This window comes from Scleropages formosus, chromosome 23 (genome assembly GCF_900964775.1).
Source record: "Scleropages formosus chromosome 23, fSclFor1.1, whole genome shotgun sequence".
In the NCBI taxonomy this organism is placed as follows: Eukaryota; Metazoa; Chordata; class Actinopteri; order Osteoglossiformes; family Osteoglossidae; genus Scleropages; species Scleropages formosus.
The window spans coordinates 17,428,302-17,499,071 of NC_041828.1; the positions used below are offsets into that span (position 1 = coordinate 17,428,302).

General features: G+C 44.8%; 4 protein-coding genes across 11 annotated transcripts; 2 read left to right on the plus strand and 2 right to left on the minus strand.

The window, feature by feature from the left end:
• Positions 1 to 547: 547 nt before the first annotated feature.
• Positions 548 to 20,670, minus strand: srd5a1 (steroid-5-alpha-reductase, alpha polypeptide 1 (3-oxo-5 alpha-steroid delta 4-dehydrogenase alpha 1)). 3 transcript variants are annotated; one of them, XM_029248131.1, is made up of 5 exons: positions 20,176 to 20,670; positions 7,040 to 7,206; positions 5,621 to 5,722; positions 3,953 to 4,103; positions 548 to 641 (listed from the first exon to the last, which is right to left on the minus strand). In XM_029248131.1, exons 1-5 carry the CDS (start codon positions 20,484 to 20,486, stop codon positions 575 to 577), a joined length of 798 nt encoding a protein of 265 aa, XP_029103964.1. In that variant the 5' UTR covers positions 20,487 to 20,670; the 3' UTR covers positions 548 to 574. The 3 variants fall into 3 exon arrangements, with proteins under 3 accessions (XP_029103964.1, XP_018582719.2, XP_018582718.2); XM_018727203.2 differs by lacking the exon at positions 20,176 to 20,670 and adding an exon at positions 15,590 to 15,907; XM_018727202.2 differs by lacking the exon at positions 20,176 to 20,670 and adding an exon at positions 13,361 to 13,769.
• Positions 19,591 to 40,966, plus strand: nsun2 (NOP2/Sun RNA methyltransferase 2). 6 transcript variants are annotated; one of them, XM_018727195.2, is made up of 19 exons: positions 19,591 to 19,760; positions 23,073 to 23,230; positions 24,570 to 24,671; positions 24,803 to 24,908; positions 25,141 to 25,212; positions 25,920 to 26,004; positions 26,189 to 26,381; positions 26,909 to 26,983; positions 27,957 to 28,087; positions 30,681 to 30,754; positions 31,632 to 31,762; positions 32,670 to 32,766; positions 33,626 to 33,852; positions 34,423 to 34,515; positions 35,843 to 35,978; positions 36,401 to 36,481; positions 36,622 to 36,760; positions 37,218 to 37,257; positions 40,132 to 40,966. In XM_018727195.2, the coding sequence occupies exons 1-19, from the start codon at positions 19,704 to 19,706 to the stop codon at positions 40,475 to 40,477; spliced, it is 2,343 nt and encodes a 780-aa protein (XP_018582711.1). In that variant the 5' UTR covers positions 19,591 to 19,703; the 3' UTR covers positions 40,478 to 40,966. The 6 variants fall into 6 exon arrangements, with proteins under 6 accessions (XP_018582711.1, XP_018582710.2, XP_018582713.2 ...); XM_018727194.2 differs by lacking the exon at positions 19,591 to 19,760 and adding an exon at positions 21,183 to 21,381; XM_018727197.2 differs by lacking the exons at positions 19,591 to 19,760; positions 40,132 to 40,966 and adding exons at positions 21,183 to 21,381; positions 37,661 to 38,156.
• Positions 40,967 to 48,230: 7,264 nt separating this feature from the next.
• On the minus strand, positions 48,231 to 58,343 carry ube2ql1 (ubiquitin conjugating enzyme E2 QL1). Its single transcript, XM_018727255.2, has 2 exons — positions 56,821 to 58,343; positions 48,231 to 51,708 (listed from the first exon to the last, which is right to left on the minus strand). The coding sequence occupies exons 1-2, from the start codon at positions 57,577 to 57,579 to the stop codon at positions 51,577 to 51,579; spliced, it is 891 nt and encodes a 296-aa protein (XP_018582771.2). The 5' UTR covers positions 57,580 to 58,343; the 3' UTR covers positions 48,231 to 51,576.
• A 3,446-nt stretch (positions 58,344 to 61,789) lies between these two features.
• Positions 61,790 to 63,779, plus strand: med10 (mediator complex subunit 10). Its single transcript, XM_018727142.2, has 4 exons — positions 61,790 to 62,521; positions 62,728 to 62,811; positions 62,954 to 63,056; positions 63,407 to 63,779. The coding sequence occupies exons 1-4, from the start codon at positions 62,400 to 62,402 to the stop codon at positions 63,500 to 63,502; spliced, it is 405 nt and encodes a 134-aa protein (XP_018582658.1). The 5' UTR covers positions 61,790 to 62,399; the 3' UTR covers positions 63,503 to 63,779.
• Positions 63,780 to 70,770: the final 6,991 nt, after the last annotated feature.

Consider the following 70,770-nt stretch of genomic DNA (forward strand, 5'->3'; position numbering starts at 1 on the left):
CTGTAAACACTGTAGAAGCAAGTTGGGTTTGTTCTCTGCATTCTTACCGTGTTTGGCTGTTTTTTACAGCTCTGACAGTTTACAGTTCGGGACACAGAAATGGAGGAAATATTCACTCTGTAACACACACACACACACACACACACACACACACACACACACACACACACACACACACACACACACACTGTCTGAAATCGCTTGTCCCATACGGGGTCACAGGGAGCCGGAACCTAACCCGGCAACACAGGGCATAAGGCTGGAGGGGGGAGGGGGCACACCCAGGACAGGATGCCAGTCAGTCGCAAGGCACCCCAAGTGGGACTCGAACCCCAGACCCACCGGAGAACAGGACCCAAGCCAACCCACTCCGCAACCACACCCCCCTTGCAACAAACACCTTTTTGAAAATTGAAGAAAACAATACATTTCTTTCTGTATTTGAAATTTGTAACTCAAACAGTTGGAACATGAGGAGTGAGTGCACTCCGTGTTATGCTTAATGTTGTAATATACACATTCTGAAACTGACAACAACAACAGCAGCAGCAGCAGCAAGATTTTATTGCAATCCTCAGTATATAAACGGGATTACGGCCTTTCTGGATTTCGGATAATCTTCAAATTTTTCAAGGTACCACCTGGGCAAAGAAAAACAAAAACACACAAGACCTTCAGATTAGTACACATTAAAAGAGAAATTAAAAGCAGGTTTAACAAGCACAGTTGATACGGATCGCGTTGTTTAGGAGTGCTGTTCATGTTCAACAAAAGCTGCTCCGGATTTTTGCCTCGATCACATCACATTTCTTTAGCATTCCTAGTCCCTTAGGCTCTTATTTATTTCATATTTCTTGTTTACTGTTTACTTGTTACCACTGCAGAGTATTAGTACTGTGGTAACTTCACTTAACGTAAGCAATATTGCATCATATATTTCACTTTCTTTGTTTTATTTTTATGTTTTGCAGCTCCAATGTATCATCTGTACTCTGGCTTCATTTTTCACTTTAGCACTATGTGTAAAATAATAAGAATAGTAACAAAAATAATTAGAAGAAAGAAAAGACAAAGAAACAGCTGAAAAGGCAGAGCAAATTCATGCTGATCCTCTGACTGCAAATTCACTTTTTTCCTGTATTTACTTGCGCACATCTGTTCTAAAGTAGCGCATCTGCTTCATATATTATTTTCTTATGAAAACCGTACAAGAATTTCACACAGAGGCCTGAAAAGAGGGGGGGGGGAACACACACACACCGGTATGGGGAAATTCAGTCTTTTCATGTGGTTAGTCACACAGCCATACGTGGTACACACCAGAGACTGTCCTGTGATATGAATCTCTAAATATGTATCAATGCTGCATTATTGGCAGTTACTCTGCCCTTGGAATAGCAGGTGGTCAGGTTTCATTTGTTTATCCCCAAAGCCATCAGTAAATGTGAAAAGATATCTTACATATGACAACATATGTATAACATATTGTAACTATGTCTCTTTCTTGTAAGGGAATGCACAAACTGTATTTTCTCGGAGATGTACGTAACTTTGGAGAAAAGTGTCTGTTAAATGAATACATGTAAATATGACCCTTAATGATCTCTTAAGCAGTTATGTAGGTGGTAACTGAGGACACATTTACATTTATTTATTTAGCAGACACTTTTCTCCAAAGCAGGCGTCATGCAGGTTGCAAATTCAGCTAAAGGAATACATGTGACACACACATGTAAGCCAAAAAATATACACAATACTTTGTACATTAAACTACATATCATGGGTACTTTTTGAGTGAACATTATATGTTGTATTTTATAGACCTAGAGTGTCAAAGACATGGGTCTTGCTTGCAGTCCACTTTCCTGCATTCAGCTGAGAAATATCAGGGTGTTTTAGTATAGGTCTTATTTTTACTTCATTATATCTTATGTGGGGGGTGCGGTGGCACAGTGGGTTGGACCAGGTCCTGCTCTCCGGTGGGTCTGGGGTTCGAGTTCCGCTTGGGGTGCCTTGCGGCGGACTGGCGTCTCGTCCTGGGTGTGTCCCTTCCCCCTCCGGCCTTACGCCCTGTGTTACCGGGTAGGCTCCGGTTCCCTGCGACCCCGTATGGGACAAGCGGTTCCGAAAATGTGTGTGTGTGTGTGCGTGTGTATATCTTACGTCATGCCTTTGCGTTTGTCTGTCAAGAAAATTTCGGGAATACCAAGCATAGATGCTCTGTTTTATGAGCACAACCAGACCCAGGACAGTGGTGGTAACTAAATCTAGAGAGACTTTGCAGAACTATAATGAATAATTTTTTAAGGTTATTTGGGCCTCATTATGAGGGGGTGCGGTGGCGCAGTGGGTTGGACCACAGTCCTGCTCCCCGGTGGGTCTGGGGTTCGAGTCCTGCTTGGGGTGCTTTGCGACAGACTGGCGTCCCATCCTGGGTGTGTCCCCTCCCCCTCCGGCCTTACGCCCTGTGTTGCCGGGTAGGCTCCGGTTCCCCGCGACCCCGTATGGGACAAGCGGTTCCGAAAATGTGTGTGTGGGCCTCATTATTGAAACTCCAAAGAAGCTGGAATTGCGTGAAAAGATGAATTCCAACAAGAAGAACCACTGCACAGATGATTCAACGTTCAACTGGAGAGCTCAAAAATCCCTCAAGACCGTAGAGCAGGGGTCTCCAACCTTTTTGTGAGTGAGGGCTCCCTGAAGGGATAAAATAATTGAGAGGGCTACTTGTTTGATATACTCAAAAACTATATAATTTGTTATAAATATAAAAACAATGATGCTTTTTTAACTTTCAGTTAACAACATTACGTCAAAGGGATAATGAAATATCTCGATATCCTGCCATAAAAAATGTTAGATTTCTCACAAGCTGTTTTAATATTTTCCATTAAAGAATCAATCCTGGAAAATACACACACACACACACACACACACACACACACACACACACTTTCAGAACCCGCACTGAACACATTTCCCTACAGACTCATCACACTGGATGGAAAACCATTTGCAAGTCTTTCTCCAGTTGCTTTGCTACGTTCGCTGCAACAGCCGTGACTCGTCTTGTGATTGTGTTCGCCCCAAGTTGAGCATTGGTCGGAGAGCGCAGACATGATTTCATCTCCATTCTTCTTGTGATCTTTAAACATTGTGTTTGCTATCACAGTCATTGCTCCCTGACAATTTCACCATCCGAGAACAATTTGTGTTTTGTCAACAAATGAGCAACCCTAAGCTTTGGGTGCAGCCTGTGACTTCTAGCGGGACTGGTTTAAAAAAAAAAGATTGCTGCCTGCTTAATGTTGCTTTCAACTCGTTAACGTTTTCTTTTCTAAGTGATTTACCTGATGGATAACTGCTATTGAAGGTCTTGTGGTGCAATCACGTCTCTCCGTGTTGTGCCTCTTGGATACCGCTATGCTAACCCCAGATGAGACATACACTGACTTTTGCCTTTGACATGATTTGTGAAAAAAAAAATTCTGTATCTCACTCCTCATTAAAGTAAGTCTTTTTCTTTCTGCAGGACCCGGTGCACCATCAGCCATAATTAATCCTTTGTTGTTTGTTTTAGTTGATTTCACCCTGTTTATGTCATCAGCGCGCTACCGCCTCAATTCACAGAATAGCCTACAAGAAACATACGCTACGTACGTTAACAATAACATGTGTAAACTTCTAAATATTTAGATTTTTTAAATGATTTTATTTGACATTTTAATATTATATGAAATGTTAACAGAGCACTTAATTTTTTGTAAATATAATAAACTAAAATCAATAATTAAAATTGAGCCTATTTATAGAATGTGCTTGGCGGGTGACTCTCAGACTACATGCAGGCTACCAGGTGCCCGTGGGCACCATGTTGGAGACCACTGCCGTAGAGTGTGAAATCTGAGGCCCCTGAGCATCAGCAACACAGGACGATTAATGGGATCCTCACCTGTGATGAGCCCCAGCCCGACTGGTGAGCACGACGAGCGTGAAGAAGGCAAACGCTGCGCTCTGCACCGAGTGGCCCGCCAAAGCGAAGCCAGTCCATTCGATGATCTCTCCAAAGAAGTTTGCGCTGGAGACATATTCAAACAGTCCTCCTGTAATGTAACGGACAGAGGATCTTCATGGCCATTTTCCCTACACAGGTGTTCCAAATAACTTCTCAGGTCCCACAGCCCAGTGGCTCTTTTGTCCAAGCAGAAGCAGGTGCTGTATTACAGATAGTCCTCGACTTATGACACACGATTTACGAACATTCAGAATTACATCAACTGTCCAATGTTGAAGGACAACTGCTCCCCCTGCTGTATGAGATCAGCTGGTCGCTTCCGCTGTTCAATCAACTATAGTTTTTGATCAATATGCTGACTAACCAAAGGAGATTCATGAACAGGGTTATTCCAACATCTGTATTTTAAATAGAAAAATATACCATATTCAGATACATCAAATTCTTCCATTTAAAATAATGTATATTTATTAATTTAGCTCATGCTTTTCTCCAAAGCAGCTTACAATGTTAAGGTTACAATTATTTACCCATTTATACAGCTGGGTAACTTTTTTTTTTTTTTTTAGTAGAGCAGTTTTACGGTAAGTACCTTGCTCAAGGTTACTACAGCCAGAAGTAAGGCTCAAACCTGCAACCTTTAGGTCCAAAGGCAACTGCTCCCTCATTGTACACATTCTTTTGCAGCTGGCTGGTTATTCAACATGCTTAATCATCATTTACATTGTGCAATTATGAAACAGTAGCTTGTAAAATGGTCCAGGGCAATTAATATGAAACACAGCAATATCAATGACTCCAAGGTCTAGAAACAAGCCAGAAACTATATGTTGAGCAAGGTCTTGGACAGAATTCAATGCTTCATGCATTTTGAAAATTAAAAATGTGTAATACAACATGCTGAGAATAGCCATTGATCACAGAATTAAAAAAAAAAAAAAAAAAGTTAATCATATCTGAAGCTCGAAAATTTTGTAATTTGGACTTGTGGGTACAGCTGCCAATGGCAAACAGATTTAACTGAGTGGAATTATGAAAACACATGGACATGCTACAAACAAACATTCTGCACTTTACTTTGCCGAGTGAAGTATAAAATAAGTATTTGTCTGCAGCTATGTCTCTCAATGTAATGGAGAAATTGCATTTTTTGGTGAGATGTACATCGCTTTGGAGAAAAGCATCTGCTAAACAAATATATGTAAATGTAAGTATGTGCTTGCATGGATAAAATCATCCATCCATCCATCCATCCATCCATCCATCCATCCCCTTCCTTGATTAGGCAATCCTGAACCAGTCTTGGAAAGAACAGGCTTTAAGGTGGGAAAACCAGAAATTGACACTGGTCCACTACAGAGCAAGAATTTTCCAGAAATTGCAATAAATACTGCAAAAATCAAATATATTTCAGTTGTTTGTGTTGCAAACCAAGTTTTAAATATTTTGGGGCCTTTTTTCAACCTTTTATAGTTTTGCACATATCCTACTGCAAACACATACACGAGATTTGAGAAAGACAGGCTACATACTGAACCTCACAATTAATGGAAAAAGCTAAAGACAATTCAAAGGAACTGTGGTCCCGTCACAGCTGTTACCTACCAACTGGTACCTTGTAGCCTGTTTCACCAGGTTTTCGGAGATTCCTCAGGATGTGGTCTGAGTGCAAATTTATGAGGAAACCCACTAACCACAGCATGGATCCTGAAATCACACCAAGTAACCAAATGAAGAAGCTTAATATCCAACCATCCAGCCGTCATCAACCAATATTCACAAGGTAATGACAAGCAGAAACTGTACAGCAGAAACTGAAACTAATGTGAAACAAAGACAGACTCAGGAATGGATAAACCAAAGGATCCCCTCATCAGCCTCAGGCATATTTTTAAAGTGAAAGTACACAAGTAAAAGTACACAATCTGATTTCATGCATTTTTTGTGTCATGAACCCTTAAGTTTCTTTTTCAGCACCTTGCGGGTATTTTTCAGTCACTAAAATACAATGGATCATTACTGAGAGACCATATACAATACATTGATACAAGTTTATTATATAATCCCCATGCAGACATTAGACTCTGAAAAACAGATAAATCACAAACCAAAAAATAACTAAATTATAATTTTTTAATAAAATATACATCTGTAAGACAAAATATATACAGGTTTGCTAATAAATACATGAAATACAGTGGATGGTCTTCAATGTGGCAGAGAGATGATTAAGTGTTGATGAAGTTGCAAGTGGGCAACAGTGGAGAGGAAAACAAAAACTCCCAAAAGACATTACACAACTTGTACTGGAACTACTATAGTAAAGTCCCGATTTTTTGCCCTTCGGTTAGTTCACATTCCAGAATACTTGATATACCTAGTATATCATCAGACATCATCCACTTAAAAGGTGCAAGCACAAACAATTGATACTTAACAAATGAAAACAGGAAAACAAACTTTAATAGCTATTTTTATTAAATATTGTTCATATTTAATAATTTAAATTTTCATATTTTGCACTTAATATTTTGTTAAAAAATAAGGCTAGTCATACAGCACCTATTACCGCTGTCTGTTCTTATAGAACATTTCTGTACTATCTGACCTATCCTTGGCCCCATAGACTGGATAATGCGGATTTTACTGTACTGCTTATGCATCCAATTTCAGTAACCACTTTGTCCTGAGCAGGGTTGCTGTGACCTGCACCCTATTCCAGAAGCACTGGGCATAAGGCAGAGATATTCTGGACAGGATGCCAGTCCATCATGCACTCACACTCTAAGGGTAGTATAGCATCACCAATTCACCTGAATTGCGTATCTGCGGACTGTGAGAGGAAACCGGAGCACCTGGAAGAAACCCACGCAGACAACAAGCTTGTCGTCTGTCTTGTTGTCGACTCCCAGGCGCTGGGAGTCGGTAGTGCTACTGCCGCGCCACCATGCCTCCCCGTAACTCCTTGCAGCCAATACCATATATGGAGAAGAAGCACAAATAAAATAACAGAGCACTACGTACCTGAGATAAACTGGGAATTTACGACCCAGTCTGCCGGGTATTCTGCATAGTGACTCAGGTACCTTGCCTGCATGTATCCGTTGATCGTGCAGAATACGAAGGCGAGTGCGAAGGACGTGAAGGGTGTGGCTTTCCCCCCTCGAATGAGAAAGGGGTAGATTAGGGACCTGCAGGAAAACAAGCACGTCCTGCTTTAGTAATGGGACTTTAGTACATTTACATTGAAAGACACTTTTTTCCAAAGCGATGTACATACATCTCGCACAAACATACAATGAGTGCATTACATGAACAGAAACAGATCTGGATGCAGATGTGTGATTCTGAAGTACAGTTAACCAATGTATGACACAAGTTGCTGCCTAAAGGTTTATCCATTATTCAACAGTTATAATCAAAAGGTTATTGAGCACAAACTATTACACAAACACGCACTGAACAGATCATAGGAATAGTGAGTCCAAAAGAGGTGAGTTTTAAGACCCTTCTTAAACATAGAGAGGGATTCAGCAGTTCTGAGTGAGAGTGGGAAGTTATTCCACCACCTTGGAGGCAGAACCAAAAACCTTTGTGCTTTTGGACCTTTAGTGTGTGTGACCACCAAGCAGGCAGATGTGGAGGAGCATAGCAGATGATCAGGTCTTGTAGATATCAGGGAGCAATTCTATTGATGCATTTGTAGGCCATAACCAGGGTCTTGAATTTGATCTGGGCAGCTACAGGAACCCAGTACAGACAAACGAGTAGAGGAGTGTAACACACCGAGGCGGCCAGGGAAGGGGGTGGAGACGGGGACGAGGGAGCCACAGCTGGGACTAATTACTACCACCATTTCTTCCCCTGGACTCAACAGTAAAGGAGAGCACAAATGAGGAAACGAACATGACCCCGAGTCAAATCCCCTTTCCACCCATTCCCGGTTCCCCCTTTCTCCTCACTGACGACGATGTAAATAAAATATGCCAACAGGCGAGCACTGCACCTACTGTCTGGCTTCGTCTGTTGCAAGGAGATACATGGGAACGCTTTGGCAAATCAAACAACTCGTGCAGCAGCATTTTGTAGAAACTCCAGAGGTTTGATGGCAGTAGCAGGAAGGCCACACACGAGAGACTGCAGTAGTCCAGACGGGATGTCACCATGGCCTGGACAAGTAGTTGCGCAGAGTCAGTCGTGAGTTAAGGACGGATCCTGCAGATGTTATGCAGGATGCATCTCCAAGTCCGCGTTGTGGTTTCAATGTGCTGAGAGAACAACAGACTTGAGTCAATCGTCACTCTTAGCCAAGGAGGTAGGCAAAATGAGTGCGTTGTCCAGTTTGAGCGATAGATCGTGACAGGAGGACAGGCCAGCTGGGAGGTGAAGAATCTCTGTTTTGGAGCGCTTGAGTTGGAGGTGGTGATCAGACATCCATGCACAGATGTCCGACAGGCAGGCAGCAATGGATGCACGCGGAAATGTCTGATGCTCCAGGTGGAAAGGAGAGGAAGAGCTGGGTATCCATCACTGTACCACTGGTAGGTGAGAGTGGTTAGTAGGCTCTTTGTAGTGGGTGGTATTTACTAGCACCAAACATGAATATTTGTTAAGAAAATAATAAACTTTTAATAGCTAAGGGTCTATAAAATGTTGAAATTAAAAGTACTTCTGTTCTGCCCTCACTGATGATTTCTAGCTTGGCAGATACTGGCTAAACACGTTGAAACATCCAAAGAGACAGAACAAGTACGTAAAGATGTTAATAACTGTCAGAAGCACTGTAACAAAAATAAAATGTTACAACCTATTACATTTAACTTTATTTTACACTAACAAAACACTGAGTCATTAAGTATCTAATACAACACAAAGACACATGACATGCCAATATCGCGAGCCACTGCTGCTAACTTACTAGCAATTAACTTTAATGCTAACTTAACATTGAAAATACCATAGACAGGCTAACGCCGTTAGCATCACCTGTTTTCTTTAAGTTTACCACACTTAGCAACCGTTGCAAATAACCACTACACGTAACTTTAAGAATAGGTATTACTTACAGAGGTATGTTCCTAGAGTTCGACAGAGAAAGAAAAGTGAACGAGACTGGAAAACAACAGCTCTGCTTCTAAACTTTCTATAACTACGTGAACAAGCAAGAAACAGCACAACACAATCAACTCCAAACGACTCTCTTAAAGAGACAGCACAATTTCTTTTTTTTTTTTTTTTTTATTTTTACATATACATATCCAAGACACTTACTGAAGCTAACTCGTAGATAAATCCAGGGAAATCTGTTTTATTCCACTTTTATTGTGTAAAATAAAAGCTGGAGTAGCTGACAAAACCCAGGACCAGTGGTTGGAACCGAACGAACGCAGGTTGTGGACATGCACATTGCGCGTTATTTTTCACCGATTTGAAACAAAAAAGCTGTTTTAAAGTTGCATAAAAAACTATAAAATGTCCCACTGCAATATATATATATATATATATATAGACCCTGAAGTGAAGAAATACTGATAATACACTACTGAGGTTGTTGAACTGGTGTTTGAAGCTAATCATGTGAGGTGACGTGTGAAAATGTTTGTTTTTCGGGTTAATTGTACTGTTTTTTTTTTTAAATTTTTTATTTCTAGGAGTGTTTTTATAGCACGGTTTATGACGTGCAGTAGTCGTCTTCTTGAAAACTTTTTGTTGTCTTTTACAGTGCAGCATATTTCCTCTCCTCTTCCTCTTCCTTCCACCCCGACTCGGTTCTTCCATTGGACTTAATAAAGTTAATTTTTTAAAAAAGAAAGATTTTCATTCGCTGATAAACTATCCATCCATCTTCTGTCCCGCTTATCCTAAAAGGGTCGCTGTGGCAGCAGGGAGAGCAGAAAGGCCCAGCCGCCCCTGTCCCCTGCAACTTTCTCCAGCTCAACCTGGGGGATCCCCAGTCGTTCCCAGGCCAACTGTGAGTTATAATCCCTCCAGCGGGTCCTGGGCCGACCTCGGGGCCTCGTCCCAGTTGGCCGTGCCTGGTATACCTCCAAAGGGAGGCATCCAGGGGGCATCCTTATCAGATGCCCGAACCACCTCAACTGGCTCCTCTCAATGTGGAGGAGTAGCAGCGGCTCTACTCTGAGTTCCTCCCGGTTGTTCGAACTCCTCACCCTGTCACGGAGAGTCAATCCCAGCACCCTGCGGAGAAAACTCATTTCGGCCACTTGTATCCACGATCTTATTCTTTCGGTCATCACCCAGAGTTGATGACCATAGGTGAGGGTAGGGACGTAGATCGACTGGTAGATGGAGAGCTTCGCCTTGTGGCTCAGCTCCCCCTTCACCACTACAGTCCGGTACAGCGACCGCATTACTGCTGCCGCTGCTCCCAGTCTGTGGCCGATCTCACGCTCCCTTCTTCTCTCACTCGTGAACAAGAGCCCAAGATACTTGAACTCCTCCACCTGGGGCAAAAACTCTCCCCTTACCTGGAGGGGGCATACCATCCTTTTCCGTGAGAGAATCATGGACTCAGACTTTGAGGTGCTGATCCTCATCCCCACCGCTTCACACTCGACTGCAAACCGTTCCAGTGCGTGCTGGAGGCAGCCATGTGACGGTGCCAAAAGGACAACATCATCTGCGAAAAGCAGAGACGTCACCTTCCGACTCCCACACAGAATGCCCTCCTGACCTCGAATGCGCCTTGATATCCTGTCAGTGAAAATCACAAACAGGAGTGGAGACAAGGCACCATCTTGGCGGAGTCCAGCACCCACACTGAACAGGCCTGACTTAATGCCGAGTATGCGGACACAGCTTTCACTCCGTATGTACAAGGACCAAATGGCCCGCGGTAGTGGCCCCGGTACCCCATACTCCCGAAGCACCTCCCACAGAATTTCCCGGGGACCATGGTCATAGGCCTTCTCCAAGTCCACAAAACACATGTAGACTGGATTAGCAAATTCCCATGCCCCTTCAATGATCTGTGAGAGGGTAAAAACTGGTCCACTGTTCCACGGCCAGGGCGGAATTGTTCCTCTTCAATCTGAGGTTCAACTATCGGCCGGAGCCTCCTCTCCAGCACCCCGGCATAGACTTTCCCAGGGAGGCTGAGAAGTGTGATGCCCCGATAGTTAGCACACACTCTCCGGTCCCCTTTCTTAAAGAGAGGGACCACCACCCCAGTTTGCAAATCCAAGAGCACTGTCCCCGAGTTCCATGCAACATTGCAGAGGTGTGTCAACCATGACAGCCCTGCAACATCCAGGGCCTTAAGCATTTCCGGGCGGATCTCATCCACCCCCGGTGCTTTGCCACTGTGGAGCTTACCAACTACCTCAGTGACTTCCACCAGGGAAATGGACTCTGACAGCCCGAAAGCCTCTGGCCCTGACTCCTGTAAGGGAGGCATATCACTCGGGTTTAAGAGTTCTTCAAAGTGCTCCTTCCACCTCCCGACAATATCCTCATCAGAGGTCAGAGTTTCTCTACTCCTGCTAAACACAGCCTGAGCGAAACTCCTCCGACCCCTTCTCAGCTGCCGGATGGTTCTCCAGATCCTCTTTGAAGCCGACCAATAGTCGTTTTCCATGGCTTCTCCAAACTCCTCCTATGCCCGGCATTTTGCTTCTGCAACCGCAGCTGCTGCTGCCTTTTTCACCTGCCGCTACCTGATTGCTGAGTCAGGAGTCCCCGGAGCCAACCAGGCCCTAAAGGCCTCCTTCTTCAGCTTGACGGCTATCCTCACCACTGGTGTCCACCAGCAGGTTCTCGGGTTGCCGCCCTGGCTGGCACCAACAAGCTTTTGGCCACAGCTGTGCCTTGCTGCTTCCACAATGGAGGTTTTGAACAGGGTCCATTCAGACTCCATGTCCCCTACCTCCTTCGGGACATGGGAGAAGGTCTCCCGGAGATGTGAGTTAAAATCATTCCGGACAAGGTCCTCTGACAGTTGTTCGTAGCACACCCTCATTAAACGTCTGGGCCTACCGGCTCTGTCCATCAGTTTTCCCCACCATCTGATCCAACTCACCACCAGATGGTGATCACTTGACAGCTCAGCACCTCTCTTCACCTGAGTGTCCAGAACATGTGGCCTCAAGTCAGAAGAAACGACTACAAAGTCAATCATTGACCTTTGGCCCAAGGAGCTCTGGTACCAAGTACACTTATGAGCATCCTTGTGTTCGAACATGGTGTTTGTTATGGACAAACCATGACTAGCACAGAAGTCCAATAACATTTCACCATTCGGGTTCAGATTGGGCAGGCCGTTCTTCCCAATCACCCCTCGCCAAATTTCCCAGTCATTGCCAACATGAGCATTGAAGTCTCCCAGCAGGACTATGGAGTCTGTAGGTGGGGCCCTGTCCAGAACCCCTCCCACCTTCTCCAAGAAGGCCAAATACTCTGAACTGCTGTTTGGTGCATAAGCACACACAACAGTCAAAATTTTCCTCTCTGCGACCCTAAGTCACATTGAGGCATCCCTCTCATCCACCAGGGCAAACTCCAACTGTACGGCAGCCAGCCAGGGGGGCTTGTGAGTATCCCCACACCCGCCCGGCGCCTCTCACCTTGTGCAATTCCTGAGTAGGAGAGGGACCACCCCTTATCGAGGAGTTTGGTTCCAGAGCCAACACTGTGATTTGAGGTGAGCCCAACTCTATCTAGTTGGTATTTCTCAACCTCCCACAACAGTTCCAGCTCCTTTCCCCAAAGTGAGGTGACATTCCACGTGCCAAGAGCCAGTTTTCGTTGCGAGGGGCCGTGATGCCATGCGTCACCCCGCCCCCTCCCACTGCCAGGTATACATAGCACCAGACCCCCATGCTGGACCTTGCAGGTGGTGGGCCCACATGGCCCCCCCATGATGCCTTTTTTGGCTGAGATTGAACACTCCCCCCCCCCCAGGCCTTGCTCCAGGGGTAAGTCCCGGTGACCGTATTCCAGGCAGGGTAAACATTCGCTTGTTTACTTTTTTCATGGAGGTTTTTGGCTCATGTTAGTCTGGATCTTCACTCCAGACCTGTTTGCCTTGGGAGACCCTACCAGGAACATAATGCTCCCGACGTCATAGATAGCTCTGGAGATCCCTAGAATCTCGCAAGCCCTTCCACCACACCAAGGCCCCGATCCAGGAAGGGGCTGATAAACTAAGTGCACGAAAAGCTTCTTGGGGATGTTCTGTTGGTCTCCACAGCACGGCGCATGCATTATTAACTTACTATTTACAGTACAACGGCACATTAATGATTAACGTGTTACGGCCGCCTTTACTAACGTACGTCCACTTACCGATATATTCAACACAGTACCAAAAACCTGGATCGTCCTTACCTTTGTGCATAATGGCAGAAAAACATGAGGAAAAGCAGTCGGTTGGGCAGCTGAGAGAGTTTCGCTCCGCTCATCCCCACCATTAAAAGGAGTGGTACCACAAAAGCTGGCAGTTCCTGAAAGAACCAGGCCAGTTTTGCATTGACAGGGAAGCCGTACTTTGTGTTCGAGTACCTGCCGTACGGGACGTTCTCAAAAAGTAAACTGACAAATGTCACCATTCCCATGAAGATCATCACGTATGATAAGCGGTTGAGGAATTGCAGCTCTTTGGCTTCAGATCCGAAAAGGTTATGTAGTATATCTCCCATTATATCTCAAAAGTGTGTCCCCCTTGGTTGTTTCTTTAATGGAAACAATAACACAACTCAGGCAGCACGAGAGTAGGGACAGCAACTTTAATTACATCAGATCCGAGGTACCTGTATAAATTCTAATCAGTGGTTATGCAACCGACTGAATTAAACATGAGCGGAACAGTTTAGACCAATAGAAAGCACTGGTCAGCACCACACGAGTCCAAACAACCAATTGCGTAGCTTCATCTCTGTCTATAATTACACCAATCCAAATACTGTAGGGCACTCTGATACTCGTTTTAGATAAAGCAGAATGTAATTCATGAATTCACCAGTTTGATAAATCACATATATAATGCATGCAATTAACTTAAAAAAATAATACATTTACAGTGTCTTTGTGTGCTGTAGTAACAATCCTCAAGTCATCCGTTTCCCCTTAGGAATTTAAACCTGTAGCACTGGATAGAACTCTACAAATATGACCATTTGAAATGATCAGCTATAATTAAAATCAATATAATTACGCGACCAGGTGATGATTTAAATCCATTTTTAAGAATCTGTCGGTAACCTTTGCGTCTGCAAAATCCCTAAATTGCCTTGTGTTTCGTATTTATCAAATTTTATTTCAGGCAATGAAATAGGAGGCAAAAGGGCCTCTGGCCAAGGACCAGAATAGAGGAATTTGCGACACATGAGTTTTGCCAGTGTGAGAGCTGTCTTGTGCTTGATGCAACGGTTTAAACTGGTAGACAAGTTGATAGTCTTAAATGAACTACAAAACAGGTCATCATGCCGTTTTTCTGAAGAAGTCGTATTTTCTGTAGCAGATATGGGGAGGAGAAACAGGCACCAACAGAAGAATCAAAGAGACAGAAATGGAAACACGACAAGAGACCGAGCGTTGAAGTCCCACAGCAGGACTATGGAGTCTGTAGGTGGGGTCCTGTCCAGAACCCCTCCCACCTTCTCCAAGAAGGCCAAATACTCTGAACTGCTGTTTGGTGCATAAGCACACACAACGGTCAAAGTTTTCCTCTCTGCGACCCTAAGTCACATTGAGGCATCCCTCTCATCCATCGGGGCAAACTCCAACTGTACGGCAGCCAGCCGGCCAGGGGCTTGTGAGTATCCCCACACCCGCCCGGCGCCTCTCACCTTGTGCAATTCCTGAGTAGGAGAGGGACCACCCCTTATCGAGGAGTTTGGTTCCAGAGCCAACACTGTGATTGGAGGTGAGCCCAACTCTATCTAGTTGGTATTTCTCAACCTCCCACAACAGTTCCAGCTCCTTTCCCCAAAGTGAGGTGATATTCCACGTGCCAAGAGCCAGTTTTCGTTGCGAGGGGCCGTGATGCCATGCGTCACCCCGCCCCCTCCCACTGCCAGGTATACATAGCACCAAACCCCCATGCTGGACCTTGCAGGTGGTGGGCCCACATGGCCCCCCCATGATGCCTTTTTTGGCTGAGATTGAACACTCCCCCCCCCCAGGCCTTGCTCCAGGGGTAAGTCCCGGTGACCGTATTCCAGGCAGGGTAAACATTCACTTGTTTACTTTTTTCATGGAGGTTTTTGGCTCATGTTAGTCTGGATCTTCACTCCAGACCTGTCTGCCTTGGGAGACCCTACCAGGAACATAATGCTCCCGACGTCATAGATAGCTCTGGAGATCCCTAGAATCTCGCAAGCCCTTCCACCACACCAAGGCCCCGATCCAGGAAGGGGCTGATAAACTAAGTGCACGAAAAGCTTCTTGGGGATGTTCTGTTGGTCTCCACAGCAGGGCGCATGCATTATTAACTTACTATATTTACAGTACAACGCAACGGCACATGATTAACGTGTTACGGCCGCCTTTTCTAACGTATGTCCACTTACTGATATATTCAACACACACAGTACCGAAAACCTGGATCGTCCTTACCTTTGTGCATAATGGCAGAAAAACATGAGGAGAAGCAGTCGGTTGGGCAGCTGAGAGAGTTTCGCTCCGCTCATCCCCACCACTATAAGGAGCGGTACCACAAAAGCTGGCAGTTCCTGCAAGAACCAGGCCAGTTTTGCATTGATAGGGAAGCTGTACTTTGTGTTCGAGTACCTGCCGTACGGGACGTTCTCAAAAAGTAAACTGACAAATGTCACTATTCCCATAAAGATCATCACGTATGATAAGCGGTTGAGTAATTGCAGCTCTTCGGCTTCAGATCGGAAAAGGTTATTTAATATATCCCCCATTATATCTCAGTATGTTGGATTGTTTCTTTAATGGAAACAATAACATAACTCAGGCGGTACGACAGTAGTAGGGACAGCAACTTTAATTACATCAGATCCAAGGCACCTGCACAAATTCGAATCAGTGGTTATACAACCGACTGAATTAAACATGAGCGGAACAGTTTGGACCAATAGAAAGCACTGGTCAGCACCACACGAGTCCAAATAACCAATTGCGTAGCTTCATCTCTGCCTATCCATCCATCCATCCATCCATCTTCCTCCGCTTTATCCGGGGCCGGGTCGCGGGGGCAGCAGTCCGAGCAGAGTACTCCAGACTTCCCTCTCCCCGCACACCTCCTCCAGTTCCTCTGGGGGAACCCCAAGGCGTTCCCAGGCCAGCCGGGAGACATAGTCTCTCCAACGTGTCCTGGGTCTGCCCCGAGGCCTCCTCCCAGTGGGACAAGCCCGGAACACCTCCCCAGGGAGGCGTCCAGGAGGCATCCGGAACAGATGCCCGAGCCACCTCAACTGGCTCCTCTCGATGCGGAGGAGCAGCGGCTCTACTCCGAACTCCTCCCGGGTGACTGAGCTCCTCACCCTATCCCTAAGGGTGCGCCCAGCCACTCTGCGGAGGAAACTCATTTCTGCCGCTTGTATCCGCGATCTCATTCTTTCGGTCATGATCCAGAGTTCATGACCATAGGTGAGGGTAGGAACGTAGATCGACCGGTAAATTGAGAGCTTCGCCTTACGACTCAGCTCCCTCTTCACCACAACAGACCGGTACAATGACCGCATTACTGCGGACGCCGCACCGATCCGCCTGTCAACCTGCCGCTCCATTTTTCCCTCACTCGTGAACGAGACCCCGAGATACTTAAACTCCTCCACTTGAGGGAGCAACTCCCCCCTAACCCGGAGGGAGCAATCCACCTTTTTCCGACTGAGAACCATGGCCTCGGATTTGGAGGTGCTGATTCTCATCCCCGCCGCTTCGCACTCGGCTGCAAACCTCCCCAGTGCACGCTGCAAGCCTTGATTTGATGAAGCCAACAGGACCACATCGTCCGCAAAAAGCAGAGACGAGATCTCGCGGCCACCAAAGCAGACACCCTCCGTTCCCTGACTGCGCCTAGAAATTCTGTCCATAAAGATAATGAACAGAATCGGTGACAAAGGGCAGCCCTGGCGGAGTCCAACATGCACCGGGAAAAGGTCTGACTTACTGCCGGCAATGCGAACCAAGCTCCTGCTCCGGTCATACAGGGAACGAACAGCCCGTAGCAACGAGCCCCGAACCCCATAATCCCGAAGTACCCCCCACAGGATGCCACGAGGGACACGGTCGAATGCCTTCTCCAGGTCCACAAAACACATATGGACTGGTTGGGCAAACTCCCACGAACCCTCCAGCACCCTAGTGAGGGTATAGAGCTGGTCCAGTGTTCCACGGCCAGGGCGAAAACCGCATTGCTCCTCCTGGATCCGAGGTTCGACTATCGGTCGGATTCTCCTTTCCAGTACCCTGGCATAGACTTTCCCAGGGAGGCTAAGGAGTGTGATCCCCCTGTAGTTGGAACACAATCTCCGGTCCCCCTTCTTAAAAAGAGGGACCACCACCCCGGTCTGCCAGTCCAGAGGCACCGTTCCCGAACTCCACGCGATGCTGCAGAGGCGTGTCAGCCAAGACAGCCCCACAACATCCAGAGACTTGAGAAACTCGGGGCGGATCTCATCCACCCCCGGAGCCTTGCCACCGAGGAGTTTTTTGACTACCTCAGCAACTTCAGCCAGGGTAATGGACGAGTCCCCCTCCGAGTCCCCAGCCTCAGCTTCCTCTACGGAAGGCGTGTCGGAGGGATTGAGGAGATCCTCAAAGTACTCCTTCCACCGCCCGAGAACATCCTCAGCTGAGGTCAGCAGCGCACCACTTCCACTGTAAACAGTGTTCGTGGAACACCGCTTCCCCCCTCTGAGTCGCCGGACGGTTTGCCAGAATCTCTTTGAGGCCGACCGAAAGTCTTCCTCCATGGCCTCACCGAACTCCTCCCAAGCCCGAGTTTTTGCCGCGGCGACTGCCAGAGCCGCGCTCCGTTTGGCCCGTCGGTACCTGTCAGCTGCTTCAGGAGTCCCATGAGCCAACCAGGCCCGATAGAACTCCTTCTTCAGCTTGACGGCATCCCTTACTTCCGGTGTCCACCACCGTGTTCGGGGATTGCCGCCGCGACAGGCACCGGAGACCTTATGGCCGCAGCTCCGAACCGCCGCACCGACAATGGAGGAGCGGAACATAGTCCATTCGGACTCAATGTCCCCCACCTCCCTCGGGACCTGGTTGAAGCTCTGTCGGAGGTCAGGGACATCTCTGCCTATATATACATAATTACACCAATCCAAATACTGTAGGGCACTGATACTCATTTTAGATAAAGCGGAATGTAATTCATGAATTCACCAGTTTGATAAATCACATATATAATGCATGCAATCAACTTAAAAAAAATAATACATTTACAGTGTCTTTTTGTGCTGTAGTAACAATCCTCAAGTCTTCCGTTTCCTTTTAGGAATTTAAACCTGTAGCACTGGATAGAAGTCTACATGTATGCCCGTGTGAAATGATCAGCTATAATTAAAATAAATATAAAGCGACTAGGTGACGATTTAAATCCATTTTTAAGAATCTGTCGGTAACCTTTGCGTCTGCAAAATCCCTAAATTGCCTTGTGTTTCGTATTTATCAAATTTTATTTCAGGCAATGAAATAGAGGCAAAAGGGCCTCTGGCCAAGGACCAGAATAGAGGAATTTGCGACACATGAGTTTTGCCAGAGGGGGTGCGGTGGCGCAGTGGGTTGGACCGCAGTCCTGCTCTCCGGTGGGTCTGGGGTTCGAGTCCCGCTTGGGGTGCCTTGCGGCGGACTGGCGTCCCGTCCTGGGTGTGTCCCCTTCCCCCTCCGGCCTTACGCCCTGTGTTGCCGGGTAGGCTCCGGTTCCCCGTGACCCCGTAAGGGACAAGCGATTCTGAAAATGTGTGTGTGTGTGTGTGTGTGTGTGTGTGTGTGTGAGTTTTGCCAGTGTGAGAGCTGTCTTGTGCTTGATGCAACGGTTTAAACTGGTAGACAAGTTGATAGTCTTAAATGAACTACAAAACAGGTCATCATGCCGTTTTTCCGAAGAAGTCGTATTTTCTGTAGCAGATATGGGGAGGAGAAACAGGCACCAACAGAAGAATCAAAGAGACAGAAATGGAAACACGACAAGAGACCGAGCGTTGAAGTCCCACAGCAGGACTATGGAGTCTGTAGGTGGGGCCCTGTCCAGAACCCCTCCCACCTTCTCCAAGAAGGCCAAATACTCTGAACTGCTGTTTGGTGCATAAGCACACACAACGGTCAAAGTTTTCCTCTCTGCGACCCTAAGTCACATTGAGGCATCCCTCTCATCCACCAGGGCAAACTCCAACTGTACGGCAGCCAGCCAGGGGGGCTTGTGAGTATCCCCACACCCGCCCGGCGCCTCTCACCTTGTGCAACTCCTGAGTAGGAGAGGGACCACCCCTTATCGAGGAGTTTGGTTCCAGAGCCAACACTGTGATTGGAGGTGAGCCCAACTCTATCTAGTTGGTATCTCTCAACCTCCCACAACAGTTCCAGCTCCTTTCCCCAACGTGAGGTGACATTCCACGTGCCAAGAGCCAGTTTTCGTTGCGAGGGGCCGTGATGCCATGCGTCACCCCGCCCCCTCCCACTGCCAGGTATACATAGCACCAGACCCCCATGCTGGACCTTGCAGGTGGTGGGCCCACATGGCCCCCCCATGATGCCTTTTTTGGCTGAGATTGAACACTCCCCCCCCCCAGGCCTTGCTCCAGGGGTAAGTCCCGGTGACCGTATTCCAGGCAGGGTAAACATTCGCTTGTTTACTTTTTTCATGGAGGTTTTTGGCTCATGTTAGTCTGGATCTTCACTCCAGACCTGTTTGCCTTGGGAGACCCTACCAGGAACATAATGCTCCCGACGTCATAGATAGCTCTGGAGATCCCTAGAATCTCGCAAGCCCTTCCACCACACCAAGGCCCCGATCCAGGAAGGGGCTGATAAACTAAGTGCACGAAAAGCTTCTTGGGGATGTTCTGTTGGTCTCCACAGCAGGGCGCATGCATTATTAACTTACTATATTTACAGTACAACGCAACGGCACATGATTAACGTGTTACGGCCGCCTTTTCTAACGTACGTCCACTTACCGATATATTCAACACAGTACCGAAAACCTGGATCATCCTTACCTTTGTGCATAATGGCAGAAAAACATGAGGAGAAGCAGTCGGTTGGGCAGCTGAGAGAGTTTCGCTCCGCTCATCCCCACCACTATAAGGAGCGGTACCACAAAAGCTGGCAGTTCCTGCAAGAACCAGGCCAGTTTTGCATTGATAGGGAAGCCGTACTTTGTGTTCGAGTACCTGCCGTACGGGACGTTCTCAAAAAGTAAACTGACAAATGTCACTATTCCCATAAAGATCATCACGTATGATAAGCGGTTGAGTAATTGCAGCTCTTCGGCTTCAGATCGGAAAAGGTTATTTAATATATCCCCCATTATATCTCAGTATGTCGGATTGTTTCTTTAATGGAAACAATAACATAACTCAGGCGGTACGACAGTAGTAGGGACAGCAACTTTAATTACATCAGATCCAAGGCACCTGCACAAATTCGAATCAGTGGTTATACAACCGACTGAATTAAACATGAGCGGAACAGTTTGGACCAATAGAAAGCACTGGTCAGCACCACACGAGTCCAAATAACCAATTGCGTAGCTTCATCTCTGCCTATATATACATAATTACACCAATCCAAATACTGTAGGACACTGATACTCATTTTAGATAAAGCGGAATGTAATTCATGAATTCACCAGTTTGATAAATCACATATATAATGCATGCAATCAACTTAAAAAAAATAATACATTTACAGTGTCTTTTTGTGCTGTAGTAACAATCCTCAAGTCTTCCGTTTCCTTTTAGGAATTTAAACCTGTAGCACTGGATAGAAGTCTACATGTATGCCCGTGTGAAATGATCAGCTATAATTAAAATAAATATAAAGCGACTAGGTGACGATTTAAATCCATTTTTAAGAATCTGTCGGTAACCTTTGCGTCTGCAAAATCCCTAAAATTGCCTTGTGTTTCGTATTTATCAAATTTTATTTCAGGCAATGAAATAGAGGCAAAAGGGCCTCTGTCCAAGGACCAGAATAGAGGAATTTGCGACACATGAGTTTTTGCCAGTGTGAGAGCTGTCTTGTGCTTGATGCAACGGTTTAAACTGGTAGACAAGTTGATAGTCTTAACTGAACTACAAAACAAGTCATCACGCCGTTTTTCTGAAGCAGTAGTATTCCCTGTAGCAGATATGGGGAGGAGAAACAGGCACCAGAAGAATCAAAGAGACAGAAATGGAAACACAAGAGACCGAGACGGTTCTGTAAGTTTGGTACTCTTAGTTTTATAATTAAAAGTGTAATCAACTCCTGTCAGTTAGAAGATTAATTTTTACATCGTCGTTTAAATTGACTTAGTTTATGGTATATAATTTAATAAATTCTCTATTACAAATGACGTGTGAGGTAATCGATGCGATAAACATTTTAACTCAACTGCAGCAGCAGTGAGTCTTCATCCGCAACGTCAGCTGTAACAACTTCGATTGCAATAACTAGTTAAATGATGTTCAAGTGTGAAGACAGTGAGTGAGTGGACGTAAAAATTAGCGCGTGAGTGACTGTGTGTGATCCGATCGTCCCACACAGTTTTGTCATTGAGCACATGGCATTTTTGTTAGTATCGTTTGGAGTGATTTATTTACTGCGCTGTTTTTAGCGAAAATTTTCTGTACAATTGTGTATTTAGATCCTCCTTTGATTTATTGATCGATTGTCGGCCATCCGAAGCCTGTTCGGGTGTTGATTGCACGCATGCGCAGTTTGCTTTGAACGATGAACCTCGGTGTTTTGTAGCGGTTTATTTCACGCATGCGCAGCCCGTTTCGCTTACGTATGAAACAACGCGATCTCGAGCTAGTTGTAGACAGTGTTGACATGCTGATGTAAACAGTACAAATTCCTGCATGAGCTCATGTAAGAACTTCACCTACCAGTACTGTAAAAGTCAGCATTAGAAATCTTTTTCTTAATTACAAAGATTTTCCCATTGACAAGATTAAAATTCGAGAATGTTTTCTTATTTGTATTGGCGTTATCTCCCTTAACGATTTGTGGAAAACATTTTAATGGCAGATTTTCAACATGTCATGTGCAGTGAATCATTATTTTAAAGTCAATAAAGTTAACATAATCAGAGGATTTTGTGTAGTCGGTTTTCGGTGGGAAAACAAGTTTCTGGCAGATGTTACGGTTACATAGATAAAGCAGTCAATAAGTTCTAAGACTGGCCGCAATGGGGGCCACTGTACCAAAGGCGATGATGGTTTGCAGTTGCCTGATGCAGCATAACATACTGACTGAGCCACGTAAGTGCTGTGGTAGAGTAACTTGCTGAATGTTAATTTTACACCTTTCTATTTTTTTAGTTATGAATCCTTTATGCGACTTTCTTTATGGAGACTTACAGCATGAATCAACATCAGTTTATATGTTTGTAGAGTAGGGTATTGGCGCCGAAAATGGCTCCGTGTTGCTTGCTCCAGCACAGCAATACAGTTTTCTGTTCGTTTTAACTGCTTTATTTCCCTGTATTCTCTGTTTTGTTTATTTCTCTATTTTTCTTAATTATTTATTTATTTATTTTTAATCTATTTTTATTTATTTTTTATTCTTCTTATGACATACTTTTAATACTGCACTTTCTGGAGCTGCACTCAAGATTTTTCACTCTTCTCTACATGTTATGTTGATGATGATGTGACAATAAAGCTTGTATTATTATTATTGTATTATTCTTGCTGCATTAATTCAGGCTAAGTAACTTGACCAAGGGTACTACAGCAGGAGGTGGGATTTAACCTGGGTCCTTGGAGTCCAAGTGGTGGTTGTTACCACTGTGCCACCTGCTGCTCACAAAGCAATAGGGGGGTACATCGTTTTTAGGGCTAAGTGACTAAGGAGACAGTAGTGATGTCCACGTTTCTCACCATGTCTTTCTGCTCCACTTCCCAAGGGCTGGGGAGCTGGGTATTCAGAGATCATCAAGGAGAACAAGCTTTTCGAGCAATACTACCGGGAGCAAAAAATCGTTCCGGAAGGGGAGTTCGAGCACTTCATGGAGACGCTGAGGGAGCCCCTCCCTGCCACGTTTAGAATAACAGGGTACAAAAGGTAAGGGGGCTCTTTGGACAAACTGGTGAATGCTTTCTGACCCCTGTCATTCTGCGCAACATCGGTTATCGTGACCATAACTGCATTTGTGAACTCAAAAACACTTTTTAGGTTTCATTTATTAAAGAGTTATTTATGGTTATGATAAATCGCTATACTGCAGTGTACGTAATATAGAATTACTGTGCGACATCCTGTCGGCCTAAAGGAGATGATGTTCGAGGTCATTCCACATGCTTCTGTTAGAATGGAGAGTGACAGGTGAGTACTGAAGATTTGTGGAGCGGATAGGAGATGAGGAAAGGAATGGACGATTACTAATTGAGAATTTGTGTTTGCTGATGGGAAAGGCTCTTCTGCAGTTTTTTAAGGATCAATAAGGTGTTTGTCTGTGGGTGTGGATGGGAAGAAAACACACTGTCTGCTTTCCGTCAGACATGAGGGATGCATGGAAGGGCACGTATGAACACATTGTATTCTTAACCTTATGAAGGTGAAAGTGAAGGAAAGCTAGGGATAATTGTGTAAACCTCGGGGTGACTAGAATTGCATTTATGGTGCTGGAGAATCAGTACAGGTGGGTCTTGGCATGCGACACGTGCGAATTACATTTATGTTTATTCATTTAGCTGACCTGGGATAATTTTACTGGAGCAATTTAGGGTAAGTACCTTGTTCAAGGGTACTACAGCCAGAGGTGGAGATCAAACCTGTGTCCTTTTTGGGTCCAAAGGCAGCAGCTCCAACCACTACGCTACCAGCTGTCCGATTAACCTTCACCTTTCAACTTATGACTGCCGGTCATAAACTGTAACGCCGAGCGCTCCATCTGCAGTACAGTACCATTGGTTGTTGCTGTTTGGGTCTCAGTGTTCAGCAGCGACAGCGTTTTGTTTACAACACGTATCGCCTGAGATTGTCTCCAAGTTTCTTTTATTTCCAGTGGCTACTGAGTGAAAAGGTGAAAATAAATGATTAGTCAATGAATACTGTACAGCTGAAAAGTGAGTGTTCTGGTTGCGCTGAAAAGAGAAAGTGGAAGATTTAGACATGAAAATAATTGTGCAACATGAGAGTATATTACTGTGTTGTAGTATTTTAACAATGAATTTTAACATTTGTGTGTGTGTGTGTGTGTGTGTGTGTGTGTGTGTGTGTGTGTGTGAAACTAATGGGGAGAAAAAAATAACAAGCCCTGATTGCATAATTTACATGTCCTTATGGTATAAGGGGATTGTGAACTTAGGACAGGATTGTCGGAACAGAAGAGGACCCCTGTGCAAGGGTACCGAAGGTGCACAGTGTGTCATGTAAGGTGTGTTTTCCTGCTGCCTTCCAGCCATGCTAAGGAAATTCTACACTGCTTGAAAAAGTACTTCAAGGAGGTTCAAGACATTGAAATCGATGGCCAGAAGATAGAGGCTCCTCAGGCCCTCAGCTGGTAAGATGCCAGTGTCCATCCTGCAGGATTCAGGAAGGAACGGTGCGGTTGGTTATTGTGGTTGTGTTCTTCTAGGTCGCAAACCAAACCCCGTTTTCCTGCCTCGGCCCTCCTTTCTGTAAAACGCATAGGTACCCGGACGAGCTGGCGTGGCACACCAACATGAGCAGGAAAATCATTCGCAAGTCCCCACTTCTGGAAAAGTTTCACCAGTTCCTAGTGAGCGAAACAGAATCTGTAAGTGTATTTGTTTGAAGAAACTTGTGATTTCTTTGATCTCTAATTATATATTTTTATTTCCCTCTCAATATGGCTTCCTTTCTAAAACGTTTCACGTAATCAGAGAGGTTCCAGATCCCAACATGCTGTTTTTTAAAAACAAATGACCATTAAAGAATTGTAGTGTTGAAAAAAATCTGTTGAGACACGACTGTAGGATGCAGATCCTGGTGTTTCCTTGCTTTACTAGGGTAATATAAGTCGACAAGAAGCCGTCAGCATGATTCCTCCCCTCCTCCTGAAGATCGAGCCGCACCATAAGGTAAGTAACTTACCTGACGTAAAGTGTTTTACAAGAGCTAAAGCTCCTCTACTGGCAGGGCAGTGAGTGCTGTGGGTTTGATCATTAAGACGGGAATCAACATGTGGGAGGTTTTGCTCTTCCTGATTTTTTTTTTTTTTTTTTTCTTCTTCTCTCCCCTCCCCCTGTAAAATTTAGCTGAGTTAATGCTGTTATTCAGTGCAACAGAAATGCGCCCTGCTTAGACAGCTTGATATATTACTAGTGTTATTAATATTAAAGTGTGGTGGAGGTACAACCGAAAGGCATCTCCTGAGACTTGACACGGCCGCATTCTGCTTACAACACTGTATGATAATTCAGTGTTTCTCTGTATCGTATCTGCCCATGAATCATGAGTTTCTGGTCCTGCAACTGTACTGTGACTCTCAGCTTCATGGGGAAAAAGCCAATTTTTCAACCAACAATCAAAATGTATTTCTCCATGTATTAATAATCTACATTGATGTTTGAGGGGAAATTACATTTAATATTTGTAGAATTGAGAGTAAACAAATTACTGTATTTATAAAGATAATGTCTCGCATATCATTTATTATGTGAGCATAATTGTTTTTGGAACCCCGGGCGGTTGTACAATTACCGTTGTATCCTGTAAAAAGGCATCTTCACCAGGTCACCTGATTATCTCCCTTTAATGAGACATGTGATGCTGTTTCTCGTTCCAGATCCTGGACATGTGTGCTGCTCCCGGATCGAAGACTGCGCAGCTGATAGAGATGCTGCATTCAGACATGGACGTGCCTTTCCCAGGTAGCGCTCACTGTCAGCGTCTCATACTTCGTCTTTATATGATTGACATATAATCAATATTATATGACATTTTTCCGGCATGGTGGTACATTATGAATAAGAACTTTAATATTGCACAGAGCTGCTGGGTGTGGGCGTTGGCGCTGGGATTATTCCTATGTATTATTCTGTGTGTGCTTTGTAGAGGGTTTCGTCATCGCCAACGATGTTGATAACAAGCGCTGCTACCTGCTGGTGCACCAAGCCAAGAGACTGAACAGCCCCTGCATCATGGTGATCAACCATGATGCGTCCAACATCCCTCGCTTCCAGGTGGACTGCGATGGGAAGAAGGACATCTTGTTCTACGATCGAATCCTCTGCGACGTTCCCTGCAGGTAAAGTGAACAGCAGTGAGAGCTGCGGGACAAAAAAAACAACAAGCAACCAGACGAAAAGCGCATCTGCGAAATGGGTGAATTGAAAAGCACGTTGAACCGTTATTTTCTTCATGTGCCATTACATTTATTCATTGAGCTGATGTTTTTTCTCCAAAGTAATTTGCAATGTTAAGATATTTACAATTATTTACCCGTTTATGCAGTTGGGTACAGCTTCCTTCTTCATCCAAACACATGTTTCAGATGAATTTATGACACTAAATAGCCCACAGTGTATTTATGTATGAGTGACTTGGAGTGTGTGATGGACTGGTGTTCCATCCAGGGTGTTCCCTGCTCTATGCCTCAGGCTTCCAGGTTAGGTTCCAGAACAAGCCTTCACTGGCCCTTTAGTCTGTTTAGTAGATGGGTGTGTGGTCTAAGCTACAGCTGAATGTACGGGAAGATGACCGTTCGCTCAGGAACACGCCTGTGTTTGCCCAAGGTTCTGGGTTCCTAGTCACCATTGCGTTGTGCGTCCACAGTGGAGACGGGACCATGCGCAAGAACATAGATGTGTGGAAAAAGTGGACGACCAGTAACAGTCTGCAGCTTCATGGGTGAGTGGGAGCTGGGTGTGTGTGTGTGTTTCCCTACATGTGTCTCTGTGTGCTTGGATCTGTAGGAACGCTTCCTTTACCACAATATTTTTTCATTACGTTTGCATTTATTCATTTATCTGACACTTTCTTCAAGGCAGCTGACAGTGTTACGCTGATTTACCCATTTATACAACTGGGTTTTTTTTTTCTTTTTTTATAATTTTTTGCCAGAGCAATTCAGAGTAAGTAGATTCTTTTTCAGCTTTTGACATTTGGAAAAAATAGCTCTGGTTAGCCCAACACTAACTGCTCTTAATTGCACAGCAGATCAGTGTAGATTTTTGAGTGCATTGTATTTAATTTTGGCAATGATTATATTTAATAAACCTTGATTAAGTATGCAAGTGATTTATCAAGCAGTCTGAAACATCAACAAACGCAGAGGTGTTATAAAATGCCAAAACTGGAAAGCATGTACTTCTGGTAGCAGCAGTAGTGGTGGTAGTGGGGACAGTGTTTTTAGTCAGTGTGGATTACACCAGGTAAAATTTCACAATTACTGGTGGAAATTGAGGTCAAGTACAAGAGCAGGGCGGCACCTGGGGGTCATACGGGTGAATGTTTGGTTAAATACACCTCCTCAGCCCCTGTCCCTCTGGTACTTAGAGCTTCCAGACCTCCTCAGTCCTCCTCTACCGACAGCATCTGTGTCAGAGTGAGCAGCGGGGAACTGCTGGGTCGGTCTTCTGAACTTCAAACAAAGCAGAGGAGAAGGTGCTCTGTTGAGGTCATGAGAATCCAGTAAAGGAGCTTGTCGCTGAATTAAGGGTTGGTAACTGAAACCAGCAGAGATGGTGTTTTTCCACTGTTCATGAGACTGACCCAGCAGGACAGCCTTAAGGGGTAAAAATGCTGCATCGTCTTGTGTTGAACCCTTGTGGCAGCGCTGCAGACTGACCATGGTTCCATGCTTTTGACTCGCGTTGAAAAGGCTGCAGCTGCGCATTGCCGTCCGAGGAGTGGAGCAGCTGGCCGTCGGGGGCAGGATGGTGTACTCCACCTGCTCCTTGAACCCTGTCGAGGATGAGGCTGTCATCGCTTCCCTGCTGGAGAAGAGCGAAGGTGGGTCCGTCGCGAAGCTCTGTCATGCCGCTCTGGGAGAGTTCGCTGGAGGAACCACTTGAGCAGGTGCTTATGAAATATAAATGAATTACTACAAATGTAATATCAGGTACAGTGAAGATGAATAAATGGAGAAGCATGACAGTTAATGGAGTCAGACATAGAAGGTGGTTGCTGTGAGTAAACTAGTAGTCACAAGTGATGTCATGGGTTATGAGGGGAATATGACTAAGAGCTGACATCGGTGCGCGGGGCAGTGCGGGCGAGAGCGAGTGTGGGCTGCCTGGTGTGTCTGTTCGCTGACGGCCGACTCGAGCTCTTAGTGTCTTTGACGGGGAACGCAGTCCAGAGGGGTCCAGGACCAGGGTCTCGTGGTTTTGGGTTGTAGGTGATCTGGACTTGTAGGTTCATGTTGGCAATCCCCCGAGATACCTCCATTCGAGTTACCACATTTTCAAATTTGCAAGAGGTTTTATTTACTCTCCCGAGCTTGACTTAGGAGGTATATATGCTAAAATAGCACCGCACTGAAATAATTACTTTGATGGTTAACATTAGTTATCATAAGTTTCCCTTCATTAATTACTGCGTGTGGGGGCAGCTGATGGCATACTGCATAGAGCTGCTGCCTTCGGGTTCGAACGTCGAGGCTCTGATCCAATCTACTGCTGTAGTACCCTTGAGCAATTCAGGGTAAGTACCTTGCTCCTATAAAAATTATCTGGCATTGTAAATGGCTAAATCAGTGTAAGTAGCTGAACATCGCACACCACTTTGGAGAAACGTATCAGCTAAATGAATAAATAACTAAATGCTGTAAAAATAAAATATTACTCTTTGTGAGATCATGTATGGACACCTGGTAGTGTAGTGTTTAGAACCGTTGCCTTTAGAGCGAAAGGTTGCAGGTTCAAATCCCACCTCCAGCTGTAGTAATCCTGAGCAAGGTATTTGCCCTTAAATTGCCCAGCTGTATAAACGGGTAAATAGTTGTAAGTAGCTTGACGCTGTAAGTCTCTCAAGAGTAAAGTGTCAGCTAAATGAATAAATGTAAATGTATGGAAGGTGAGATGTTGCATTTCTTCACTGTATGTTCTGAGTGTAGAGAAAATGCCCTAATGATCATCAACTGGTTGATGATCATGAGAGCATGTTCTCAGTATGGACGGTCTCACTACAGCAGCCCCCTACTGTGTTCTCCATCCACACATTTCTGCTTCGTCCCCAATACCTTAGGCACGTAGACAGAAACAAAGATGCATCATTGATCTCAAAGCAAAGCGCATCTGCTGTCAAAATCCTATCTCTCTTAGGTTCTTGTCTCAGCAGCTGGTCTTTAGTTTGACATGTGGTGCTGTGGGTTTCCTCCTCCACACAGGCTGGGTTTCCCACGCTGCTGAACAATTCATGGTGCCGCAGGGAGACCCAGCGTTCAATTGTCCGTACTGTAGGCCTGCGTTGGATCGTGGGCAGTTGTCCTCCTGCACAATATTGGCCTCTTTAATTTTAATGGCTTAAACTTGATTCGCTCTTAGAATGATTGTTTCAACACCCCCCCCTTCTAGGGGATACAGATGGACATAAACTACACAACTACTTTGTTTCCTAAGGCTGTCACCCCTATCAAGTCAGTCAGTCTGGATTTTGTTCCCCAGTTCCTTTAATTATGTGTAAAATTCCCCCCAAAAAAGTTGTTTATATGTGCTCTGTGTCTAAATACTATCTATTCTTACAGATTTTTTTTTCTTCCTAATTCTTTTGGTTTCATTGGCTTCTATTGTATAAAAAAAATACATTTACATGTATTCATTTATCAGATGCTTTTCTCCAAATTGATACACATCTCAGAGAAAATACAATGTGTATTACAGTTCGCAGAAAAGGACACTTAGATGACACATGATTAAGTACAGTTAGCTTACGTTCCACCACAAGAACCAATGTGCATCACACAAGTAGCTGCATAAAACTTGATCAGAATATCCATGATTCCTGATCACCTTCCTTATATATGTATTTACATTATATTACAGGAGTAGCTGTGTGAAAGTTTATCCATTCTTTAAGAGGTATGATCTCAAAGTTATAGTGCATGAACGCTCCATTTAGCTTAAGCATTCAGTTAAGGTCTTGGGTGCTTGGATTTCCCTAGTATATCAAATGAAAGCAGAGATGGGAGAGGACACACAAGCTTAAGTTATTTTTTTGGTAACAGGATGGATGTGTTTGCCTGGATGCCTTCAACTGTGTATCCGTATATCGTGCAAGCAAAGATATATGTACAATTATATAATAGGAAATGGCATCGTACTTAATGGACCAACAGTGCCGAATGGTGATGACAATGGCGGAAGTAGCATGCGGCTTGTGAAAAATGTCAGTTGAAATGGGGTATGCTAACAGCAAAATGAAAACAAACTGATTTAACCAGATATGGTTGTTGTGTCACTTTGTATTTGTTGGTTTAGTGGTCTAGTTCAGCCATAGCGGTGAACAGAGGGAAAATATTTATTTAACTAAGCTTCCATCATATTGGCCTGAGGTGTTTGGTAGCTGGATAAGTGACCGTGCTAAGTGGCTCTTCCTCTTTCAGGTGCTTTAGAGCTGGCTGATGCCTCTGCTGATCTTCCAGGGCTCAAGTGGATGCCTGGAATCACCTCCTGGAAGGTATTTTTCATTTTGCTTTCTGTCATCTACCTTCATCTGCCTTCCCTTCCTCTCTCCGTCAGGAGTTGTACATCGCCTCGCTGAAGAACTTTACCCAAATCTTTGCTGATTGTGATCCAGAGATGGCTAGAAGTTCCTCATTTATACTCCCACGCTTAATCGGCCAAGTACATTGGCACCGGCACCAGCTTCTCGGGTTGGAAATGTTTGAGTTACAGATTTTCAAAGATGCAGTTCCGCCCAAGACTATTTATTTTTAATTGCATTTTCTTTGCTTATCCGTTTTCTACAATGTTTGTTGTGCAGCGAATCCTCTTTATCAGTATCTCAAGAATCTCAAACAAAACGAATTTCAGTGCCTGAGTTCAAGTGCCTTAGCTCCTGCATTTGGTGTTCCTAAGTGTCAGCAATGAATAACAAAATTGCACACGTTGGGCATGTTTACCTGCCAAAAATCTGAGTTTGTGCAAAAAATTTTTTATTTTGTCATTTTAAATGAGTTTTTATTTAATGTGGCTCACCGTTAATAAGCAAGTTTTAGAATGTTTTTAATGTTGGTCTCAAAATAGGTCACTTGTGCACCCCTTTTTGTACTCAATTAGCTGGAATCTATATGATTCAGTTCTTTACACTGCTTGTCTTGAAATGTGTGGCACAAAGTGCGTGTCTATATCTAGAGCTCTTCATCTGCTCTAAAACCCTTTTTTGGGATAAAAGCATCTGCTAAATGAATAAATATAAATGCAATGTATTGTAGCTTTATCTGAGACTTTTACAGAAGATGGCTCGTAGCTATATGTTGAGGAGCCGGTGTATATCAATGTACTTTGCTACTTGCAGCCCATCTCTCTGTGATAACTTGTCGGCTCCTCTGCAGGTGATGACCAGAACCGGTGAATGGTACTCTGACTGGTCGGAGGTGCCCGTAAGCAGACACACTCAGATCCGACCCACAATGTTCCCGCCAACCGACCGAGAGAAACTCAAGGAGATGAAGCTGGAGAGATGGTACGTTTCTCCTCTGTTTACACAAGTTGCATGAAAACACTGTAGTGCCATTGCTGTTTTGTGGCCCTTAATATTTGCCAGATGAGTGTTTCTGCTCTTATTAGTATATTAGACAGTACATACGAGAAAGCAGAATGCTAAGTGAAGAGAGCAAAAAAAACTGGCAATTTTATTTATCCGAAAAAATGGGAGTTGCCACCAGGGGGCATAGTTAGATTATGATTCTTCGTAGGTGTGACATCACTACACAGCTCCTCCCCTAACCCTGGCTGGTAGTTGATTTACTGGACATACTGCAGTTTTACATACATAGTACACAGCCCTGGGATATGGGCTAAGATGTGGATTCGATCCCCGCTAAGTCTGTTGCATGGATTTCCTCCAGAGATGTGGTTCAGGGAATTGGTGAACTCTAAATTGCCTATAGTGTGTTTTACTTTGCTCTGCTGTATAGATCAGTGAATGACTGTAGACAGTGTACTGTAGTGTAGCTAAACGCTGTAGGTCACCTCGGATAAGGGTGCCGGTTCCGTACTAGTTGATCGTTGCGCGTCACGGTCACTTTTTCCACCGAGAGAAAAGTGTTTTCTTTGGTGCGTGTATGCATTTTTAAAGGTGAAGAGAGTCTGAGTGTGTATAGTACTCCAGCCGGCCAGGTCTAATAAATTCATGCATGTGAGAGGGAAAGTTGTTTGGTGCCCAGGGTGCAGTGAGATGTGTCAAAGGTTTTTGCTGCTGGTGCTCTTCGTGATCAGTTCAGGTTAAGTACCTTGATCAAGGGTGCCACAAGGAGAAGTAGGATTCAAACCTGCAACCTCAGAGCCCAAAGGCAGCAGGTCTAACCACTACATTAGCAGTGTTGCATTGCTAGGTGTGTGTCACTAAGCCCTGTTTCCATTGCTCCCAGTATGCGCATCCTACCCCACCATCAGAACACAGGTGGGTTCTTCGTGGCAGTACTGGTGAAGAAGGCAGCCATGCCGTGGAATCGACGCTACCCGAAGGTAGAGGAGCTCAAACGACCCTGTCTTACTGCAGCAACTGCTCTAACCAATCCCTTCTGGAATGTTCCTTATGCTCGTACAGGTGGTCCTTGGTTTACAACTGGGTTTTATTCCACTGACCCAGTCATAAGTCAGGAATCCCCTTATAGGGACCATTAGGATATAGTATAAACAGTTAACACGCACAAATAATTTGTATAAAACGACCGTGTAGTATTTCTTACTAATTCACACAATTCATGTTAAACACAAATCTAGAATGCAAATATAAATAGAATAATATACAATAAAATAATTACAAATAGAGTATTGCATACTGCACTATTACTTTCACTTTCATTTTTGAATCTATTGTACTTTGTTTTTCAGCACCACCAGAACACTCACTTTTTCCACATGCGAGACAATTGAAATAAAAAGAAAAGTTTAGTGTACAAAACACAATTGCTGCTGGACACCCAAGCGCTGACGGCGACCCAGACAGGCCACAGCTGTGGTGCTGGTGGTACTGTACCGCACGTGGGGCGCTCGTCCTTAGACGTTACAATCAAATATGATAAATGCGATAAGGTTAAAGGAACAGCCTGTGTATGTCAAGTGTTTATAAGCTGAGGACCCTCTGTATTAAGGTCCCAGCCCGTGGCTTAACGTTGCCTCCGTTTCCATGTTAATTTATGTGAGCTAACACAGTGCTGAATTGCAGTTGCTTATTAACATACCCTTATGCAATATGCTGTAAATATTTGATCAGATGCTATAAAAAGGATTTCGCTGTCCTAAAACTCATTATGCTGGTGAATCTTGTTTGCACAGTAGATTTGCACGCTCGCGGACACACTGTTGTCACTGTGCTCCTCAGCTCCGACACAGAGACCTCAATGCGATGCCATCCGATGAGGCTACGCCCAGCGACCCAGGACCGGGTGCAGAGCCACCGGCCAGCACGCTTGCTGGCGCAGAGGCCCTCGAGGACCTGCCCCATGCTGAGGAGGACGCAGGATCAGCAGACTTAGAGAGCGCGTCCGTGGACCCGGAACTGGGGGAGTGCCCCCAGGAGGCCACCAGCGGGAAGGACGGAGTGTGTGGGTGAGCTACTCTGCTGAACAAGAGTTGAGAACCTGCAGGATGTGCAGGCCCCTCCCCCTCCATCTGTCTGCTTCTTTCTTTGTTCTTTCCCTGCCTTAAAGGTCATCTTTGTTTCCCTTGAAGTGGTCAGTTGCAGTCCTTCAGTTCCTGCGCTTCTCTTCTCTCCTCTCCTCGGTCTCTCTTCCCATTCCTGATGTCTCCATTCCCATCCTTGGCTTGTGCGGCAGTGTGGAGAACTGGGCAGCAAATGAGCAGGGTTTTTGAGGGATGCCGTGTTGTTGAATGCGAGAGCGATATTACACCACTTGTGTTTGGGAGTGGACTCTCTGGGGACAGGGCAGGCGGGAGGGGCAACTCCGAGTTAAACGTGAGGTGTATAGGTGAGATCTGTAAAGCGTAAAGGCCGAGGACGTCACTGGATGAAGGTAAATAGTGTGATTGAATGTCCTCATCTGCTCTTCTGCATCTTTTTTTATTTTTAAAAATGCAAATGTAGAGAGACCTGCTAGTGCCATTGCATCGCACCCCAGCCAGCCCTCCCAGTTGACATGAAACACTTACTATTTCCAGCCCTCCGCCATCCAAGAAGATGAAGCTGTTTGGCTTCAAAGAAGACCCCTTCGTGTTCCTGGCTGAGGACGACCCCGTGTTTGCGCCCATCCAGTGAGTCTCCTCTCGCTGGGCTCAGTAGGGTCACATAGGGTCACGCACACTGCTGAACCCTAACCGAACCCAGATGAGAAAACGGTCTATGACTGTTTCTTTAGCAGTCTTTAGCATTTCTGCTCATGATAGTTGAGCAAAATTTCTGGTATCATCTTAGTCCCTGCCGTCCCGTCCTGGGTGTGTTCCCTTCCCCCTCCGGCCTTACGCCCTGTGTTACCGGGTAGGCTCCGGTTCCCCGTGACCCCGTATGGGACAAGCGGTTCTGAAATCTTAGTCCCTTTAGTGTCTTTTGGAATGATTAGTCATGTTGTTTGAACTTCCCGTGGTGTTGTGGGGTTACAGAGAAAGCAGTGACATTTTTAAGGTGTTAAGATGACCTCATCTTGTCTTCGTCTTCAATATTAACGTCTTGATGAGGCATCGTGGAAGAGTCAAACTATTTAAACCTGGTGTGTTACTACGAAAAGCACTGGCACAGATGTAATTCTAATGAGGAGCAAGTCTGGATGCCATAATTTTCCTTAACCTTTTAGTTGTCCATTGTAGATTCAGATTTTTTAAATCAGTATTTGTGTATTTCACTTTTTAAAGAATATTTAAATTTTACTTAATGACATGAGAGATTTTTTTTCAAATCAGTGTTTGCCTCAAATAATATGGGTCAGTGTAAATGTGTATAAGTGGTGTTGAAAACCAGTGGCTTGTTTAAGGCCAAGTAACTGAAATCATCATAGACTCCATCGACCATTGGTTCGTGACACTGAGCCAGTGGCGTTTTGTAGATGTGTAGTGAGCAACGGCCCGAGACTTTTTCAGCGAAGCTCTCTCACACACACACACACACACACGCACAGCGGTGTGTTATTTATAGTCTCACCGCAGTTGTGTTTTGCTCAATGCCGGGTGAACACATTGACATCTTACAGAGTCACTGTATTTTTGTGTGACTGGGATGGAAGTGCAGCTTGTGTAGTGCTTGAACACACACACACACACACACACACACATATATATATATATACATATTATATATGCACACACGCACGTAGCCTGGAGGTTGTACTGCCAGGGCTGGCCATGCCGTAGAGACCTAGAGCTCCATTAACAATATCCAGTTGCATAAATATTTAAAATTATGAGTCCCTTTCCATAAGTGTCAGCTAGGCAGTGGTGATAAATTATTCATATTAATAAATTTTGTCAAAAAATGTATGCTTCTCAGTTTTTTCCTCTTGTTTTAAGCTTTTGAGTCCTTCCCGAGAGCCTGTACATTAACCCAGTGGCACTTTGTGTGTGTGTGTGTGTGTGTGTGTGTAAAACGCAGGAACTTCTACAACCTGTCCCCCTCCTTCCCGAAGCCCTGTGTGCTCACTCGGACCCACGAGGGTAAAAAGAGGCACCTGTACATGGTGTCCAAGGAGCTGCGCAACGTGCTGCTCAACAACAGCGAGCGAATGAAGGTGAGGCCCTCTGCTCCACCACATACCTGGAGTGGGTTTCCTGCCAGCTTTTCTTAGCAGCGTGGTGGCCGGAAACGAGCGCCACCGGTGGACCTCGACTTACGATGGGGTTTCCTTCCAACAGCCTCATTGTAATTCTAACTCCCCTTACGGTCTATTATACAAACCATAGGAATATGTAAAAATAAACGTATATACATGCCACATAGTACAATACTGCTTTGTTACATTTTTTCACAGATTTCACACATTTTCCCTGCTAAAATAATACTAATGTAGAAATATAAATGTAGAGTACTGTTATGTATTTATGCTGCAGTGTAATTTTCACTTTCATCTGCTTAAATGTGCTGGAGCGATACGGTCAAGTTTTCACAGACTCGGTTTTCTCTGTGTCTTTTGGGTGCCTTTTGGTAATTAAGGTAATTAACACTGGGGTGAAGGTGTGGTCCCGCAACAACGATGGAGAGCAGTTCGGCTGTGCCTTCAGGCTCGCCCAGGAGGTACGAGGCACCTTCGCAGCTGTGCTGTGTGCTTGGCAGTGGGAGAGGAGGAGTGACGTTCTTTAAGTATAAACGATGAGCTTCCAGAGCGTGATTTCTGCGGCGGATTTTTAACTGACCCCTCTGTCCTCTCCTCGCAGGGCATCTACACGCTGTTCCCGTACATCGGGGCCAGGATTGTGAATGTGAGCGTGGAGGACATCAAAGTGCTGCTGACCCAGGAGAATCCGTACCTGAACAAGCTGGAGAGCGACGCGTATGCACAGGCCAAGAAGCTGGGTCGGTCCTCCTGGCCATGTCAGGGTGCTCCAGAAACTGAGCCTCCTGTCCCCTGGCCAGTCTGTCCCCTTTACAGCTTCTCACGTGCCTTTGTTTACGCTATGTTACGCAGGATTATTTATTACACACACACACACACACACACACCACATCCAAATAAAATACAATAGATTAATATAGTTTAGATATTTTATGTTTTACATAATATCGATATTCAATGATATTTTACTTTTTATAATTTTTATGCATGCGACAATCAGACCTGCGCACAGTAACGATAGTGGCCCTTGGCCTGACAAGGTCGGACTCCCTCAGGTTATATGTGCACATGCAAATTCTGTGAAATGCAAATGCACCTTTTAATACTATTTATGCACATTTAACTGTCCACGTTCATCGTTTAATGGGATATATATGCTAAAGTGGTAAGGTAATTAACACATCTTTTACTTTACAGAAATGGGCAGCATCGTCTTGAGGTACCAACCCGATCAACAGTGAGTGTCTTCCCTTCTGCTTGTATAGAGGACACACACAAACACGTGCTCTTACATAGTACCAACAAGACCATATACGCTGCTAATACGGTCTTTGGTCCTCGACAGTGTTCCGCGGACCGCTGTACTCACTAACACGGCACGTTAGCACTGACCCCAATGAGCAGTGTGTCTGCTTGCTGCTCCCACTGGCTTAGCATTTGATTTATGGCTCCTCTGCGTTAAGTGGTGGATATTACCTTCACTGGGGAGGCGCAGAGCTGTATCGGGACCTTTTTCTGCTGCAATAAGCAAAATGTTGCGGAGTCGCTCAAATCAGCCTTGTATAAATAAATAGGTGTCTGTATGCAGAAGACATGGGGGGGGGAGATGAGAGTAAAGCACTCGCATGTCCTTGATGCAGAGGACCACGCGGGGGAAGACGGTCAACCTTGCGCTAATGGATGATGAGTGCACTTAACCCGCAGCACACGGAGGACGTACATCAGCACATCCCCCTTTCTGTGGTCACCACACTCAAGGACTCGGAGAAGCTCTGCTCTTTGGCCACTGAGGAAGTGACATTTAAGAATCGCCGTCCTGCCAGAACTCCTCTCTTGTTGTTGTTGTTTCTCGATCAGCTCTGGTTTTACCATGATTTAACAGCTGATTGTGTTGGACAATTGAAACTACTTTAGCACAGGACTTTATACTTTTTATAGGCTTGAGGAAGCAAAGTAGTGCCGGAAGGCTGAGAATGATATTGTGATAAACGTAATTAATATAATATTTGTTATATTTAACGGGTAACATGAGGAAATGGCTGATTTATCCACTGATATTACAAGTATTTCTCCAATGACACATTTACATTTATTTATTGCTCACCTCTGCAAAGTGACAATGTTAAGCTACTTGCAACGATTTACCCATTTACACAGCTGGGTAATTTTTACTCCATCAGATGGAGGGTACTACAGCAGCCCTACCTATCACTCTTTTAACTGCCTCGATACATTATAAAAGGCATTCTTCAGCCAGTGGATAGAGCTGCTTCTTTCAAATCTGAGTGCTGTAGTACCCTTGAGCCAAGGCGTGAAACTTAGTGAGAATTTGCCCCAGTAAAGTTACTCAGCTGTGCACATTAACATTGTACATCACTTTGGAGAAAAGTGTTGGCTGGATGAAGTAATGTAAGTAAATGTTTAATAATAGTTGAATCGTGTGATGCGTTTCAGCAGCTAATTCAGAATGAAGAGCACAAGTGCAACAGAAGTAGTGTGTTCCAAAGGCCATGGATGACCTCCGCTGTGTAGATATAAACTGTTATGTATTCACTGGTGTATTAAACTAGTGATTGTGGGCTGTAACGGGTTACAGACCTGGTACTGATTCTGGTACTCGCACCTCTTCACGTTCGATTGTAGAGTAGCGGTGCGCGACCCACTAAGGGCCACCTTGTCAAAATGCGTGGCCTACTAGACTTAGGTGAACCAAATTATTTTGGTATAAATACCTGTGAAAACTTTTGAATGACCATGTGTGTGTTGTTGTAAGACTGTTCATATCATAGAAACAGTATCAAAAGAGCATTTTCTGCAAATGATGAATTTTAATCCACTCAAAAAAATTCACATGTGCACCCACACATACACGCAAGCGAACAGAAGAATGAGTAGAGGATCATCTCAAAATGATTAGTATGTAAAATTGCGTATATCTAAGACATTTACACATGGCATCTGCAGGCTGGAAGCGTTTGGAAAATGTAGAAGCCTTGCTCAGTGTTGATTAAACCAAGCGCGATTATGATGGTAATTTGACACTTTATTTTCTAACTTCAGTTTCATGTCTCTGCCAAGGAGGAGGGAATCGTCTGAGGGTGTTTGCACAATGGAGTTGAGTTGTCAAATGGGCCCAGAGAAGGACCTGGCAGGGTGTTCAGTTCACTGTGAAGTTTTGTCACCTGTTGGCCATTTGGACGCTAGTGCTCCAAGTGTCTGATAACGACTGCACTGAGATACCATTTTATAGTGGTGTTTGTAAGGCCATCTTTAGATGAACATAGTGCTTGTCCAAACTGAGCTGCACAGAAGCTTCTAGATGGGTCTTTTAAGATTAATATTAATATTCACCCTTTTGGGTGTCTTGTGTTTTATAGCAGCTGGAGCTATTTTGATTTATTTTATTCTGAAGCAGTGTTTGTTTGGCTGCGTTCAGTGGGAGCACTTGCAGTTGGGGAGTAGATATGAAAAGCTGATCTATGGAAGGTTCCTCCTACAGCCATTCCGTGTTTACACAGATCAAAGTGCTTCTCTTGTTCCTGTCTATGGAGAGGAATCAAACAGGCGCTGTGTGTTCATTTTTTGGCAATATTAGTAAATAAAAACAAATGAAGGGTTTGATAAAAGCTTTGGTGTGTGCTTTTTAATGAGTAAGGCTCGGAGGGGGATGGTTTCTCGTTTGCCATATCCCCGTTTTATTTCTTCCACATTATCGGCTTCCCGGCACATCACGCGCCTAGTGCTCCAAAAGTCTAGAATTTTCCACGTCTCGGCTGAGGGTTTTGGTTCGCAAGCAGGGCTTTGTTAACCTCTGAAAGGAGGTAAATGGCCCAGGTGCAGGCAATGCAGTGTGCACTCATGGTCTGTGTCATTGCGCTATTTAACAAACTTTTTACCTTTACGCACCGTTGAATGTAATACAATTTTAATTTAAATATCATATTTAATATCTTTTCTACTAGTCTCAAAGGCAAATAAACATGTCTTTATTAATTCAAAATGTACATAAGATAAATATCTTACATTCCCTGTCTTGTAAAATATTCGTACACATGACGTCACACAGCACACCTTTGTTCTATTCAGGTGATGCTCTGTTGTTTCCCGACAGGAATCCCAGCATGCCACAGTGTCCCATCGAGTTATGCGGCTGGCGGGGAAAGACCTCCATCAGGGCTTTCGTCCCCCGCAACGAGCGTCTCCACTACTTGCGTATGGTAGGAGTAGAGGTCTTCCAGTCCAAGCAAGGGAAGGGGCCGGAGCCTGCGGTCGAGGGGGAGCCAGTGGCTGCTGTGCCTGAAGACTCCGGGGAAATGGAGGTGGATGGAGGAGAGGAGGAGAAGGTAGCTGAAACAGACACTCCATCACATGGAGGTGCAGATGGAGGAGATGGAGAAAAGTGCTCACCTTCTGCTGGCCCACACCCTGGGACCCAAGATGAAGCGGTCCCTTCCTGAGGCTGACTGAACAGGAGGTGGAGTTGGAGAAGGCCCCCAGGGGACATCATATGTGGTGACTAAATGGTAGGCCAAGTGGCTTCTGCCTTGGGACAGAGAACTCTTTGTACCAGGCGAACCTTATGTTGCCGAGAGCTCTTGGGACGTTCGGCATCTCTTAACACCTTAGTGTACTGGCAGCCCTCCGTGCTTAAGGAATATTATTTTTCACACTCCGCTTGTTAACCATATACATCTCATTGTGATTGAGAAGGAAAATTTAACTGTAAAAAGTAGCCACCATGGTCCAGTTTGAACACACTTTACATCTTTTAAGAGTTGCAGGTTTCAAAGAAACCGTGTCTCAAATATTTTTATTTTGTTCTGCCATTTCGCAGTATATTTGTAATCTGAACCTTTTTTATTTTAAAACTTGATGCAGAATTAGTAAATGCAATATAAAAACTGCCTTGGTTGACATTGCACATATTAAATGTTTTATTTCCCTTATTCCTTTTCCGATTTTTATTTTATTTTTTAAACCACCCCCCCAAAAAAAAAAAAAAAAAAAAATATAACCTCCGAAGTTTTTGGTGACAGCAGTTATGTAAATAAATGCAAATGCAGTAGCTTGATTTGAATACTTGGACAATGTCTGTGTGGCCCAAACAAAAGCGGACTGGTCTGTAGCAGCATCTGGCTTGGACAAAGGTTTCGGCCTCCCTCCACCAGTCGTTTCAGAAACATCCAGGGTCCGAGATTCATCTCATGTTGCTTGGTCGGCACTAAAGCGGCGCACAAGAGGATGAGCACTTGAGGAGTTTGTTGGGGACATGGCAAGTGGGGGCGGAGCTTCAGTTGTATTCAGCTTCGGAGAGGGTGGGGTGATGCCCATTTGAGGCGGTTCTGGCAAGGCTGCTATGAGTTCTACATTGGCAAGAAGAGCATGGACGCTGCTGCAGAAGGAGGGTAGCAACTGGAATGGCTGGAGCAGAGGAGGCTTCCTGCCCTCGCTGGGCAAAGCCCAACAGGGTTTAGAACCCCCTGTAAGGGGTGACTTTCACTTGTAGTTATGTGTGTGGCCCAATTACAACAGACTGGTAGAAGATTTGCAAGCGTGGTCTGCATGCTCCGAAAGACTTGGGCCTCCTCAGAAGGTAAAGGTGATTTCTCTCCATCCTTCAAATTAATTCCATCAGCCATCACTTGGGACTGTTGAACCCTGGAACCTCCTGAGGGCCACCACTATCTTCTTGGCCTTTCTTGTGTTGAGCTCCATATGGCTCAGTTGCATCACTCAACAAAGTCCTACACCGTGCCTCTGTTCCCATCCCTCGTACACCCAGCTATTGCTGCATCAGCTGAGAACTTCTGCACCTGAACTCTGACGTGAACAGGATGGGAGCTCTAACAGTCCCTTGAGGTGCCCCGTGTGCAGCTCACTGCCCCGCCAACACACAGCCTTCATATGTGCGAAATGCCTGATCTGTTCTCTTTTTACTTTAATGATGGTTAGTTTTGGCTTTTATTCCTCTTCTGTCTGCACACGTCTTGCTGCTTCCGTTACCATGTTTGGCAGGCTTTACTTTGCGATTTACACATCAACATGAAAGGGAATACAAAAATATACGTGCCCATAGAAAGCATATACCTGCATCAGTTCGAATTAAGCATAAAATTTTTCTATATATATATATACACACACACACACACACACACACACACACATTTGGCCAAAAGAGATCCAAGTGCAAACATTTTTGTTGGATTTTGCCTGCAGCATTTTACTACTTGTGGATTTAGGCTTAAATGAACCGGCTTAGGGAAAAAAGGATATATTTTGTATTAGTTTGTCATGTCTGAGTCTGCCCATGGGTGCGCTGACCCACCCCAGCCCCACCCTCCTTCATCCGCTCAGAGTGGAAGCTTATGCGTGCATTTTGGCTCTAAGCATTTTGGACGTGGGTATAGGTTTCAACATTTTAGGCCACGTAATGAAGCGGTTATGCAACGGCAGCGAGATAAAGAAACCAGATGTGGCAGAGGATGAAGATGAGGATGAGCACGTGTTTTACGGCTGAATGAGGCAAAGATTTCCTATCCAATCCCAAGTGTGCATTTTTGTGCCATTTTCACGTTCCCCCTTCAGATGTTTTTGCCATTGGACCCGTATCTGTGCGATGGCTCTCTGAGCTGAGAGCTGTGTGCACTTTATCTCCAACATCTTCTTTTCCTTTGAATTGCAGCAGACTTAACTTTTCATGCCATAAAAAAATAAATCAGGATTTTTCAATACGAACCTGACAAACATCTCACTGGAACATCCCGCTGGCCCTAAGCCTTGTTTATTTGCAATATAATAATGAGTTTTAATTGGTTACTCGCCAGTGAAATCACACCATGCTGAATTTTTATTCAACTGCTTTTATTTAATCCTGCAAATTCAACACTAAATTGCAGGAAAAAAAACAGTTGGATAAAAATGTACTACAAAGGTTGGATTTTTTTCCTTATCTCTAGAGAACCTGGGTACCTTTTGTGATTTCCACTTCTTTATTAAAGAAAAGTCATTACACAGAGGATCATTAATAAATGCATCGTGGCACAATGAGTAGTGCTGCTGTCTCACAATGCCTGGGTGGTGCGCGAGGATGTGGGTTTGATTCCTGCTCAGTCTGTGTGGAGTTTGCATGTTTTCCCCATGTCTGTGTGGGTTTCCTCTGGGTGCTCTGGTTTCTTCCCACAGTCCAAAGACATGCAGTTCAGGTTCACCCATAGTGTGTGTGTCACCGAGAGAGTGTGTTCCACTGATGCATGGATGAGTGACCCATTGTAAGTGGTGTATCTAGCAGTGTAAGTCACCGTGGTGAATAAGGTGTGTGGGCTGATAACACCACATAGAGTTCATTGGAAGTTGCTTTGGACAAAGTGTCTGATAAATAAATAAAATGAAATGTAATGAATGTACACTGGTCCTTCCAGAATGATGGGTTGTTTGAGCAGTAAGCACAGCACTTTATGCAGCAGATGCCCGCAGGCGTTGCCTAGTAACGGAGCAGGAGCGGGCGTGGGAGGGAAGGGGCTGTGCGGCCTGCCGCTCTCCGCTGTTCCGCCCCCACCGCTCGCGCTGAGAAAATGAGCGATTAAAGCACAGCTCCACGGTGTTGGAATGTAAGGGGCTCCCGTGGTAGTATGACTGGCAGAGAGCTGCGGCTTCCGTTTTCAGAACTATAGCCTTGATGGCTTTGTATTGCTTTCTATTGTTATGTGGCTTGTGTATATAAATACTTATTGATTGTTGTCAGTGCATAAATTTGATGGGAGAGCACACTTGAAGCATACCGAAAGGCTTTGTTTTTCTGGACAGACATGTTTCGGCATGAAAGTCTTTTTCAGCTTTCACCTATATAATGATCAATCCATCATTTCCATATATATAACATGATATAATTAAATATAACAGTCATATTTACACACTTACGGCTCTGGGGTAATTCCCACTTTTGTATTTAAGTGATCAGTTCTCTACAGAATGAGCAACAAACCAATCAGGGATCTACTGGGCACTACACCTTTATTGTGAGCAACTTTCTAAAACTGCACATACATACATGAAAAACCATCAGCTAAAGTTGTCCTGCTAATTGCTCGACCTTATCGCAATTATTTGATTAAATAACACATCCAGCATGACTAAGACACTCACCTGTGAAATTTCAGACGTTTCCCAAATTGCCCCACTCTCTTAAAACAACACTTTTCTTAGACGCTCCATAATGAAGGTAAATAGATGGTAAGGTCTTGTGTGTAATATATTAAAGGTTTTGCTGTTTCATTTATTTCAACACTTGACAATTGCACCCATCTTTAATTTGCAACTTTAAACATTTTACAGCATATGCGATGTATTCTCTCAAACACAAAACATCTGGGACATTCTTCTGAGTACATATTTATCTATGTTGTGAGTGTGGATCTATTGTAATGTGAAGCATATACATTTTATTTATTATGATTATTTTCATTTATTATTCATTTATTTGATATATATATAATTGACAAACTCCATCTGAGATTTCGGTATAATGGATCTTGGCTGTTGATACCCATTCTATTTTTTAATAAAGAAAATATAGCAAAATTTACCAAACTTCCTTAGTTGTGCTGCTGAATTGTGTCTAATAACTAGTTTAACCAAGCATGTCCAAAAAAAGTGTTATGTGGTGCAGAAATGTAGTAGGCATGTCTGCATCCAGATCTCTCCATCTGTTGGTTTGTTAAGAATGTGAGAGAGTTGCTTTTATAGAGTGGGGCATTATGAGAAGTGTATGAAATTCCACAGGAGTGCGTGTCGACATATTGGGTGTGTTATTTAATTGGTTGCGGAGATAACTTGGCAATTTGCAGGAAAAATTTAGGCAATTTCAGGTATGATTGTGGATTTTTTCAGTACTGTGCAGTTTTAGGAAATTGTTCACAATAGACACAAGATGCTCAGTGGATCCCTTCATGGTTTATTGTTCACCCTGCAGGGAACTGATCCATTTAAAAAAAAGGGCATTACCTGCGAGCAGTAAGTGTTTTATATCATGCTGAAATTGTAGCTTGATAGTTGTATTGGTGTGTTACGCTGCTTCCGTGATATTTGGGATATTTAGCTTGGGGTTTTCGGATGTGCTGGGATTGCAGTATTTTCTCCCCCATTTAAAATAACAGGAAATAGCCTTTCGGTGTCCGAAATGTTGATATCCTCACCGTTTTCGGGAAAAGATTAATTTGATAAAAGGACAGATGCCTGTAAACATCTTTTTTTTTTGGTTTATACCACTGCAGGGGATATGTACTGGAGCATCTTTTCTCAGAAATGCCCTCTTTTGACCCTAAGAAGCTTGTCCAGGCCGTCAACCTCAGTGCCACCTGCCGCCCTTGCAGCGTTTGTGGCGCCTTCCTCCAGGGAATGTTGGCTTGAAGGTCTGACAGGGTTCCAGCCTGGTTTCCTCTCTCAGCGCCTCCTGTAGGAGCTCCGGGCCGTACCTTTGGGAGGCTCCTCCTGGCTTACACACGGCTCTCCACCGTGGCTAAAAATATCAGTTTTTCCCACGTGCACTGTACTATAAAATATTTATAGAGCTCTACAATCTGCTATGCTGGCGTAGGTGCAGCGGCGTTTCATTATTAATGAGCACGGGCTTTAGGGGTGACGCCGAAATGGAACAGACTGCTCCCTTCCAGCGCGATGCGAGGCCCTTATGTAATCCGTCACACACCACAGTCTGGAGATCCAACAGTCTGTGTCCTCGCACACCGTCCCCTTCACTGCAGCACATCCCCTGGAGCACAAACCTCCACGTCCCCCCCACTGTCGGCCTTCTGGTGCACTGTGACTTTTCAGGCATTATTTATAGGGTGCAAACCACACCATCCATACACAAGCATATATGCATTTCTTCTATTGCATCCACATGATGAGAAAAAGAAGTTTTCACACTTTGTGTTTTTATAAAGTAGAAAACCCGTGTCCGCTCACGGCGTGGCTGGTGACAGCCAAGGAGAATTCAACTGGGGAAGGGGGATTACCGTGCAGCAGCGTCATCAATTATTGATGCCTCCAGTTTTGTCGTGTGTGTGTGTGCGAGTGTGAGAGTGCGCGCTGAAACGAAGACATCAATTATTGAACAGAGTTGTTCGTCCAGTGAAACGTTTGTTCGGCAGGAGAAGACGACCCCCCATGGGGCACTGGGTTCCTGGCCTGATTTGCTTTTCATCTTGTCTGTTGCGGCTCCCTCGGTGCAACCCAGTGGACCTCAAAGTGGCGGTCGTGTCATCACGGGTCTTGCTGGGATCGACTTCGCGCCGCCTTTGCTTTCCAGGACGCGGCGCGCATTTGAAAGGACGCAGCTCATGCTGTTTTAATGCAAATCCCATTTTTTGCCATCACGCGTTCTGTTTCGTTCAGATTGTTGGGCTGTTCTTTTTATTTCACATCTGTCCTCAAACGCTATCGCTGCATTACTACTTCTTTTTTTATTTTTTATTTTTAAAATACCTTTAAAAAACATCGAAATCTTGCACTCGCTCAGAATGGGAGACGGCAATCCCATTCAGACCCAGTCGGCTGTGCGTGGCCAAGAGAGCACATGGGAAGGGCAGCCTTCCACTTCTGTCTAATCCTCTTAGATCTTCTTACCGAACGCCCTGTCACCTCCGTAGTGACAAGGTGTGCTCTTGTGCCCTAGTGCTGTCAGTTGCCCCACAGCAAAGCAATACACTCTATTATGATTTCCATATGCAAATCTATTGTCATCGAAATACGTGCTTGGATTGTCGCTTCGGTGTGTTGAATAACTTGAAAAGGCTGGAAGGAAAAAAAAGACAAGGAGAACATTCAAGTTGAGAGCGTGCTTTTGGATGAGTTACAACAATGAGTAAAAAGGGATTCTTCTGTTTGCGGAAAACCAGAAAAACCCCGGACACGACATACTGTGGATGATCAGAACAACGAAACCGTTTTTTCTGTACGATGTACGGCTGCGGCTCGGCTCGGCTCTCTGGTTCCTGTTCTAGTCTTCGTAAACGAGCGCTTGTGTTTAAAAGCACCGCACGTATACGGCCGTTTGTCATGTCTCACATTTCCCGTGTTCGCAGCGGAGTCCTCACTATCCGGTTTTCAATTATTCGGCCGCAGGTACATCTTTTTTTTTTTCCACATTTCATGCTGGACATTTAGCAAAAATGCCTTTGATTGAAAACCTGTCCGGTTTAGAACTGCGTGCAGCATCAAGAAGTGATGTTTGCCCCTCTAAGCAGCTTACTGCTCCACATAAACTCGTTTCCTGAGTTTCTTTTCGTTCCTGATGTGAGCTGCTGAATTTTGTCGAATAACTCGTGGTTTAATTTCTTTTTTGTTTCAGATTGTATTTTTTCATTAAATGGAATGATTATTACTGCCCAGGGTTGAAAATTAATAAATGGAAGTTTTTGTTGATTTGTATTTCATTAGAGACCCTCTGACAATCTATTTCCAAATGCAGCTCATGTTACATCGTGCCGCTTGAAAGTATGTGAACCCCCCGTGTCCCGTAGTTTTACCGCAAAATGGTTATTTAATGAGAAGCAGTCTTTCTCATCTGACATAAGTATGTAATTACCAATTCCCTAAGTTACTTTAGAGGAAATTGTGTGTGTGTGTGTGTGTGTGTGTGTGTGTGTGTGTAGTAGAGAAACAGAAGCAGAGCAGGTGCAAAAATAAGTGAACTCCAAGTTGCATTGCTTAATCCAAGTGGGTGAGTACAATCAGATGTGTCTTATAAGTTTATTTTAACATTTAAATTTGAAATGTTTGTTAATATTGTATATACAAGAATAATGAACATCCCTGTAGGGATCGCATACTTTCATGCAGCACTGTATGGTTCTTTATTATCCATTTTTTTGTTACCCGGCCCACCACCGTTCCCCTTTAGGCTGAATAATTGAGGCTCTACTGTACAACTGTAGCGAAATCACTCCGTGGACTCGGCTGTTATTTTATTATTTTTAAAATGATTTAAGTGAAAATGAACGTACGCTTTCTGAACATTTTCCTTTGCGTGTAATAAGGAAAGCCAAAGCTGGTCGCGATTACAAGTCGTAAAGGCGAAGGTGGTGGTGGGGGGGGATCATGTGTAACAGTTTGCAACTGTAAGTGTTACAAACCTGCTCACATGTAAAAGTCACGGAAGGACAGCAAACAGTTCCTGGTTCACATTAACAAATAAAGAATGCAGCATTTCTCTCCAGGGTTGAATAAGCCTAGGCCTTTATTGCACATTCCTGTTTGGTTTTTGCTTTGCCAATAGCCTGTGATGGTGGGAGGCCTTTTACACACTTTACTCTGGCTAATTTCTTGTAACCGCAAGGCTCTGAAATCACCCACATGGCAAACTCCTCTGGATTCAGGTACATATCATTGCGTTTTTATACAACAATACCTGCAACATGCTTAATTCAGAATTCATTTTGGCAAACTACAAATAAATTAAAACACAGACATTCATATAACACAATGTGACATTTTGAGACGTAAAATAAAGGACAAAAAAAAAAAAAAAAGAAGCAAAGAGTTTTTTCTATTTTTTGTTGTTTTTTTTTTTTTTTTTTTTTTCTCCTTTTTGGAAAAACAAGATAACTAGCTAACAATCACTGATCACATGCAGCTATAAGATAGCAGAATCATCACACTTGTTTTGGACAATTAATTCAGTTCGTTTCGGCAAACTATCCTTCTAAGGTCTACCACAAAGGTATGCTCCTAAACCAGCGAACACCCAATTCTCGGACAAACTCGCTCGCTTCGTTCCATCACGTTGAAGCAGCTCCTTGCTAAGGTCCTTGTTAGTGCACAGAACCGCTTCTGGGTTCCCGCCAGAACAGAACCGTGAAGAGTCGTGGCACTTTACTGTATTTAGATACCAGATGTGTCCACGCAACCAATCGTACGAGTCCATAGCTGTTGGAGCTTCAAGGAACCTCAAAGGTCTAAATTTTGTCATTTAGCCTTTTGCAATACTTCCATGCGAAGAACAATAGAGAAAAGCGTCTTTTTTCCCTGTGGCCTTAGGCATAGTTGGGGGAAGGGTGGATAAGAGCTGTAGGCCGCATGTCAAAAAAGGTGTTTTTCACCATTGCAGGGTGAACATCTATTGTCCGGTGTATTAATCTTTTTTAATTTGGAAACCCGGCTCAGTCGCCGACTTCGCTTCGATGGCACCTGCGACAAAGCCGGTCCCGGGTACCGATGGGGTACGGATGCCAAGAGCGCCTTCTCCTCAAACGCCAAACCAACCAGCAGCTCGCGTTTGACGTTCAAAGGTGAGAAACGCCAAAATGTTTCCCTGCGCCGAGTGCTTTCTGCTCTGCAGTTCTAGTTCCCTCCACATTTGGGGCAAACGGAGAGTCGAGGCCCCGCCGCACTCTCCTAACGGCATCTGCTTATCTGGAAACACGAGCGGATTGGATCATCAAAGCCGCGGAGGAACAATAGGGAGCGTGAGACGGGAGAGGCGTCGAGGAGCTGTGATCTGAGACCACGGAGCCGCATCGCTAACAATTCAGCTCCTTTGTTCGCACGTCGCGCGCCGCTTCCACGTGCCGCTGCGGGCGAGAGGCGGGAGGCCTGGTGATTCGCGCCGGTTTAATGAGTTTGCGAGTTTGATTCCGCCCTTTCTCAGGAGCGAAAGTAAAACGGTGCGTCGCGGATTTAATAAAAGGGCTGCGGGTAAAGCGCGGATGCCTCGTGCGCGTAAGTGGGGCTGGCGCGCTCTCGAAATTCAGAGCAGGGCTATTATCGTCAACAATCCACTCCCGTGCCTCTACAGCTAATGTTTGCGCAGGAAAAAAGCTTGACTTTGCATACATTTCCCCGATCCGTGTTGGGTTCGCGCGAGGTTTGCCGCTACCGATTTGACCGCTTCTTTGTCACGCGTTACCATATGCGTGATTATGCGGTCGAAATTTTGTCTTCTGCTGTGGAATCGGTGTGAAGCGGTGAGCCGAACAGAAGGCAAACACCTCTTCGCCATCGCAACAGGTCCCTGGATCACCGCACTCTACCCCAGTCTAAGTGTCCTTCCGTGTTATTTGTTTTCGTACAAAACCCAGCATGGATATATACATGCAAAGGAGGAGTTTTGATTTGATTTCTGTAAACCCTACAGCAATAAAAAAAAACAGGGAATCGAAGCGAAAGAGAAAATGCTAAAAGGCAACGATTTTTTTGGTGACACGTACCGCTGGTCTGACCGGCCACTTCATTCTGCCTAGGAAAGCAACGGCTCATGGGATTTGACCACATTTCCTTTGACGTGACCGTGTCTGACCGTGTCCCTCCTCCAAGGAAGCGAGAGTACAAGCTTCAGCTCTGCTGCGCGCTCGTCCGGTCAGGGAGCAGCGCTCCGTTGCCGCAGATCAACGGAGATCACGCGAATGAACGGAGGAATTAACGCAACGCGATGCAACACCGGTCAAAAACGAGAGACACGGCAGCGCACGACCAGCACGGGCTCCGTTTCTCCTGCAGGGTCACCAAACGTTTTGTGCAGCAGCCCAAGCGAGCCGACCGAAACCCACGTGTCACAGTACATCTGCCGTTCTACAGGGGCCATTTACTACAGAGTAGTTTACCTATGATGAACACAAACATTAATGCTCAGTTTCATTTTATTCAGGAATGGGGCCTCTTTCAATAAGTGTGTATCAATCGACAGAGACGGGTACATCTTGAATCCTGTTCAGCGCACCGCTCTGCGACCACCCTTTGCCATCTGGTATCTAAATCTCACTCTTGCCTGATATTTCCTGCTCGAAAATATAACGATGATGTCATTTAAAAGGTGTACCTCGTTGCCATATTTTTTTTCTGTGTACTTTTAATTGCTATAGGACCTTAGCGTAAGCAACATTTTCCCCATTGTAAATCAATGACCATCTCTACATAACACAGTGATGTCTAAATTTAGCTGAGAGAGAGAGAGAGAGAGTCAGAGCAAGAGAGAAAGGAGAGAAAAGAGAAAAAACGAGAGAGAGAGAGCACAGCTCCACATAAATTACAATCTTCAAGTTGCATTGAACTGTGAAAAACAGCACAGCAAAAAAGTGAACCTCAAAAGTACTGCCCATCTATTAAATATTAACGGACTCATTTGCATGTAAATGAGAGGAGCAGCAGTGGATGGAAAGTCTGATGTCATTCGGGGCCGTGCATCGTCCGTACGAGGGTGGAAGGAGGCGAGCGCGCACACGACCGATGATGAAGTGGGTCAGGTGGAAGGTGAAGGGAGGCGGGAGGAAGGGCGGCGGGCGAGACGCAACATCTCGGCATCGGCAAGGCTATATCACTTCCGCAGTGGAGCCGGATCCAGTTTTTAAAACACAATTCACTAAAGGCAATATTTAGCTGTAAACACATCTGCTCATGAATAAGTTAAATGTCAGCCGCGTTCTCCATGGCATTTAGATGAAAGTACTCAAAAGAACAAAGGATGGAAGATGTGCACCATTGAGGACGAGATGGTAGCTTTTCGTGTGGTTTGTTTCCTCAAAAAAGTTTGGCAGGGGAGGGTCATGGGTTCGCCCCCCGCCCCTCAGCCGTCGGACACGGGTGGGGAAACCCAGCCGTATTTCTCATGGGTCTTCACCAGGCTCTTAAAGGTAGCTTCGGCTTCCTTGCGGCTGAAGGCCTTCTTGGACTTCCCTGCTTTCCGACAGATTCGGCCCTGCGAGGCACATGGAGAGAGAAAGCATGTAAGGTTGCGAAAGGCTCGATACTTAAAGCAAAATACCAACCATTTCCTTACGAATACCCAATTGACTTGACCCAATATTAGCTTATTAGTACCGTTCCAACTTCTAATGTAGCTAGAACTTTTGTCCAAAGTGGCAAGCAAGGTCAACGATGTGCAGTTTACACTCTTCTCCAAAGCCACTGATTTACATTGATTTACCCACTTATACAGTGGGGTTATCTTTACTGGAGCAATTCAGGGTAAGTACCTTGCTCCTGGGTCTTGTGTAAAGAGCACGTTCACCGCGTATTACTACACGCTGTATGTCTTTGTACTGACACTAGTTTAATCAACCACCACCTTGGATTTCCACTAAGAAGTACATCTTTTGTGAAATGAGCCGACCGAAGAGTTGAACATACCCGGGAACTGGAACGCAATGTTTTTTAAGATGATGAAGGTGATGCTGATCAACGGGAACCGGGCGAAAGGCTGCTGCTGCTGCTGCTGCGACCCCAACGATACAACGAACTGCACCCAGAAAGTTGCCGGGCCGGGCCAGAACCGGCACAAAACTTCTTTTCAAAACTTCTAAGACAACGCCATCCAACAACAGAGACGAGAACAACTTACTTACGTCCTTGAAATCCAAAACGGATAAAATGATACAACTGTCATTTTCAAACGTCGTACATATATTAATGTCACGCCTACCGCAAGCACCTCCCGGGGGGTGAGGCAGAGACAGCTAAACAAATCCAGAGGAAGTCTACGTTGGAGAGAGCCGCTACCGGGAAGCTGCGGAATCTCCGAGTACGAGCTCCTATAACCACGCTTCGTGTTGTTTATGATACAAAGACAGGGGTACCGACCCCCGCTTCGTCCTCGACCACCGTTTCTGACTTCCTGAAATAAAAACTCGGCACCTGGATCCATCACCAGCTCTGCCTCCGAGTCTTGTTCATGACAACTAAAAGACTCCTGGATTTTCGTAGCTAATGGTAAAAAAATACATCGGAATTCTCATTCACGCGGTTCGCTGTTACTGGCGCGACAGCAGGATAGAGGAGATGGAGAAACTACTGTATGCATTGCAGTATTAAAGACTGAATAATACAGCATCTTTCACTCATCACTCATGGCAACGGACACACATGATGAGCGGGACACGGTGTTATTGAGAAACAATGCAGGGACAAAGGTCTCTAAAGGCACTGTAACACTGCCTTTCCATGCATTCATCCTTAATAATGATCATCATCATCATTTTGCTGTAAAACGTTAACACTTCAAATGACCATATGCATAAGCACAACATATTGAAATGTGCTTTGCTGCTTTTGGGCAAACAGGACACCCCAAAATGACAACAGAAGGAACACCGGACCTCATACGCCGCCCGGGACAGTGGCCTGAATGGTCCTCACTTTAACACGTCACTCGTCCTCAATCTCCAATAATTACCGGAGGGAAGACTGACAGCACATTTCTGAAGCGCACAGAGTCTGCTCGAGTTTCTTCCAAAGAGGGTTTGTTGGTATGTTGAAAAGCTCTGCTATTTAGGGACATGAGGATTATTACAGGTATTTCAGAAGATTGCTTTTTGAAATGTACATGTGGTTTTATATGGTTTTGACCCTTGAAAAACACTCCTTTAACCATTCATTTTTGATAGAATCCTTCTATTTAAGGCCATCTTTGTCAACGTGATTCCGGCAAACTACGGTTTGTCATGCCGCTGACTCCTGTCTCTGCTCAACGCGGCTCCGTTCGAAACAGAAGGTCCAACGGAACGAGTATAAGAAAAACAACTGCCGGAAAAAAGTGTTTTTAGGTCTGCCGTGTAACAGCTAATCCAAATATTGATATTTATTCTATTTCATATAGATTACATTTCATTGACCTTTGGAAAGAATTACTATACAGCTCTTCATGCTGAATGCATAATTAATCCCGTCTCCAGTGGCGACACACACTTTGACTCCTTCCCCTTTAAAAATAAAATTACACTCACAATAGCGCTCCTGTCTGCTGGCTTTAACGTTTACGTGGCATTTTACTTCACGTTAATGCGAATATTTGAAAATACCGGAAAGATCGTGATATTTCGCAGAGTCCCGCAGGGCGTAGAGTACAGGACTCCGCAGACACCCTCCTTCAGTCAATGATGGAAACATTTTTCCCTCCCACCGGTGGATCTGAATGCCAAAGGACTTGGGCTGTTCCAGTGCGAATGCAGCTAGAGAGACTAAAATAGTGCCTTAGCGCCCGGAGCCATGTCAAGGCAAGCTGTCGTTTAATGGCCCAGAAATAACGCTCGCTTGGGAAGGAGAAGGACGGAGAGTCCAGGTCGTGTTTCAAAGTCGCGTATTTTATGATCAAAGAGCAAGCTGAGCGTCGGCTGCCATCGTTGATGCTGGTGTCTCCCGGCAACGCCTCCGTCGGCCCACCTTATCCCCCTCGGGGGGGGTCGACGAGCGTAGCGCTCCTCCGAAGCTGCAAACCGGGAATCTCGCAAGTGAGAAACGGCTGATCGGAGAGCACAGCCAGGTTACATCCAGAGACGCCAAGATGACTGCTGTTCCATAACACTGTCAGATGGGCGTAGGAGTATGGACGCTGACATTCCGAGTACCATAACGTATGACTCATAACAGTTCTATATATACTTTTACTCTCAAGTCGCAACTCTTAACGTCTAAGGAAGCGCCACTTTCTTTCGGAGTGCCGATCAGCGTAAATACATAATGTATATTTCGATGTGTTGGGTCATTTCTGCTCCCACCCCCAACACTACCCTGAGCAGAAGACCCGTTTTGAGTCTTTGGCTGGAGTTCTCTTCCATTAATTTAGTGCTCTCAAGCTTCTCGTACATTTTCACGGTACACGTACAGTATTTCGTTTCTAGTCCATCGAAACGCAGTTAGAAATTCCACACGCGCCCCCCGCGGCTCCTGATTCGGTATGGTTACGGGCTTTCTGTCCACTTTTGTCTTTCACGTTAACAATCAAAGCGCCTTACGGCTTCGATCTTTTATTAACATCTGCCGGAACACCGCGCGGTGCAAAAACTGTCTGCCAGTAAGCATATGTATATGTATGCTGAATTTTTTACAGCGCCTGGCAGAAGACAGCTCAAAATTGTTCTCATAAATTGTCGCTGACTGCTTGACAGCATGACTATTAGGCTTTTTTTTATTGCTTACCGTGCACCGCTTTTAATCCCGGGAGACCAAAGATCAATTTTTTTCACTCCGATAATTACAGGCTCTCTCCCTATGGGGGTTCTGATATGTTAACAAAGGCCACAATGTTCATTTTCCCAAGTGCGTTTGACACTTGACAGAGAAAACCAGTTATTTTGTCCTGCTTCTAAGTCTGCGGAAATAATTTAAGGCTTCAAACCAACGCTCGTCGGAACAGTTCCTCCTCAGGGGTGTTTTTCTTGTGCGCATTACAGGCCCGTTTTAAAGTCATGCAAAATTGATGTGCCTGATGCAGCCGTCATGGTGATCTGGTCGTCATGGTGACGGTGGTCCGGAGGATGGAGGGAAACCAAGACCCTCAAGAAGTAATAAACAGCAGAGGTCACCTTGGTGTCACAGGGCTGCACATCTATGATCAATATTTCTGATGTAAGTTACTGTCAGGGAATGCACCAAAAATTGTTAGGGGCTGTACCCTTCAACAATAATACACTCTAAATCTGTACGTCCGAATAACACCTTCAAAATATTCCTTTAAATCATTAAACTGTTTTCACTGCAGTGCTTTTCAATTCTCGGTACATCTTTTGTAATATAAGAACGAGAAAGGGTGGAAGTCGGTGTACGGGCCAGACCGTCATATCAGCAAAAATTCTACTAGATCACTGCCATTATTATTAGTTATTACATCATCTCTACAAATACTTCCCCACAAGTGCTTTGACATCATCGGCAAAACACACGAGAGAGCGACACACAAAGGACAGACTCTACGTCCACTTCAAGGCCCTTTGAAAATGTGAAGCCTGCGGTGAAAATGCACAATACAAAAAAAAAAACTCAGCAAAAAAAAAAAAAAAAAAAAAAAGGACTTTGAATAATTGCAGTAGTCAAAAGCCCTATAAACACGGTGTATTTGTTGAACTAGTTACAATTAAATGGAAATCATGATTATTAATATGAATTCAGCTGACACCTTTGTCCAAGGTGACTTTTGGTGCTGGGCATTGACATCAAGTGGGACGTGTGGAGAACTATATGCACCTTGTGCTGCTTGAGACATGTCAGTCTTCACACTGCCCTCCAGTTTATCACCACGTCTATGTTGCTGGAAGGAGCCGTGGTGCGAGAACATCTCCCACATCACCAGAGATCACCTCCCACCTAATGGTTGTCAGTTACTGTACACGTACACATGACGGCTTGTGCAATATGTGCTGCTACATCCAGCATTTGTGCTATTTAAATATGCAAATGGGGGGGGGGGGGGGGGGGCAGCAGTGGGCTTGCTTGAACACTGGAGGGGAACACGTCCCCCGCAACCCCTTGTTACGCCTTTTGGCCATACAGGCTCATTACATACATATTCCCAAGACGTCTTGTGCACTGAATGTTCCGGAAGGGCTCAGCAGAGACAGCGGGATCAAAACACCGACGCTGAGGCGATGAAGTAAACGGATGGAGTTCTACGGCTGGGCCGGCAGGTGGCGTAACGGTTAACGCCTCAGCCTCGCCAATCTGAAGATCCAGGGTGCGAATCGCACGTCTTGCCGCGGTACCCTCGATCAAGGCACTTACTCCGACCTGACACGGTAAATGTAGGCAGCCACCTAAAACTGTTCCTTCTCCCAGAGAAGCAGGTAAATCACTGCGAGTGCCCTCCGAGGAAGGTGTAACAGCGATGATGATAAAACAGGACAGAATGGTACTTTGGTCATTTTCCCTGCAAGGAAATTCACGCGCACACGAGAGGACTAGGTGCCCTTACAACAAATAAAATAAATAATAAGAGGAAAAATGAATCGCCGTGATTTACGGAGCTCGGTTACACACGGCATCATGGCATGGTGCTGGTGGTGAGGATGAGGGAGCGCGCGAGCCAGCCGCCGCTGCTCACCTGCCCTTTCACGAGACTGGCCGCGAACTGGCGCATGACCGCCTCCACGGTGTACGCGCTCGACCACCCGCGCGGCGTCAGCAGCTCCATGCAGATGGCCCCTCCGTCCAGCACGTAGCCGTTCTCGAGGCGCGGCGTGAGCACGCGCATGAAGGGCGGCGAGAAGGGGAAGTTGTCGGGGAAGGTCACGTTGAGCAGGATGTACTCGGTGTTGGTCTCCTTCATGTCCTGCCACAGCGCCGAGTCCTTGTCCACCTGGTGCAGCTTCACGTTCCAGTCGTAGAGGTTGTCGTCGGCCAGCTCCACCGTGATGAAGTTGTCGCCGAGGCGCCGGATCTCCTGCAGCTCCTTCATGAGGCGCCGCGTGCGCACCTGCGTGCAGTGCTGCCGGTGCGGCGGCGCCACGGGCGCGAGCGACGCGCCGCTCGCCTTTCCGCCGCCTCCTCCGCCGCCGCCTCCTCCTCCGCCGCCGCCGCCGCCGCCGCCGCCGCCGCCGCCGCTCTGCGGCTTCTCCTTGGCCTCCTTGCCCTGCTTGTCCCTGGCCGACGGCTTGTCCTTGCCGGACTGCTCGGCCCGAGTCTTGGCTTTGCTCTCGGGGGTGCCCAGGATGCTGGCGTCGCCGCTGCCGCAGTGCTTCGTGCCGCCGGCGTTCTTCGGGTTCCCGCGGGTGCCCTTCAGCGAGCCCTGGTGATGCTTCGGGTCCTCCGTGTCTCGGTCGTGAAGACGGATGAGACCTATTTTCCGAAGGAGGGTGGCCATTATTATTTAAATTATTCCCCCAGTTTCTCCGTCGCTCTTTTTTCTCTTTTTTTCGTTTGTTTGTTTGTTTGTCACAAAAGCGGCTGGGAGCGGTGCGAAGCAGAGGAGCAGCTCAGAGCGAACGAGTCTCCACCGGCTGCCAAAGGCATGAAGCCCCCGGGCGCGGAGCGAGTTCAGGACGAGAACGCGAGAGCCATGGCATGAGGAGTACGCTGGTGGGATGAGGACGGACAGGCACGCTCTCGCGCGCGCGCGCACACACACGCACACACGCTCTCACACTCTCAGTTCACACGCGCACCCCGACGAATTGCTTATATAATGGCCGTGCGGAGCTGCGCTAAGACTGCGGCTGCTCTCCTTCTGCCACCGCTCCAGGTGTCTCCATCCAGACCGAGCCCGCGTTCACCGCGTTGCGCGGGCGCACCGTGTTATTCCAGCACCGCGCTGTTGTGTAACCGTTTTATTCCCTCCTTTGTTGCAGCGCATCCGGAAAAAAAAAAAAAAAAAAAAAAAAGCAAAAATTTAAAAGAGAAGAAAAAAGTAAAACGTCGACCGCGGAGACCGCTGCGGATCCTGCGCTCTCCGTCGCCGCGACTTCTCTGCGGTGAGACCTTTGATGTGAGGCGCCGCGTGACGAAGGAGCGCGCGGGAGAGACGCGTGCTGGAGGAGCAGCGACGGCGCGCGTGCGACCTCCCCCGTACCTGCGCAGAATGAATAAACGGGTGACGCGCTGAAGGGAGTGTCGGGCGCGAGTGGCGAGGGGGAGGGAGCGAGGGGGGGGGGGGGGGGCGAGGGGGAGAAAACGTGGGTTGGGTCTTCCGCGTATCAGCTGTCAGACTCGGACGGGCTACGAGGCGCAACGTGGGATCGACACATGACCGTGACGGGAGAGCGACGCGCGTTAAGGTGCCCCGAATCGCGCGCGCACGTATACATATTCATGTTCTTAGAAGCTTGTTAATGTCACTTAATGTCCTAAATGTTCGTTTTTGACGACGACACATCAGTTACGCAACACAAATGGAATGGTCCGCGGCTTTAAAATGAAGTTCAGTACGGCCGCTTCGCGCGTGAGAATATTTCTATGAATCGTTACGTTGTTACATGAGCCATGTTTTGTGCTACATCTCATCTGCAAGACATTTTATTCTCATGTCCTTTCAAGACCAGGAAGAAGAGGGAGAGAAAACGGGGCGGCACGGTGGCACAGCGGCACAGCGGCGCAGCGAGGAGCGCTGCTGTCTCACATTGCCTGGGTGGTGCGAGGGGATGTGGGTTCTATCCCCACTCAGTATGTGTGGAGTTTGCATGTTCTCCCCGTGTCTGCGTGGGTTTCCTCCGGCTGCTCTGGTTACCTCCCATAGTCCAAATGCAAGCTGTTCAGATTCCCCATAGTGTGTGAGTGCGAGAGAGAGAGAGTGTGTGTGTTGCACTGATGTATGGATGAGTAACCCAGTGTAATTAGTGTATCTAGCAGTGTAAATCACTGCGGTGAATGAGGTGTGTGGACTCATAACACTACATAGTATCCATTGGAAGTCGCTTTGGAGAAAAGCGTCTGCGAAGTGAATAAATGTACATGTTTAAATCCCCTGAGCACTGGGTTACCTTATTAGGTACAAATGTGGCTCTTACACCAATACCTGTATTCTTGGGTTTGTTTGAGGACAGGGTGTTCATTGAGACAGCAGTGCTATTTTATTTCCTTCGGATCAAGAATTAGTCCCCAAATATGATGGACGCGAGCGACAAAAGTCACTCAACGATGAATGGATGTGAAAGCAGGAATACTGTTCAGTGTCAGAAGATGAAGTTTATCTGCATAATGCAAAATGTCAAACCTTGACTGTAAATCTGCCTTAAAGCAATAATACAGAATGCATGGTCAGAGTAAAATAAATATGCATTTAGCAGATGGGTTCTGGGTGGCATCACTTTTTTTAAGTGTGGTAAGAGCAAGTACATTACATTAAGGGCTTCATGGTAATACTTTAACTATTGGTACCAAAGACTGCTGGAGAAGTGTGAAGTTCAACTTTGTATGACACTGCTCACTTGCCAGTGAATGGAAAAGGTTCCTTCAGAACCAGCTGGAATAGCTCAGCTTCCCTGTGCAGAAGGACAAATGGGTTTTAGTGCAGCCCTCTAGACCATAGGTACACCTGGACACAGGTGGCAGACACTTATCTGACACTTTTCTCCAAAGCAACTTGCAATGATTTACCCATCACCTGGGAAATTTTACTAGAGCAGTTCAGGGTAAGTATCTTGCTCAAGAGTACTACAGCCAGAGGGGGATCAAACCTGCAACCTTTGGATCCAAAGGCAGCAGCTTTAACCACTACACTACCAAGTGTGTTGTTATTACATTTACATATTACAGTAGTATACTTAGCACAAGTGGAACTGTAAACTGCATACATCTTCTGATCAAACAGGCCATGCAAAAGGGATAGGGCCACATTCATCGAGGATTTACATGCATGCAAAATTTGGACTTCTTAAGGAATAAAAGCAAATCCAAGTAAAGCACTGCACATTTTGTTGCTTTGCTATTTCTTTGATGGAATTATGTTTTTCATTTTTATTTCATATTTCTATGCGCAATTATTTACTTCAAAGCAAGCGTGCATCTCCCAGTAAAATACAAAAAAAAGTGCATTTAAGTTTTTGTTCAACAAAAAAAACAGCAAAAAGTGCTTCACTTTTAAAGCCTTGTTATCACTTGAAAGTCCTAATTCAAAAATATGAGGCAGGTGTTGGATCATGGAATATTACATAATTCCAATTTAACCGAAGTTAATAGTAAGTAGTGCAGTCATGAGACAAATGATTTGCTAGTGATTTTTCACGTCCAGCAAGATTGAAGCAGGACTTAATGACAAATGTGCTGGTTCATGGGACAAGTGGACACTGATAAGGGATTTCCAGGTTTTCTCTTTATTCTAGAACTCTCAGGCTGGGCAAGGTCTCAAGGAGAACAGATTCTCTGTCTCTCACTCCAAAGCAATTTTTTTCCTCACTGCCAAGGAGGAACTTCATTAGGGGAGTCATGGCAACTAGGTGTTTGTGAAGGATGGTATGGCAAGAAGGTGTTGGTGTGTGTGATGTGTCATACTCCATTCTATTTGTCTGACTTATGTTGTATATGTTGTTGATGTGTGCACACACTGTCCTGCATACCACAGACATACATTAACAATCTGCATAGTTTGAGTGAGGAATTTTTTTCACTGCTTCAGTGGGGTATAAGCAGATCAAACTGAGATACACATGCATTTTGTTTTGGCTTATAATACTATTCTTTATTTATTCAAAGGAAAGTTTGAATAGTCAGTGGAACACACACACTCTCTCTCACACACTATGGGTGAACCCATAGTGTGTGAGAGTGTGTGTGTTTCACTGATGTATGGATGAGTGACCCAGTGTAAGTAGTGTATCTAGCAGTGTAAGTCACCATGGTAAATAAGGTGTGTGGGCTGATAACAATACACAGAGTTCATTGGAAGTCACTTTGGAGAAAAGTGTCTGCTAAATAAGTAAATGTAAATGCAATGTAATGTAAAGTCATTCTGAGCATGTTGCATTAGGGACAGGTTACTAGTGGGTAGGTAAACTGACTACAGGCACACGTATAGCGTGTATAGAATGCAACACTCACACAAACAAAGGAAAGGGGTTGTGCAGCATGTAGTGTTGTTGTCTCAGTGCCTGGGTGGTGTGAGAGGACGTGGGTTCCATCCCCACTCAGTCTGTGTGGAGTTTGCGCGTTTTCCCCGTGGGGTTCCTCCAGGTGCTCTGGTTTCCTCCCACACTCCAAAGACATGCTGTTCAGGTTCACCCATAGTGTGTGAGTGACAGAGAGAGCGTGTGTGTGTGTTCCGCTGATGTATGGATGAGGGAACCACTGTAAGTAGTGGATCTAGCAGTGTAAGTCACCCTGGCAAATAAGGTGTGTGGGCTGGTAACACTACATAGTTTGTTGGAAGTCGCTTTGGAGAAAAGTGTCTGCTAAATAAATGTAAAATATAAGGTAAATTGAAAATAAACAGCCATTAAACTCTTCACATTAGGGGCAGCTGGCAGCAGGCAGCATAGTGGCTACAGCTACTGCCTTTGCACCCAAAGCCAAGGTTGTAGGTTGGATTCCCACCTCCGGCCTTAATACCCTGAGCAACGTACTTACTCTCATTGCTTCAGTAAAATTTATTTACCCAGCTGTGACTGTTGCGTAAATAATTGTAAGTACCTAAGGTTGTAAAACATAGTTATACCCATTAAACCAAAGTGGAGAAATTTCCCACTACATGGTGTTCATTTAAACAGTTTATATTAGGATTATTTCGCGAGTACTAGGTGACTGACGACAACATGATTGACGAGTAGCAAAAAAGGACGCATTCTTCGTGTTGACACTAAACATCCGATCCATTCAGATTGACATAAAAGTGACAACTTGAACGACATATTGTATCCATTTGTTTACTCTAGTGACATCGGGCATCTCCAAGTACTTCAGGATCGCATCGCCAAAATTACACAGCTGTATTACAGCAGTTACAGCTCGAGCCAGCTGTCGTCTTGTTTTTTCCAACCAGTAAATAACTTTACGGCAGCCGGTTGCTAGGTAATCAAATATTCTGGTCAGTGATTGGCTGGTTTGCTGCCGTAAAACAGTTTAGCGAAATGGTGTCGTAGAGAAAGCTGTTGTGTTGAGCAGGCAAGCGCTTGTCTTTCATGTTTTGCACGTTTTTACCATTTCATTTATATTCCATTTATAACTTGACTTTAGCGAAGTGTGAGTTCGTTTGACATGGCTGAAAAATTCGACAATCTCGAGGAACATCTCGAGAAGTTTGTGGAAAATATCCGACAACTCGGAATCATCGTGAGCGACTTCCAGCCAAGCAGTCAGCCAGGACTGAACCAGAAACTGTAAGTGTGGCAAAAGCAACCGGCTGCGAACTGTTCTTTTCTTTGGAACATTAGCGCAGCAATGAATGTTCTCGTACTCTGACTCTCGCAGAAAAAGTGGAACCGAATGTGACTTAAACATGATACCGGCGGTGATAAGTTGTGATATCATATTTGCCTGCTAACTACGTGTTTTCCCTCACCGGAAATGACGTCATGTGTTTCAGGAATTTCATGATCACGGGTTTGCAGGATATTGACAAATGTCGACAGCAGCTGCATGATATCAACGTGCCTTTGGAAGCCTTTGAGTAAGTGTACAGTGTAATCTCTCACCGTTCTCCTCGAGATCTGCTCGGTGATGCTAATGCCTACATCGCAATGGAAAAAGTGAACCCCATTTCCTTTTTGGATCAGCTAAGTTTTTCTTTCTCTGTCCTTTCCTTCCAACAGGTATATTGATCAGGGTCGGAACCCACAGCTCTACACCAAGGAGTGTTTGGAAAGGGCCTTGGCGAAAAATGAGCAAGTGAAAGGAAAAATTGACACCATGACGGTAAGACGGACCCATATTTATGCTCGCACCTCTGTATATTGTAATAGTGTTTTCAGGCTGAGGCCTCGGGGTTTCTTGGGTCAGTCGTACCCCAGGATGCACTCTTTGCTCCAACATTTTAGTTAGATTGTAGTATAACAACTAGACAAACAATCAAGTCTTCTCACTTTGGAATAAAGTTCAGAGTTGAAGGCATAATTTAAAAGTTGAGGAATGTGGAGTCTGTTTTAAGGCTGCAAACCCCTGTAATGTACTGTTTTATGTTTATAGAATCATGGAGATATATATTTAGTCCAGTCAAGGACATAGCTTGTTCAGCAGTATTGTTTTAATTTATTCTTATCTTTCAGAAATTTAAAAGTCTTCTCATTTCTGAATTGACAAAAGTTTTCCCAGAGGAGATGGCAAAGTACAAAGCTATCCACGGGGATGACCCACCTTCATAACTATAAACACTGTGGCTGAAGAACACTGCCTAACTTTAATGTACAGGTGTATATACTCCATGCCCTTACCCTCTTTTATATTGAAATCATTAAATCTTGTTTTTTTTTTTTTTCCCACATTTTGTATTGAATTCAATTTCAAAATTTGTTGTATTTTTTTTTGTCTTCATTGTCCTTTACAAGTTATAATTATATTGATAACAATGTAAGCAAAATGCCATGTCACGTGGATGAAGCCAACCTCATTTTTTAAGAATAAAATTAGTTTTGGTTTCAATATGAAGGATTTCTCTTTCATTTGTGCTGAAATATTCATTCACTACTGTTAAGGTACTGAAGAGCTCTTCCTAATCTTAAACACCATATTTAGTAGGGCAGCTCTGCAATAAATGGAGCATTGTGAAATATTTGTGTTTAGAGATGTATAAATAACATGTTGTTTTTATAATTATAAATTAGACTATTGGAATAAATAGAACTGAAAATTAAGATACACAAAGAATGTCAGTTTTTTTTGGGATATCTTGAGAGTCATTCATTTAGCTGACACTTTTTTTCCCAAAGTGACTTATACTGTTTGTAACAGTTTACCTATATATACAGCTGGGTAATTTTACTTGAGCAATTTAAGGTAAGTACCTTATTCAAGGGTACTACAGCTAGAGGTGAGAATCAATCCTGCGACTTGCGTGTCCAAAGGCAGCAATTCTAACCACTCTACCAGCTGCCCTGTCTTTATTTCTTATAATAGCACATTTACACACTTTCAAAAGTGTACACATGGCTTTTCACATATTCAAATTTGAATGTACAGTTGGATATAAATACTCCTTTGTAACACCATACATATAGTTTGAAGAAAACTGGATGACATGCTGTTGAAATGTAAACATTATTCATTTTTGGGATGTTGAAGATGCCTTTTAATTTGACAAAGCTTTGTACAAAATACTGTGTGCTGAAAAAGCTTACGATTTACTTTGAAGATGGGTCGTTCAACACTGGAAAAGCAGACCATTACAGGTGGTCCCCGATTTATGATGGGGTTACGTTCCGCGAAACCCATCGTAAGTCGAAAATATTGTAAGTCAAAAATGCATTTAATGCAACTGATGCACACCTTTGTGTGACGGACGGGGAGATGCGGATCATCACGAGCGAGTATCGCTCCCCATGTTGCTTGCCCAGGGAAAAATTAAAATTCAAAATTCAAAGTACGGTTTCTGCTGAATGTCTATCGCCAGCTCACCATTGTAAAGTCGAAAAAATCGTAAATTGAACCATTGTGAATCGGGGACCACCTGCATAAGAAGGATGTCTATGAAAATAAGAGTTGTTTCCAACCAAAGTTGAACAAAATCTGTCCTTTTCAGCTGAATTGTAGCACCTCTGATGAAAATGAGTCACAGATGACAAAATGTGTGGTTTTTCCATGCTCAAAAGGCAGTCCTACACAAAGTATGTCCATTTTCTCTCCGTTCCAGTTGCTGGTTTTTGCTCCAGTGCGTGAGCACAAAATTGAACGGTTTGCTTAGAGAAGGATAATGGATACACGTGAGCCCGTTTTAATGAACGAGTGTCATGAGCAGCATCAGCTCAGCGTGACAACCTCGTAAGCACGGTTTTTGTTTGTATAACCTATCCCTGTAAGTCACCTCGGACAAAGGCGGCGGATCGATAAATAAATAACACTTAATTCAGAATGACTGCTCGCCACTAGGATCTTGAAGTAGACTTTCAAGGGACATCTCCATTGCGCACTGAGCACATTTCCCTCCACGAAGCTAAAACACCTTGATGAAATCCACTTTTATACATAGCAGTGTAAGGAAATCAACAATGTAACCCTCAGTTTTGGCTCCTGAGTTGACATAACAATTGTGGTGGCGATGCTCCGTGTTTGATGAAACATTGTGGATTGCGTAACATTTCCTTAGGCGTGGGCATATCTGTTACTTTGCAGGATTGTAATAACTTCTTCAAGTTCATGTTTTTATTTGTCACATGGGCAACCATACTTAGTACGATGTGCAGTGAAATGCTTTTCCAGCTGTACAGATAAATAAGGCGATACAAACAAGTAGAAACTAGGAACACACTCCAGAAATACGAGGAATATATAATGATGAAAGCAGGAAAGAATACACACACACACTTTCTGAATCGCTTGTCCCATACGGGGTCACGGGGGAGCCAGAGCCTACCCAGCAACACAGGGCGTAAGGCCGGAGGGGGAAAGGACACACCCAGGACGGGACGCCAGTCCATCACAAGGCACCCCAAGCGGGACTCGAACCCCAGACCCACCGGAGAGCAGGACCCGGTCCAAGCCACTGCGTGTAGGAAAGAATAAATAATGAAATAAATAATAAAATAAAGTTGGATGTTGAAGGTTGGATAAAAGTGCAACGTTGTGCAGGGGGGATCTGAGCAATATTCGGCTCAGAGCTCCTTCTACATGCAGCCCAGTCTCTACTCCGTGGTGTTATCCTGGTTAAGAGCCCGAATGGCCTGTGGGATGTAGCTCATCCTCATTCTCTCTTTGTGATGCTAATGCTGATAATTTGTACTTGACTTGAGGGATATGCGCAACTGATGGGTAGCGTATAGATTCTCTGCATCTTCCATGGAAAGGCAGAATTTTTCATTTTCCTTTGTCCAGCGGTGTCCTTGAGAAGGGAAAAACAGTCGAGAACCTTTGACTGTCCATCACTGCAGTTGCCGCGGTAACCCCCTCCTTCGAAACAATGGCCTTTGCAGGGATTGGGAGGAACAGACGGACATGGCCTTAATCTTAATGCAAGCTCATGCCAGTCCTGGAAGGTAAGATCAGCACAGCGGCAACGGTTTGCTGCAAACATTTCAATGGATCAGTGGATCCAGTGACCTAAATCGACTGGTGTTCATCCTAATAATACAGCATCTGTATACTGTCTCCAAATGATACAATATGTGTTAGAAGAAGGGTCAAGTAAAGATGACCTCGGTAATTAATGAACTGCTTTTCCTCTTGTACGTTGATGGTTGTGATATATTTACAAACTACCGTTTTGCATAATCATCAGGTACAACTGCTTCTTTGAATGAATTGACACATACAAAAAACCCAGTGGTGTATTTTTATTAGAAGTACGCAGAAATTAGTTATTTTTCCAGCTGTTTCAGTATATAGCTGATGATCAGTAATATTAATAGAAAAGTGTCACATTTTCTATAAAACTCACAGGTTGGTTTTTGTAACTGATGTGCTTTTAAAGGAGTGAACCTCGGTAACGGAGTTACTGTATCAAGCAGCACAAGTTGAACAGCTGGCAGCATTGTGGTTAGGGCTGGTCCCTTGGGCCCTGAAGGTTGTAGGTTTGATCCCCACCTCTGGCTCTCATAGCCTTGAGCAAGCTCCTTACCATAAATTGCTCCAGTGAAACTACCCAGCTGTGGAAATGGGTAAATAATTGTGATGTCATAGTAATTGTGACCTTAACAGTGGGAGTCACTTTGGAGAAAAGCTTCAGCTCAAATGAATAAATGTAAAATTCAATACACAGCAATGTCTATGAGGTGGACTTGTCAGTGGTCCTTCACCATTATGTTGTGCAGAAGGAGCTGAGACCCCTGCAGTTACATATGCAAGGATGCACCAGATGATCTGGAGGTAAATTTTCCTGAAATAATTTGGAGCTGTTCAATATGTCTGTGAAGATTCTCAATTGTCCAGGTCATGGCAAATCTAAAAACGAAGCTAAAACAAAGGCAACTGGATTTAAATCCATTTTTAGATGAGCTGTTCGATAAATTCAGATGTCATGCGGAAGCGGCAAACCATGTTAATGTTCTGGGGTGCCGCTGGATGTCCTCCAGGACCACAATGCCTCTCCGGCGAGAACATTGTGTCATTGGCCTGTCTAAGGAGCACACAGGCAAATTTACTTACACTAGTACTTTGCCAGACTTGTTTTTTTTTTCTTTTTACATGACTTAATCCCTTTGTGTGCAATGTAATTACCTTCCTTTTATGTCATCAATTATTTACTGGGGCTCTTCCTTGTTTAATGTCAAATGATGTTTGCACACGAATACGCAAATTTTTAAAAAGCCTCCTCAGTGTTCGAGGAGGTGCAGGTCGTCATTTCTGAGCCTACTTAGAGGAATTCTGATTTGGTTTCCATGGAGACCGAGCGGAGTCTCATTCTCGTTCTGTTTTCGTTTTGAAATAAAAGCTTAAGTGCAGTCATTTGGGCCAAGGATTTGTCCAGAGCTTTTCTAATTTTTATTTTTTTTTTCCCAGCGATAAGTGAGTTTCACACTGACATGTACAAAGTCCTATCCTCTAAGTACTGTACACAGTAATCCTCACTGAATCCATCCAGTAAAGGGAGTCACATCTGCCGGTTGTAGCACGTGTGAATTCAAAACAATACATTAGACACGGTACAACATGTGTACTTACTATACTCTTCCATGGTTACCGCGCTCTTCGTTTGTAACACAATCGTATTCCCTAACCTCAAATCACGAGTCTTACTTCGAAGTATATTATTCCTTCCATCACTTTTGTAAATGTTTGGTCGGGATTTTGCTTAAATATTCTTTAATGCTTCTAGCTGAAGGGCTTTTCACTTTAATCTGAAGAATCGTAAAATAACCCTTAAAACAGGATTTTGAACATAAGCAGCCTAAAATCAAAATGTGGAGGATATTGCATCGTACACCATTGGTTTAATTATCTGTGTGTCAGCGCAGTGTTCATTTGTCATCACCATAACATAATGCTGGAGGTGAGGAGTCAGTCATATTTAGACCAAAAGGTTTTTAAATTTATTTAGCAGATGTTTTTCTCCAAAGTGACTTCCAATGAACTCTATGTAGTGTTATCAGCCCACACACCTTATTCACCACAGTGACGTACACTGCTAGATACACTACTTACACTGGGGCACTCACCCATACATCAGTGGAACACACACACACTCCGTGTCATTCACACACTGTGGGGGAACCTGAACAGCATGTCTTTGGAGTGTGGGAGGAAACCAGAGCACCCAAAGACTTCCACTGCCAGATACACTACTTACACTGGGTCACTCATCCATACATCAGTGGAACACACACACTCTCTCTGTCACTCACACACTATGGGGAACCTGAACAGCATGTCTTTGGACTGTGGGAGGGAACCAGAGCACCTGGAGAACATGCAAACTCTACACAGACTGAGCGGGGATCAAACCCACATGCTCTCGCCCCACCCGGCTGCTGCGAGACAGCAGCACTACTCGCTGTGCCACTGTGCCACCGTGCCACCCGTATTTACGCAGGCTCCGATTCAATAACTGAACTAGGGTTGTCCTGCATGCTGGTACGTCTGAGGCCATGTTTTGTCCAACAAACAATAAAAAAATAAGCATCAAATACAAATTTCACCTACAGACCATTTTAAAACAGTTATTTTAAAAATCAGTTGTATTAAAAACTGTTTTATGCGTTAACATTTTGAAGGTTAATGTGTACATTTTGAAGTGCTCTGAGTTCATTCGCTGCACTCTGTATATGTGCTTTAGATGAAAGCCCGCAGCTTTAAAAATATCTAAATCAATTTTAGCTTCCTTGCAAAGATGCAGGTACTTCAGCGGTTGGACATCCTACCAATAAACTTGAAGGTTATAGGTTTGGATCCCACCTCCTACTGTAGTCCCCTTGAGCAAGGTACTTAGTGTGAATTGTTCCACTAAAAAAAATTACCCTGCTGTATAAATGGGTAAATAATTTCAGGACACCTTCACAGTGTGAATTGCTTTACAGAAAAGCATCAGCTAAATGAATAAACATAAAAGCTACAGAGCTGATTGGAACAATCTCCTCTCATTTACATTCCTGAGCGCTCGCGGATTTCATTTCATAACTTCTTTGTTGCAACATTCAGTGGTTTAGACCACGATTTAGCTGTACTGTACTGTGCAACTTGAACTAGACATAAGGGTTCATTGGCATGCAGAAATATACACACACACTTTCAGTACCGCTTGTCTCATACAGGGTCGTGGGGAACTGGAGCCTACCCAGTAACACAGGGCACAAGGCCGGAGGGGACACACCCAGGGTGGGACCCCAGTCCGTCGCAAGGCACCCCAAGCGGGACTCGAACCCCAGACCCACCGGAGAGCAGGACTGTGGGCCAACCCACTGCGCCACCGCACCCCCTTTGCAGAAATATAGGTTGAATAAAATATTCGTCTTATGAGTAGCTCCATATTGCTAGAAGGCAGAGGTACTTCCGTTGTTGGGTGACTGTGTGCTTCAATGGCAAAAAAAGTACAGATCCCCCCCCACAGAATACACCTCATGATATTCCAAATGTGGGCCCCCGTCCCTGCAATCACTGGCCTTCAGATGCCTCCTCCTACCTCCCCCACCATCACTGCTCCATTTAAAGGGAGTGCAATCGCAGAGGAAGAGAGGTGGGCTCCCCTCCATGAACTGGGGGGCCAGGACCAGCCCCTTGGACCAGTTGTCTGGAACGGGCCGCTTTGTTTCCCACTCGTGCTGGACGTCTGGCAGCAGATGCGAAGTCGCTGTTTGAATGTAATTAATCACTCCCAGATCAGTCCACGTCGATGAAAGCGATTGTGGGTGATACCAACACGCACAGCTAAGCCTGACTCGTTATCTGATTCTACAAAAGAGCCGGTATGAGGCATAAACATTACTTTTTATAGAGCCTTTTAATTGGTGTCTTTATTACATCATTGCATTGCTTTGTTGCATTGTTCCTATGACACTGCTCATTTGCATAGACTACGTTCTTGAGGCTTATTTGCATTTTTACATTTTAAGCATCATGTTTGCACTATAAATAATTTCTGCAAATGGTGTTTTTTTATAAGAGTAATTAAGTGTATAGGCCACTGTAATTACTGTAGTAATATGTCCATCAGCTAAAGAAAAGTCATTGCATATATGAACAGATTTGATACTAAATCCATAGGGAAGATAAAAACCGGGGAAACTTGGCATAAATAGAAGGAGTTCAAGGACACTGAATCTCAATTAATTGGACCGTCTCCAACATCTCCCTGTTTTGGACTTTTTTTCCTTAATTTATCGGTTTGGAATTTTCCCATCTGAACCATCAATTAGTGCGAATAACAATATTAGACCTCGCCTTGGAAAAGAGTATTGATCTTGGGGGTCGGGCATGATTTTATTCTAATATTCCTTTATGCGGAGAGCTGCACAGATGTGAGGCCACGTGCTCCAGAAGCGCGTCATCG

Coding starts and splice junctions, on each gene's coding strand:
- med10 (XM_018727142.2), top strand. CDS start 62,400: ATGGCTGAAAAATTCGACAATCTCGAGGAACATCTCGAGAAGTTTGTG. Junction 62,522..62,727: donor CCAGGACTGAACCAGAAACT/GTAAGTGTGGCA, acceptor CATGTGTTTCAG/GAATTTCATGATCACGGGTT. Junction 62,812..62,953: donor GTGCCTTTGGAAGCCTTTGA/GTAAGTGTACAG, acceptor TCCTTCCAACAG/GTATATTGATCAGGGTCGGA.
- nsun2 (XM_018727194.2), top strand. CDS start 21,208: ATGCAACGGTTTAAACTGGTAGACAAGTTGATAGTCTTAACTGAACTA. Junction 32,767..33,625: donor GGAATCGACGCTACCCGAAG/GTAGAGGAGCTC, acceptor TGTGCTCCTCAG/CTCCGACACAGAGACCTCAA. Junction 36,761..37,217: donor TGCACAGGCCAAGAAGCTGG/GTCGGTCCTCCT, acceptor TTTACTTTACAG/AAATGGGCAGCATCGTCTTG.
- srd5a1 (XM_029248131.1), bottom strand. CDS start 20,486: ATGGGGGATATATTAAATAACCTTTTCCGATCTGAAGCCGAAGAGCTG. Junction 7,207..20,175: donor TTCTGCCATTATGCACAAAG/GTAAGGATGATC, acceptor GTTTTCCTGCAG/GTCCCTAATCTACCCCTTTC. Junction 642..3,952: donor CGGGCTGGGGCTCATCACAG/GTGAGGATCCCA, acceptor TTCTTTGCCCAG/GTGGTACCTTGAAAAATTTG.
- ube2ql1 (XM_018727255.2), bottom strand. CDS start 57,579: ATGGCCACCCTCCTTCGGAAAATAGGTCTCATCCGTCTTCACGACCGA. Junction 51,709..56,820: donor CCAGTCTCGTGAAAGGGCAG/GTGAGCAGCGGC, acceptor TGTGCCTCGCAG/GGCCGAATCTGTCGGAAAGC.